Source organism: Meles meles, chromosome 9, assembly GCF_922984935.1.
Source record: "Meles meles chromosome 9, mMelMel3.1 paternal haplotype, whole genome shotgun sequence".
NCBI classification, from domain to species: domain Eukaryota; kingdom Metazoa; phylum Chordata; class Mammalia; order Carnivora; family Mustelidae; genus Meles; species Meles meles.
In genome coordinates, this window is record NC_060074.1 from 78,579,610 (window position 1) to 78,651,698 (window position 72,089).

Here is a 72,089-nt window from a genome sequence, read left to right on the forward strand (position 1 = left end):
CTTCTCTTCTCATCCAAACTTTCAATGGAGTCCTATAAACTTGCTCTTTCCATTTCCCCACTTCCTATCCAATCTTCAGTCCACTGCAACTTGACTTCCACCCATACCATCCACCAAATTTGTGCTTGCTGTGGAAGGTATAACCTAACTGCCAGGCCCAGTTACCAATTTATAGTCAGTGTCTCACCTGAATCACTCTTAATAACTTCCTTGATATTCAGCTGTTTTTTGTACATCTCTGATCATCTCTTTTTTGACTCCTTTATGAGCTCTTCTCTTTCAGCCCAGCTCTCAAATTAATTTGTTTCATATAAGAAATATTTATTTAGTACCCATCATGTGCCAAGAGCAACTAGGGATACAATAGTGATTCAAACAAACCAAAATTCCTGTCTTCATAGAGCTAACATTCTTTTTTTCTTAATTTGTGAATTTTTAAAGTAAGGTATAATTGACATTATATTAGTTTCTGATAAACAACATGATGATTTATTTTTATATATATTGTGAAATGATCACCACAGTAAGTCTAATTAACATCTGTCCCATACATACCTATAGATTTTTTTCTTGTGATGAGAACTTTTAGCATCTACTCTCCTAGTAACTTTCAAATATGCATTACAGTATTATTAACTATAGTCACCATGCTGTACATTTCATCCCTAGGACTCATATATTTTATAACTGGAAAATTATACATTTTGGTTTTCTCCATCCATTTCACCCACCCTCCACTCCCAGTCTCTGGCAACCAACAGTCTGTCCTCTGTATCTATAAGTTTCATGTGTGTGTTATGTGTGTGTGTTAGATTCCATATATAAGATCATACAGTATTTATCTTTTTCTGTACATCCTTTTTCACTTAGCATAATGCCCTGGAAATCCACTCTTGTTGTCACAAATGACAAGATTTCACTCTTTTTTATGGTTGCAAAATATTCCATTTTACATATATACCACATTTTCTTCATCTATGCATCTGCCAATCAATAGGTTGTTTCCATATCTTGGGTATTGTTAATAATGTTGCAATGAACATAGGGGTGAATATATCTTTTCTAGTTACTGTTTTCACTTCCTTAGGATAAACACCCAGAAGAAGAATTGCTGGATTATACAGTAGTTCTATTTTTAATTTTTTGGGGAACATTCATACTGTTTCCCATAGTGGCTCCACCAGTTTGCATTCCCAACAACCCTATAAGGATTCCCTTTTCCCCACATCCTTGCCAACATATTTTTCTGTCTTTTTGATATTACTCATTGGTATGAGGTGATATCCCATTGTGGTTTTGATTTGCATTTCCTTGATGATTAATGACACTGAGCACCTTTTAATATGCTTGTTGGCCACCTGTATGTCTTCTCTGAAAAAATGTCTATTCAGATCCTCTGCCCATTTTTTAATTGAATTGTTTGGGGGTTTTTTGCTGTTGAGTTGTACAAGTTCATTACATATTTTGGATATTAACCCTTTATTAGATATATGATTTGCAAATATTTTTCTTCAATTCCACAGGTTGTCTTTTCATTTTGTTGATGGTTTCCTTTGCTATGCAACAGTCCTGATATTAGAATTCCCCAAGATTTTATCCTTGGCTCACAGCTTTTATTCTGCATACTTTCTCTTGGTAATCTCAGTTATACTCATGGCTCCGACTACCACAGATTAGTTGATAATTTCCCTTTTTTTTTTTCTTCAGTCTAGACACTTCCCGTGAGTTTTAGGCTGGATGTATTTATTTGGACATAATGCAGGAACTTTGAAATAGATATATCCAAATAAGAACACTTTATTTTTTCCCTGAGTTTCTCATTTCAGGGGATGTACTCAGTTACCTAAACCAGAAGTAACCTTAGATCCTTCCTCTTCTTTCTTTCTAATATCCAGCCAATCCCCATCTCCTGCCAAATTTACTTTCTCTAGCATTCCCCTAACTGCTCTTCCTTTCTGATCTGGTTCCCTTTGGATTCACTTTCCAATAGCTTCAAATACAATCTCAGTCCCTTACTTAAAAGCTTTAAGTAGTTTTTTCATCACCAAAAAGATGAAGTCTATGTTTTCAACATAGTGTAAAACCCACTGTGATCTGGTCCCTGCTTGATTCTCCAGTTTTCTGTTTTGGTTTCCAGCTTAAAGATTTTGTTGGTTCACACAGTGTGGCATAATGATTAATATCACAGTCTTTGGAGCCAGGCTGCTTAAGTGTGACTCCCAGGTCTATCACATATTTACCTCATTATACCCATTTCACAGTTGAGGAATAGTTACTATTATGTGTGCTTAGACCAGTTCCTGGCACATATTTACTATTATATTAGACTCTTCTAATATTTCTGCTTTTGTTAGCCTCCTTCCTCCTCCTCCTTGCAATATATAAGTTCAGCTAAGGATTCCATACAGTCATCAGTTTTTTATAAGCTTACATTTGATTCACTACCCAAGAAATTGATACCAATTACGACTTATTTCATGTTAGGATTAATGTCCTAAGCAGGTATCCTCATAATGGTTTTTTTTTTTCTTTTGATGATGGCAAATGTAGCCACTTCAACTGTTCTATGTTGCCTGAGATCAAAAATGCAGTTTTTGTACCATATCATTTAAATGTAAAAGTGAGAGAGAGAAATATGGCTAACTCCCTAGTTTCTAGGTTGGATGACTAGGAAACCAGACAATACTGTAGAATCCTCAAATGTTTGTTCTCTCTCTCTCTCTCTCTCTCTCTCACACACACACACACACACACACACACACACATATTCTTGTTTCTCCCAAATTTCCTCTTCAGCCTGCCACTGTAATTAGTGAAACTTTGGCCAACCTACCCTTTTCTCAAAATTTTCCTTCTCTGCCACACCCACCCACCAACCAGAAAAATGCTTCATAACGCTGCCTTCCCTTTAAGAACAGAGCTACATGGAAATTGAGCGGCGAATCGTGCCCTCCGGGTTTCTCCGTCGCCATAGCAACTGGAGCAGGAAGGGGCGGGCTCCGTTGTCCTACGTCCGGCTCGCCGCGCGCGCCAGCCGCTTTAGTGCGGGGGCGCGGGCTTCTAGGGTTGAGCGGGTTTCTTAGGTCGAGGTTGGAGCCGGAGCCGGAGCCGGAGCCGGAGCCGGATTCCGCACGGACGGCCACGTCAACCTAAACCTACACCGCCCTTCCCACCCTGCTGCTGTCGCACCCGCAGAGCCTGCCGCAGGTCCTCCCAGGCCGCGTCCTCCACGCCTTTCCCACAGTGCCCCGCGCCAGGCCCCGCCCCGGTTCGCCGTGGGGACCCGGGCGCGAGGAGCCGACTGGAGCTGCAGCGCTCGTTGCTGCCGGTGCGGCTTGTCCTCCCCCATCCCGAGCGCGGCGGCCCGGCGGTCGGAGAGGGCGTGCTTCGTTCGCGCTCGCACAGCTTGCGCTCGGTCGGGTGGGGTCCGCCGCCGGGACTTGAGGATGGGGGAGTAGCTGCAGGAAGAGACCCCGCTACACCGAGGTGGGCATGGGCCGGGGCCGGGGCTCAGCCGGAGCCGGCGGCGGCCTGGGCTCTCCAGGAAGGGCGAGAGAAATGCCTGTGCACCTCAATCTCCCTTTCCCTCTTCTCCGCCCCTGCGGCCGGTTTATTGTGTTCTCGCTCCCCATCTTTACCCTATTACCTACATCGTCACCCTCCTTCCGACCTCGGTTCCCTGCTTTTAACTCCAATTTCTCACTTAAGCCTCAGTTACTCAGGCTCTTCTCTCCCATGTCCGGCCGGAGACTTCATACACCAGCAACACTTAATAGTTTCTTTCACGCAATGCCTCCCATCTTTCCCCTCTCCCGCATCCCATTCTGGAGTGATGGCAGCTAGAAAGCCTTCGTATTGCATTATACCTGCAGCTTCCACCTGTCCCCGAAGCTTGGCACTGATCAAGTAAGCCACACCCACGCTGAGAACGACCGCTAGGCAGGGAACACCACTTATCCCAAAGTGGTGTTTAGGAATATGTTCTCTATTTCTCTCTAGTCTTGCTTTCTAGTCTCGGTATTTGTTACTCTCCATCATCATACTTTACAAAGGTATGTTTTGGTTGCGTGAAAAGGAAGAGTTAGGAATGAGCCAAAGACCATTCGCAGGTAAGAAGAAAAGTTTAGAAATAGACATTCAGAATTAAACGAAGAAAGGAAAAACTGAGAATGCTAAGGTTAGTTTTTTCAAAGCAGTTTGAGATCTTTTGTGATCTGATGAAGTGGAACTTATTTACCCTTTACAGGTGAGCATGTCAAAATAAGTGATTCCTTCTCTTCTGTTTTTTTTTTTTCTATTTTTATTTATCTCAAACGAAAACTTTGCAGTAAAATTACACTTCTAGTTATTATTCTGCTATTTGTATAAAGTAGTCTCTATGTACAGTGTAAGCACTTTTTGAGAAAACTCAGGAAAAACGGCCATACCAAATATGTTGTCTCTTAATATAAATTCATGCCATTCTTGGGAGAATTATATGAAAAAGGACCCTATATTTTCTTCTAGCCCCTTCAAAGGATATTTCCTATAAGTGAAATCTGATTAAAATGAAACCGGTGTAGACTTAAGTGCCAAAAAAAAAAAAAGTAGTTAAAAAGGAAATATTACAAAAGAGCAGTTCTTAAGCTAGATAGCAAAGGGAAGGAAACCGCTTTTTCCCAGCCTTGTGTTCTGGTTCTGATCAGAGCAAATAGTTGAATTTGTTTGTTTTTAAAGTGTTCTAGCTAGCTACAACTACAACTACCTTTTACCTTTTATCTCGTTTCTTGAGTAGTTTCACAAATTGGAGAGGGAGCAGTGAAGGGGCCCCCAAAGGATAGAGTCTGGGTCCTCAACGGTGATTTGCCACTGAATGGAGACTGTTACTGGTCATGTTATTTAATAGTGTTAGTGCTATTTTTTAAAATGTATTTTTAACTACCTGGTTTCCTCTCTTTAGATTGACAGTTTGGGAGACAATTTCATGATGCTTGATGCACTCTTGGAGTAATGTGAACAGAACTTCTCCAACTTGCATATTATATCAGCTGGAACCAGCGGTGTATTTTAATGTTCACTTAAATCAGAACTTGTATAAGAAAAAGAATGGAATTCTGGTTAAATAAAAATGACTATGTCAGAGACTTGAAAAGGGTCATTCTTTGTTTTCTAATAGTATATATGGCCATTTTAGTGGGCACAGATCAGGATTTTTACAGTTTACTTGGAGTATCCAAAACTGCAACCAGTAGAGAAATAAGACAAGCTTTCAAGAAATTGGCATTGAAGCTACATCCTGATAAAAACCCGGTAGGTAAAATTTTCTTTTTAAATATTTCTAATTAATATACGTTAGTAAAGTTTTGATACATATTTAAATTTTAAATAAGTGCTCGTATGGTTAAGAAAAATCATGTCAAAAATCACAGTTCAGTTTTGTACTAAGAAGCAGCAAAATATTCTAGTTGAGAACAATGTGAAGGAATGTTGATACCAAAAATTTAATTCCCTCTTAATTTGAAAACTAATTTACAACAGGTCCATTACAGGTGTTAATTCCAAAGCCAACAATAATGTTGTAGAGTAGTTTAAGTAGTTTTTTTAATAAAGTAAGTTAGGTAAGGGACACCTGGGTGGGATCAATTGGTTAAACATCTGCCTTTGGCTCAGATCAAGATCCCAGGGTCCTGGAATTGAGTCCCACATCTGACTTCTTGCTTAATAGGGATCCTCTGCCTGCTAATCCCCCTGCTTGTGTATGTTCTCTCTCCATCTAACAAATAAATACATAAAATCCTAAAAAAAGAAAAAAAAAAGATCAACGATTTCATAACTGTAACAGAAAAATTATTTCCTTAGAACTTGAAAGGTTCTTGCTAAAAATGGCAGTAGGAGCTAGTAAGAACATGCTTCGTCTTTCACTGTTTTCTTCCACATATAAATTCCAGACCAGAATCAGAAGTTACTACAAATTAAAACTTAAGAACAGCCAAATCCAGTTAATTCCCATCATAAATATTTGATTATGTATTCAAAATGTCATTTTTTCAAAACAAAATGTTTTAATGCTTAGAGTATTTGTAGTAATTTCTGTAACTTTTTAATGAGATTTGACTTATCAAGAAGAAAAGTATGGTTTATAATTGTTTCCTATGTAGAAGTTTTTAAATAGAGTTGTTTTATTTTCATTGCATACAGCTCAGCAGTAGAACTCTTGTTAGTTGGTTATCTTTCCTGAGATCTGCACTCTATTTAGAATTTTTATTTTTCATATTTTTCTTTTAAAATTACAGAACATGATTTTTAAAGTTTCCATATGAAAGATGATAGTCCTTTTATAGCTAATTATATTTAGATGAAAGCATTCCTCAGAAACCAGTTCTGTGCAACAGTAACAAATGAGGAACATTTCTAATCCAGTTTTGAGTTTTACTCTGATATCAGTCCCATTTAATTATCTGGTGGATTGGGGCACATAACTTTTGTTTTTTGTTTTGGGGTTGTTTTTAGTTAATATATTGCTTTTGCCTCAAATGGAAAAATAACCAACAAATTTCTTTGTAGTTGTTTCAGGGGTAGCATAATATTTACAAATTTGAATGTTTCTAAGGTTTAGTTAGTTTTTCTCAGTTGCATTTCTTAGAAGGAATAACATACTGTAAAACTATATCTGTCAGCCTTTGGAGGCATCAATTCTCATTTCTCTGTTACTTATTCTTTTTTTTTCTTTTTTTTTGGAAGATTGTAGTTCTTAGAAATACTTTCTTATTTTAACCTGTGATAACACATTTCATGTCATCTCCTCCTTACTTTGGTATATATTCTCCCAGAAATCTTAAGATTAAATTAAATCTTCATTATAGGCTTTGAAGAGACTTGATCACATACCTAAAACAAATGTTATATCTAATATTTTTAATAGAATAACCCAAATGCACATAGTGATTTTTTAAAAATAAATAGAGCATATGAAGTACTCAAAGATGAAGATCTGCGGAAAAAGTATGACAAATATGGAGAAAAGGGACTTGCAGATAATCAAGAAGGAGGCCAGTATGAAAGCTGGAATTATTATCGTTATGATTTTGGTAAGATGATACGATACTCTGTATGAAATACTGTTTTTATTTGAGTAAATTTTGAAAACTAATTTTGTTTTACTACTAAGCTTATGTAGTTAATATGTGTCACTTTTTTAATATAACATTGGAGCAGAATTCCAAAGGAGGGGAGGGGGAGTAAAATAAACACAGGTTTCAAGGCAAGAGGGAGTGTTCCCTTACCCAGCATTTCTCTTCATTTTTAATTATCCTGAAATGCTGGCTAAGAACTGAGATATACTTTTGTAGTAGACCACATAAATACTTTAAATTCATATTGGAGTATTTGTTTCTCAAGACTGACTTTTTTTTCCAAAAAATTTATAATCACTGCAGTGCAGTAGGGTGTATCAGATGTCAGCAATCTATGTTTCACAGGCTAAATCTGGCCTGCCACCTCCTTTTATATTATATTATATTATATTAATCATAGAATTATGAGACCATGATGATTATGAGAGTAAATTTAGGCTCATTTATTTATATATTGTCTTTGACTTCTTTCACTTTGGGGGCAGAGTTGAATAGTTATGACAAACTACACATTCCATAAAGCCTATTTAACTGGCCTCTGCAGAAAAAGTTTGCTAACACCTGGTCTTTATCCATCACTAGTATTATTTTTATATTTCACATAGTAAGAAATTTTCTCACATTGATTTTAATTATGACAATTTATATTTACTAAATAAGTTGATCTCTACCGTAAAAATTCTAAGACTATTAAAAAATATTTTAGTGATACCATTTATTTAAAAAAACCATGTAATCTGAGAAGGAAGTAAGGTCTAGTCTAGTTAAGAGTAACCTATCAGTGTCAATTTCCTAGTTTTGATATTTTATTAAAACTACGTAAGTCACCATTAGGGGAAGCTAAGGGAAGGATACATAGAAGTCTGCTATTTTTACGACTTCCTTTGAGTCTATAATTATTACAAAATAATTAAAAATAATAATAGAAGTTTTCTGTGGAGATAAAATCATGGGAATATTAGGAACTCCTATGCACAACTATAAGAGTCCCTATCAGGAAATGGATATTTTTTTGTTTTTTATAACTCTTCAGATGCATCACCAGTGGTATTATTTACTCTCCATTTTTGTTAGTTTGTAGTACGTTCTTCAACTTTGAGATTTAGTATAGTAATCTGATTTTGATGAAAAAACAAGAGTAAGTAACCTATTTTTCTGTGGTAATTTATTTTATGATGAACAATTAATTTATAATTTTTACTTTTAAATTAGGTATTTATGATGATGATCCTGAAATCATAACACTGGATAGAAGAGAGTTTGGTAAGCTCATGATCATACGGTTTTCTGAAACTAGTCCAAGACCACTCTTACCTAAAACTCTTAAGGACAGATACATTTGGAATTTAGAATTTTTTGTTTTTTAGCTTTAACATGGTAATGAGTATTTTTAACTTTTAAAATACAATAGTTATTTTACCAGCAAAAATAGGTTTATTCAGGAATAGCAGAAAATTGTTACTCAGGACATGCATGCTATGGTAAAACCATAGGCAAGTCCGGCAAATAAAAGGAATTTTTATCTTACGGAGAAGGAAGTTGGGAGAGGTTGTTCTGAATGAGAGTCCATTAGAGAAAAGCAAGAATTTGAAGTGGTAACAGTTTCTCTTTAGCTGATTTGCAGGGGTAGTCAATTTCTTATGGAAGATTCAATGTCCATCTTTTCCTATTGGGGCCTGTAATTGATCGTTTTTTCCTGTTGATGATTCTTTTGTTAGGGTCTTCATTTGACAGTTCTTCCTGTAATTGACTTTGAGTGGTATGCCTCCCCTTTTCATCTTTCCCAGTCTACTTTAATGAGGTTGTCCCACATTTCCCTCTTTTTGGTCAAGATCTTTATCCAAAAGCATCTCTGGTCAAGAGCCGGGATTTCCATATTTAATGGTTTTGTTCCTCAGTGCCAGGAAGGACCTTTTCTGGTCCACACATCCTACTTCAAGGAAAGTACATAGTATTTAGAAACCATTTATAGTCACATTTGAATAACAAGGAAGGTTAGGCACTTTTCATGTATAGTTCCTATTTATCAAGATTGTAAGCATTGGTGATCATCTCCTTACTGGGTATGTGATTTTTACAAATTTTGCCAGGCAACAAAATACAAAACTTAAAATATATCGTGCAAAACAGAAGAAGTAACCTAAATCCAGATTTTATGAGGGTTCTAAACCAAGACCCTAGATCAGAAAGTAACTAACTGAAAATATTTGTTGGCACTTACTCCAACTTAGGGGAGAAAGGTTCTCCCAACAGAAACAAACCCAGAGTTATGGATGCCTCTTAGAAATCCCCACTTACAATGGCCATGAAAGCCAATCAGTGAGTACTGCAAGAGCACACCGAATTAACAAAGTGCATTTGGGACAATACAATGCAAGTATATGCGAAGCAATAGCTAATGAATTTGTTGCAAAAAATAACAAAACCTCAAAGATGTATTAAAACAGTATTGTTATCTCAAAAGAACTTTTAGAAACAAATGTTATCTAACCATACAACCTGTAAGGTTGCAAATTCAGAGACCATGAATTTGGATAAGAGTTCCAGAGTCAGATAATACATCAGATGAAAGAAGGACTTGTGAATTCTCAACCTTCTAACCCTTCAGAAAAAAACAAAGGATTAATTTGATCACAGGATCATGATGAGGCTATTTCCAAAAAGCAAAATCAAAAGAAGAGGTTACCCCTGTTGCAGAGGTTTGGGAAATGCAGACAAAGCCTTCCCTTCTCTCTCACATACAAAGAGGAAAAAGGAAAGTTGGATGTCTAAAAGCATTTATTAGGGCCTTTATGAGGTTTTTCTTTAAAGTCCCAAAGGCTGTGTCTATCCACTCTTCCCAAATAGTAGGATCAGGTATGTCCTTTTTTTTTTTTTTTTTAGTAAAGCATATAGAGGTTGAGCTAGAAGAAAAGTTTGGAATCCACTTTCAGCAGTATCCAGTCAGTCCAAGAAAACCTTGCAATTAGAGATTAGCTTCAGAGTTGGGGGAGGGGGGGAAGTTCGGGATCCTACCTGAATTCAAAATGTAGCCCTTGTTCTGGGATCAGTTACAGAACCTGAATTTGAGCAAACTGCAGTTTTTCTTTGATACTTTATGTCCTTTTAAGTCCAAAAGTTTTAAGGGATAGATGTTGTCTTCCTATGAAGAGGTTTGAGAAGGGCAGCAGAGAAACAAATAATCAACTATTGTAACAAAATAGAGCCTGCAGAAAACTTTGTATCATCCAAATCAGCTTGTAAGGTTTGGAAAAAGTAAAAAGGAAAAGGACTCTCTGTGATACCCTAGAGCATTACTTTTCAGGTGTATTTCTGTTTGTCCAGAGTGAAGCAAAAATAAATTGACTGGCTTTATCAACTGGAATACTGAAAGTATACTGCATAGATCAGTTACAGTGAAAAATTTGCTTTTGTGGGAATGGAGATCAGTAGCATATGGGAGTTAAGAACAACAGGGGTTAGGAACAAATAACAATGTTACTTATTGCTTGGAGGTCCTGAGTAAACTTCCATCTTCAGTTATTTAGGTTTTCTCATAGGTAAATATGTGTGTTACAGGCCCTAGTGCAGGGAATAATGGGGCCCTGAAGGGCTTATTTATTTATAGGGTATTCTTTAATTCTGGGGAGAGCTTTTGAGGGACCTATTTGAATCTTCCTGGGAGGTGCACCGTGGATTCTGCCGATATTAGTTGAAGATCTTGCCCAGAAAGAAGACAGTAGCTGACCCAGTAGGGGCAAATGATCAGCTATGGTACTGTCCAAGCAGATGAAAGATGTCAGAGTGTCATTTAATTCACCTGGTTAGCTACTGTAATTATCACTATCAACTTGTAAAATTATTTCCCCCTTTTGGGAGAAAGGAATTCTGGCATATTTTTCTAAGAAATATCAACCTGGTGGCAGAACTAGGGAGATAAAGGTGGATATTTCTTAAAGACCCTAGACAAAAGGGAATAGGTTCAGAGCTAGGAAGCTGTTGAGGTTGATTAGAGACCCCCTATTTGAACTGTTTCAGTACTCTGGGGCAAGTTTACTTTATAGCAGTGAAGTAGAGAACAAAGACTATAGCTCTGGTGTCAAGGACAGGGAAAAACAAGTAGTTTTTCCAAGCTAAGTGGGGAGATTGGAAAGATGCCTGGTAGTTCCTGGGATCCCTATCACTGGGAATTAGGAAGGCATTGGGAAGGTGTCTAGAGGACTAAAGACATCTGAAGCACTTAAGAGGGTAACAATCTTTTATCCAATGTCCTGGCTCTTTTCAGCAACAGCAGACTCTAGGAGGTTTTGGTTTTGCTTAGCGGCTTTCATTTGCTGGGGTTGAAAATTAAGAATTTTAGTGGTTTGTCTTTCAGGTGACTCATCTAGGGTGTGAGCAAGCTGGTTTACCAAATTTAATCTGTAGTGGACATAGTTTCCCATTTTGTCTCGGTTCTTTTAACTTAAAGAGACCCAGGTTAGCTTGCTAATAAACATGAAGTGAAATGCTACTTGTGTGGATTCAGCATGCACAGTAAGATAAGAATTTTCTTTGAAGATAATTTGAAGTTGATTGTAATAATCATGAACAGGCTCATCAGGCTTTTGTGTGCAAGCCTGAATTTTGTTAGGAAAGGCTGCTGTAATTGCTCAGTGGAGGTTTACAGACGAATATTCTAACATCTTGCCAAAAGTTCAGGGTCTGTTTCTCAAAATCCCTTTCAGGATGTTCCCCCTGGGCTGATTTCATCCAGCGTTTGGCCTGGCCCTCATGAACAAGCATGTAGACTAACTGATAAATATCTGAGAAACCAGGGTGGTAAGTTTGAATAACTATGCTAAAATCTTCAGCAGACCTATGGGGGTCGTCACTCACTTTAGGAAGCTCTCTAACTATGGCTTGTAATTCAGCTTTAGTCCAGGAAACCTAAGAAATTTGGGGTTTATTTGGATCTTCAGAAGTCTCTAATGGGGCAGGTTTAGTAGGTTCAGGAAAGATGGGAGCGGGGAGAAGTTCTAAAGAACAGAGAAGTTCAGTTGGAAAATTCAAATGAGGAAACCGAGGGCCTAGAGGAAGTGAAGGTGGAGGTGTGTAGTAGGGAAGGAGGATGATGACAGTGGAGGAGGGGCCTGAGTGTGGGAGGCTGTACACATTCTGAGACGAGATCGGGGAGGGGGAACGGAGCCCTTGGAAGACTTTTAGTCTTTTTTTAATTGTTCACCTCATTTAGTATAAAAATTGTATTTTGCAGAGGCAATTTTAGGTTCCTGGTAATGGTCAGATGCTTCAAAATACCAGGCAAAACAGGCATCCCATTCAGTTTTAACAACTGTAGAGCCACGGCTATCCAGTTCAGTTTTGAGGAAAGTAAGTTTGGGGAGATCAAAAGTTCACCATAATGGTCACTGAAGTTCTAAAATTAAATTTAGTTAAGTGGGTCCATTTACTTAGAAATATGCATGAGGAAGGACCGTAGTTTTTTTTTGTTTTTTTTTTTAAAGAGTTTATTTATTTATTTGACAGAGAAAGACAAGTAGGCAGAGAGGCAGGCAGAGAGAGAGAGAGGGAAGCAGGCTCCCCGCTGAGCAGAGAGCCTGATGGGGGACTGAGATCATGACCTGAGCTGAAGGCAGAGGCTTAATCCACTGAGCCACCCAGGCGCCCAGGACCGTAATTTTTAAACATAAAACCAGCTGAAGTCCTAGGAGTGCAGACACCCTCAAAGCATTTTGATGACTAGTATCCCATTTCTTAGTTTTTTACCTAAAGCAAAAAGAAAAATTCCTAAACAGCACAGTTCCAGTAGGAATAGTCTGGTTCCAGAAGGAATCAGTCAGTACAGTCCCAACAAGAATAGTCCCTATAGAAAAGGTCTGGTCCCAAAAAGGAGTTGAACCAAAGGCCAAGGCAGTTCCAACAGAAACAATCTGGTTCCAAAGAAGAGTTAGACCAAAGGCCCAGCGAGTACTCTCAAGAAGAACAAAGCCTTAAAACAGATCCTGAATAAAGCCTGGAGAGCTCAAAACTCTCCTTTTTGAGTTCTGTTTGAGAACAGAACTCAAAATCCAGGAAAAAACATAACCTCAGATGACAGGTTGTAAGGAAGAAGTAAGCTCAGTTGACTCTGCAGGTACCAGCAGATGCTGCTCATCTGTCTCATAGTCTCACCTGTCTCCTGCCTGGAGCCCATGTCTGATCACCAAATAATGTCAACCTAAAACCAAGATATTTTACCAGAAAAAGAAAGGGTTTATTCAAGAATAGCAGGGAATTACAGTTTGGGACATGCAAGCTAGGGCAAAAACATAGGCAAGTCTAACAAACAGCAGAGAGGAATGTTACTTTATGGGGGAAAAGGAGGAAATTGGGAAGGGTTGTTCTGAATGAAAATCCATTGGAGGAAAGCAAGAGTTCAGGTGACAACAGTTTAATTGGCAGAAGTACAGACTATAATTGATCATTCTTTTCTGTTGATGATTCTGTTGGGGTTTATAATTGACAGTTCTTACTGTAATTGATGCTGAGAGGTATGGCTCCTCATTCCAGCCTCCAACTCTAGTGAAGTTTCATTTTATTACTTTTCATCAATACACTGTGGATTAAATAATGTTCTTCGCGGAACGTGGGGCAGTATACTTTTCTCTAAAACATTAATATTTCTGCAGAGTAAATGTGTAAGTATGTATACAAGAAAGAAAGAGAAAAGGATGAATGAATGATATGTGGCCCCAGAACAGTTCAGGACAGGTTTGGATGCCATGAGAGCTTGCTGTAAACTTGTGCATAAACTCCCAGTTTTGGAGCTTTTGGATTTCAGAGTTTTGGGTAACTGTGGTTATTTTGGAAGCAGATTTATTTTGACTTTGATTTATGTGAAAATGGATATAAAAATAACAGTTCTATTAAAATTTTCCACTGCATTTTAGAAAATTTTAACTATTGGATTAGATTCTTACTTTCAAAGGCTGTACAGATGTAATAAAGTAGATTTATTCTTTCTATTTCAAATAAATATTTTACCTCAAATTTCAATTTTATTTTGTTCTATTATAATCTCATTTAATTTAGAAAATAAAAATAGCATACCAGCTGCAAAAAATAATGCATATAGTGTTTCTCACATATTATCATTATCAAAGATGTCTAATAGTCTAATAGTCCCTTGATTTTGAACAGTTTCTTCTGACCAAGAACTGCACTTGTTCTTATTTTCTCTATCCTGTTGGTGAGCTTAGGCCTACAAAGATATTCGGTGCATTTTGTCAGTAGTCTTATACATGAACACTTGAACAAGTTATTAAAGTAAAAAAGTGTGTCTTCTATACAAAGAACATTGGAAGAAATTGATGGGGTTTGTTTTTTTTTTTTTTGGATTTTTGGTATACAGAACTGCTACTCATATCACAAGCTAGAGAATCATTTACTCCACTGAATGTAGTTATATGAACCTATAGCTTTCCTCTGTGGCTATTATTACCTCTCATCAGCTAGTCTGCCAGTGTTTGGGGACCAGTAGGGCAGAAAACTGGAATCAGAGCCAGAATTGGAAGAACTGAACAGAACTTGAAAACTGACCAATTAATGAGGTGACCCAGAATGAGAGATTTTCCTTATGTTTATATTGCATATGGGTTCAAACATTTTCAGATGTGTCACTATGGAACAGTTATTAAAAACTGCTAATAATTCATGTACAACAACCAAGAGTAGTTAAAAATACAGCCACATAATACGGATAGGTTCAGTGCATCGTTGCCACCATGGCATCTGATCTCTGAAGGTACTCTGTAACTGGGCTGAAACAAGCTGATCCTGATGTTTTAATTGAAGAAGCTGAAGCAAGATAGTATCAATTTGTACTTGGGTAAACATCACATTGATCTAATTGGTTGTGTGTTTCTTTCTATTACTGGTTATTTCTGTTGGTTTGTGTTACTTAGTTTTGTTGTTTGTATAACTATACATATAATTGCAAAGATATTTTAAAGTTATGTTGTTCTGTTTTTCCAGAGAGGAGTTATGCTTTCTTGCTGAGGTCACTAACAACCTCAGATCAGTTTTATCCAGAGACTGAAATGATTCAAAAGCCGAGCTTTGGATTTTGAGAGGACTGGTCATTTTCCAGTTCATCTTTATTTAGAGGACCCTTTCTTAGATTTGCCTTGTACTCCATTTTTGTCCCTCTAGCCTCATGAATGTATTGAAAGTTCTGCTCACTTTCTTGCCAATCAACTACCTTTTCTTGAAAACGCTGGCATTGTGATTTCTACCTCCTTCCATGCTTTGGCCTTCTAGTTCTTCACTGTGTTGGTAAATATCTGATGCTTTCAGCAGAAGTCTTATATTTTGTCCAATTTTGCAGTTGTAGTGGGAGAGTTAGTCCTAATTACATAGTTCACTTTTATCAGTACTGAACTCTAGAGGGCTTATAGTACAGAAGAGAAAATCTGATTAGTAAACGCCACTTAAGGTTCTCATCCTTCCCATAAAGTATGGTTCATACTGTTTTTATGTGTCACAGAAAAGTAGATAATCAGTCATTATAAGCAAATTCTAGACAGTATCTGCAAAAGCAGAGAACATCTCACTTTTACTAGTCATTCTGAATAGTACTTACATAATACAGGCATCCTTTTGAAGACAAACTCAAGAAATTGCAAAGGAGCTCACAGCATCTCTGCCTCTTTTTTTTTTCTTTTCCTTTTTCTTAAATCCCCATCATCTAACAAAGTGAAATCTAGGATTTTGTTCAATTATTTGTCAGAAAACTCTTCTTTTGGAGAGTAGTTATTATTAGTTTCAATTAACAATTATGAATTGTAATTCTTGTAATTATGAAGCAGGCATACTTATCTAGTTAATACAAGATGTAAAGGCATCTAACAAAACCCATTCAGTGTGGAAATGATACAAAGCACAGCCTGCAAAGGGTGAACTTCTGAACATTCTGGGCCATGTTTGCAGGAGTGTGTGCAATAACTGGATCCTTAGGAAGGTTTTGGGGAATCTCAGGAATAGGGGCTATACTGGGTTGCTTCCCGTTGATAAGACTTTTTTTGAAACCCTTTTCCTTGGGGCAAGAAAGATGAAATTCTACCATTGGGAATAATAGCATAAACTTCCTCTAATACCCTAAATTTTCTAATTTTTTTCCATAATAGTCACATCAGGGAGTGAATTATTTCTCAATAACTAAAATGAATCAATGAATAAATAAACGTCCTCTTAAAATGTTTCATTCTGAGGGACAAAAAAATCATAGCAAAAAATTTTTTAATGTGCAACTTCATGGAGCTAATGTGCAGCTTCATTTCACAACTGTGCTGTCTGCCAGCAAGTCCTGTGCTGCCTCTTTGTGAGTTATTATGACAAAGTTCTTTCAAATAATAAGTGGTCATATTATAAGAATGTTTTGTAGGTAAGTGGAATAGAATAATAAAACATTGCTTTAATTTGTGAGCATCAGTTCCTATTCCAGGCAATTAATATTTAACATACTTAATCTTCACAACAAACATCAATATTGATACCTGGTTTTTTTCCTCCAGAAATTACAAACTGCACTTGAGGGGGAAAAAAATTACATGCCTAAGTTCAGCTATTAGGTATTTGTGGTATATTTTACTATATTCATCCATGTTGTTTGTTTCTCCTCCTCTGTGATGGAGAATTATACATCCGACTCTGTAGAACTCGGACATGACCACGTGACTTGCTTTGGCCAGTGAAATGTGAACAGAAGTAATGTGTGTCACTTCTAGGCAGAAGCTTTTAAGAGCCAACATGTGGTTCACCATTTTGCTCTGTCAGGAGAAATAGTGTTGTTGAAAATAGAGCCTGCTCCGTTGGCCAGGGGTCAATGGTGAAATGATACAGAGGAGAGTTGCAGCCAACTCAATATAGACATGTAATAGATGGTAGAAATAAACCTTTATTGTCAGCCCATGGCATAATTGGAATCACTTGTTTACTATAGCATAACCTTTCCTGACTGACACAGTACCAGAGACAGGGCATACACTCAACTCTGGTTCATCTTAAAGCCCATGCTAGTGGGGCGCCTGGGTGGCTCAGTGGGTTAAAGCCTCTGCCTTCGGCTCAGGTCATGATCTCAGGGTCCTGAGATCAAGCCCCGCATGGGGCTCTCTGCTCAGCAGGGAGCCTGCTTCCTCTTTCTCTCTGCCTGCCTCTCTGCCTACTTGTGATCTCTGTCTGTCAAAAAAAAAAACAAAAAAAAAAGCCCATGCTTGTGCTGCTCTTTTTTTCTTAAATGAAATGAACCTGTTAGCATTAGAGTTATTCATCAATTGTCTTATTGACTGTACACCCTATACTTTTACGTTTAGTTTTCTCTTACTCATAATTTATGTTCTTAACTCTTCGATCTGTTACCACTTGTACATTTAGTTTTCTCTTACTCAGTAATTTATGCTCTTAACTCTTTGATCTCTGTTACCTCACTTGTTTATGACCTATTTTTACATTTTTCTAGGCTAACAAGTTATTAGCTGTAGTTGTGTGGATATTTTTTTTTTTAAAGATTTTATTTATTTATTTGACAGAGAGAGAGATCACAAGTAGGCAGAGAGGCAGGCAGAGAGAGGAGGAAGCAGGCTCCCTGCGGAGCAGAGAGCCCGACACGGGGCTTGATCCCAGGACCCCGAGATCATGACCTGAGCCGAAGGCAGCAGCCCAATCCACTGAGCCACCCAGGCGCCCCAGTTGTGTGGATATTAATGGACATTACTGTAATTGTAGAATTTAGAAGCTGAAAGTTGCATTCTGAAATACGCTTGTATTTAACCTGTGCTGCAGTTAGTAGATGAACTTAAATTTCCAGCTCTCTCACTGTTTCTCCTCTTCATTTATTTCTCTTATCCACACAAACTTTGTATGGGGTCAATGTTTTGTAAAAACATTGAGCTTCAATAACACAGCATTAAGAATATTTTTTTTTAAATATTTTATTTATTTATTTATTTGACAGAGAGAGAGAGAGATCACAAGTAGAGCAGCAGGCAGAGAGAGAGGGGGAAGCAGGCTCCCTGCGGAGCAGAGAGCCCGATGTGGGGCTCGATCCCAGGACCCTGAGACCATGACCTGAGCCGAAGGCAGCGGCTTAACCCACTGAGCCACCCAGGCGCCTCAGCATTAAGAATATTTTTAATTTTACTCAGCAGCAGTGGGAACTTTATAAATACGTTAAAAGTGCTCTATGAAAACAAAGTACCAAAAGGACATTTTTTCACTGTGAACAGTTTTGTGTCAATTTAAATGCCATTCAGATTTGTCATATGTCATACTTTTGTTTAAGAATGATCAGCCCTATTTTGTCTAATTATTTCTTTATCGTTTTATATATAAATACCCATCTCATTTCTTATTTATAGCTAATGAAATAACCCTATTTCTGTTAGAGTCTTCACTGAGTTTATTAAAATTTTACCTAAATTATTACCAGTTGGTGGTCCAAGTTTATGTGGCAATTATTTTAGCCACTTAGATAGAATGATCTGTTGGTCAGATTTTCTAAACATTGCCAGGGAACAGCTGATAAAATCCTAAATTATATGCTTTACCAGTAATGTACAGATTAACTTCTTTCTACAGATCCACGTGTCTTGTAACTGAAAGTAAACACTGAGTTTTTTGAGTGGAGTTGACACACTATGTTACATTAGTTTCAGGTGTACAACATAGTGACTCAACAGCTCTGTAGGCGTGCTGTGTTCATCACCAGTGTAGCTGCCATCTGTCACTGTGCAATGCTGTTATAATACCACAAACTGTATTCTCTGTATCTTTTATTCCCATGACTTATTTATTCCATAACTGGGAGCTGGTAACTCCCACTTCCCTTACCATTTTGCTCTTTTCCCACACATTCCTCCCCACTGGGAACCATCAGTTTGTACTTATATCTGATTCTACTTTTTGTTTACTTACTCATCTGCTCTGTTTTTTAGGTTTCACATATAAGTGAAATCATACAGTGTTTGTCTTCCTTTGAATTATTTCACTTAGCATAATAACCTTGTAGGTCCATCTTTATTATCACAAATGGCAGGATCTCATCCTTTTTTGGCCAATATTACATTCTATATATACCACATTTTTAATCTCTTAATCTGTCAGTGGACACTTGGGCTTCTTCTGTATCTTGGCTATTATAAATAATGCTGCAGTAAACAAAAAGGTGCATGTTACCTTTCAAATCAGTTTTTTGTTTTTTCTAGGTAAATACCCAGTGAAATTATTGGATCATATGTTATTTCTATATTTAGTTTTTTGAGGAACCTCCCTATAACAATTTACACTCTCATTCACAGTACACAAGTGTCCCATTCTCTGTACATCCTTGCCAGTACTTGTTATTTCTTCTTGATTCTAGCTATTCTGACAGATGTAAAGTGATATCTCATAGTGGTTATGATTTACTTTTCTCTGATGGTTAGTGATGTTAAGCATCTTTCACATACATCTGTATATCTTCTTTGGAAAAATATATAGATCCCCTGCACATTTTTAATCAGATTATATGGGTTTTTGGTACTGGGTTGTATAAACTTCTTAGTGTTTATCAGATATATCATTTGTAAATATCTTCTCCGATTTAGGAGGTTCCTTTTTTTGTTGATGGTTTTCTTTGCTGTGCAAAAGCTTTTTGTTCTGTTGTAATCCCAATAGTTTATTTTGCTTTTGTTTCCCTTGCTTTAGTAGACATTTCTAAAACAATGTTGTTACTGCTGGGGTCAAAGAAATTTACTGTCTATGTTCTCTTCTTAAGAGTTTACATCTGGGGGCGCCTGGGTGGCTCAGTGGGTTAAAGCCTCTGCCTTCGGCTCAGGTCATGATCCCGAAGTCCTGGGATCGAGCCCCGCATCGGGCTCTCTGCTCAGCGGGAGGCCTGCTTCCTCCTCTCTCTCTGCCTGCCTCTCTGCCTGCTTGTGTTCTCTGTCAAATAAATTAAATCTTTAAAAAAAAAAAGTTTACATCTTTTATATATAATATCTTTTATATATGTATCTTTTAATCATTTTATAGATTATAATGCATAATAGATTATTGACTAGATATCATGTGGTATTCAGATCCATTATATTAGCAAATATGTATTTGTGTTTTAAACTGTTAAAAACCTTGATCTAATGCTTTTCTAATAAAGAGTTTTCCAAGGTAAATGATTTATTCAAGGGCAAAGATTAAATTTAATTTCCACAGTCCTTACTGTATTGTGTAGTTATCTTTTTTTTTTTAATATTTTATTTATTTATTTGACAGAGAGAGATCACAAGTAGATAGAGAGGCAGGCAGAGAGAGAGAGAGGGAAGCAGGCTCCCTGCTGAGCAGAGAGCCCGATGCGGGACTCGATCCCAGGACCCTGAGATCATGACCTGAGCCTAAGGCAGTGGCTTAACCCACTGAGCCACCCAGGCGCCCCTTGTGTAGTTATCTTATTTCATTCTTTGAAAATTTGAAGTAGCTGTCAGAACTGATTGACCCAGGTATTTAACCTGTGCTGCAGTTAGTAGATGAACTTAAATTTCCAGCTCTCTCACTGTTTCTCCTCTTCATTTATCTCTTATCCACACAAACTTCTGTATGAGGTTTGGCTGCTGATTCCTTATGCCACATCTTCTCAGAGCTTCATGATGACAAGTGTGTCTTGCAGCTTAGGGTTGCTCTTCAGTCAAGTATGTGCCCAAAGGAGGTTTTTTTTGCGATATTGTTAGTTTGACAGTTGATACACAGTTGACCCTTGAACAATACAGGGGTTAGGGGCACTGGCCTCCCATCCAGTTGACTTTCCCAAACATAACTACTAATAGCCTTCTGTTGACTAGAAGCTTTGCAGTAACATAACGGTTGATTAACACGTTTTGCATATATATTATATACTGTTATCCTTAATAGTAAACTAGAGGAAAAATTATTAAAATCATAAGGAAGAGAAAATACATGTACATTACTGTACTGTATCAGAAAAAAATCCAAGCCCATGTTGTTCAAGGGTCAACTGTAATATGTTCTCTTTTTATAGAAAAACTTGCACAGAAAATAACAAAGGTAGTATGGAAGATGTATAACTACAACAAAATAGTATGGAAGATTATAACTACAACAAAAATCTAAAATATGCACAAACTTTTAGCAAATAATTCTAAGTTGTTTTGGTTTTATATGCTTTAGATGCTGCTGTTAATTCTGGAGAACTTTGGTTTGTGAACTTTTACTCCCCAGGATGTTCGCACTGCCACGATTTAGCTCCCACAGTATGTATTTTTTTACATCTTGATTGTTAAAATTTTATTCTAATCTGTCGAGTGTTTTTTTTAATATATTAGGACTTTTTTCTATTAATAGTAATGATAACTATCAATTATCAAATACTTTCATATATGTATGGTTTTATTTGATAAAAATACTCTCCTTTAAGAATGTGTAGCTTGAAGAGTATTCAAGGAAAGAAAAATTACCTTATCAGGGAAATACTTATTCTTTTTTCTTGCTAGTGGAGAGACTTTGCTAAAGAAGTGGATGGATTACTTCGAATTGGTGCTGTTAACTGTGGTGATGATAGAATGCTTTGCCGAATGAAGGGAGTCAACAGTTATCCCAGCCTCTTCATGTTTAGGTCTGGAATGGTAAGGGGTAAAGTTGGCATTTTTTAAATTTGGAACTCTATGACAAGGAAAATACCAGTGAGAACACAATACATGATTTTGTAGAATGTTTTGATTTTTAAATACGATTTTAGGTGCCATCTAACTAGGCTCTAGTCATAATAAACATTTTGGATTATATTGTGAATACTTTAAATGACATTACTTTGACCTTTTATTTCAAAATTAAGTGTTTACCATTGGTTTCTGTCTTAACCATTATGCATATTGTACTTTATAGTTCACAAAATATTTTACCTGTATTGTCTCATTGAATATAAAGTTCTGATATCTCCTTCTTTTTCTAATGAAGAAACTGAAACTAGAAAACTATTATAAATAGTGTTGTTAAAATGTCTTTTGTGGAATCTATACAATCAAGATCTGCAGTATATCATTTGGAAATAGTATTGAAAGATAAATCTTATTGTAATCAAAATAAGGTAAAGGTGAAAGCATTTGGTATTATTCCTACTGAGTTTTTAAAAGAAACAATAAAAGATGTTTTTCTTTTTATGAAAAAAAAAAAAAAAAAAAAAAGGCTGCAGTGAAATATCATGGTGACAGATCAAAGGAAAGTTTAGTGAGTTTCGCCATGCAGCATGTTAGAAGCACCGTGACAGAATTATGGACAGGTAATTTTATTTTCATTTGTTTGATTTTCAAGGATACTTTGATTTTGGTATTTTAATTTTTTTTTTCAGTAATAGTGTTAACACGTTGGTCATAATACTGAAATTTTTAAGCTATCTTTTCCATGCTTTTTAAAAAGAAGGGAATTTTTTAATTTTTCTGACCTTTGCTAAATAGTTGGTATTTAACAAATGAATCAGATTTGTATAGAAACTAAAGCAGTTAAGATGTGGGAAATGAATATGGTGTGATGCTAGGTGTAATGGCAGCTTTCAGAGTACAATGTTTAGTTAACCAGGCGTTTTATTGCTTTCATAAGTGTACTGTATCAGGCAGTCAGTTCCTGATCCAGTGTAATTTTAAAGTTTAAAAACTCTTTCCTCTAATCTTAGACTTTGAATTCATCAAGTGACTTTTGTGGGTTATGCTCTGTGATACCCATGAAGTGATAGTATTCATATCTAGTAAGATGTTCACATCATTCACTGAATACAAGTAATGGCTCTGGAACTGTGTTAAATATTAGGGCTGCAGTAATAAAATATGTAATCCCTCCTTCAAGGGCCTCTTTGTTTTAGCAAGGAAGGCATTAGTCAACCATTAATGCAATGTAGTAACTATTATGGTAGAGGCGGTCTTAGGGAAACACGAAGGATATAAAAGAACTCAGATGAGGAAAACTGGAATGATTAGAAGATACTTCTTGAATGAAGTCAGACCCAATCTGTCATGAAAATGAAGAGGAAGCCTTCAAAGAGCACTGTGAACTTTATAAATTGGCAGTACTTTGCCATAAATATAACAAAAAGATGGGCAGCAGGTGGAATAGTATGGGGAAAAACACAGCTAGCTGAATGGGTAGACAAAGCTCAGATCACAGGGACCTTAGTTATCAGTTTTAGTTACCAATTTTTTAATGAATTAATGAATTAAGATTTTAGATGATGAAAACAATGGAAAGTCAATGTAGGCATTTGATATGCTTCAAGAGGATTCTTATGAATTCCTGAATTCCAATAATAGATAATTAGAAATTTGCTTAATTTTCTTTCAAGGAAATTTTGTTAACTCCATACAAACTGCTTTTGCTGCTGGTGTTGGCTGGCTGATCACTTTTTGTTCCAAAGGAGGAGGTAACTTTATTTGTTATTTTGTAATGATGAAGAAACCAAGATATTTAATTTTTATTTTTTTTAATTGAGATAAAATTGTCATATAACATAATGTACATTCATGGTATACAACCTGTTGATACACTTACATATTGCAAAATGATTACCACCATAGCATTAGCTAACACTGCATTTCTGTCCCATAAATACCATTTCTTTTTCATGGTAAGAATATTTAAAATCTACTCTCTTAGCAGTTGTCAAGTGTATGATACAGTAATATTGGTTATTATCACCATGCTATACATCACATTCCCAGAACCTGTTAATCTTAAAACAGGGAGTTTGTACCTTTTGACCAGCTGTCCGTCTTAAATATGCTACTATAATTGATTATTCAGTACTTCAAGCTACAGTTCATATCCAATTACAATTTTTTATTTAATGAATACTTAAATTATTTGTTAATTTACACATAAGTTATAAATTACTAATTTGTTAAGATTTCATTTATTTCATTTATGATTTTGTTTGGTGGACCAGCTTTTCAGCTTAATTATTCTCATTATAAATAGTACATTCAGATAACCACAGATATATTTGGCAGTTTGCAAAAATAATTAGTTGTTGACAGATGTAACCCTTCCAAAATAATAATTTTTTGGTATTATGGACTTTGTCTCATACTTAACATATCAAAAATGTATGCATATTGCCTTATAAAATATTTGAAGATGATAATTTTCCATTTCTAGGAAACTTTCCACCAGTAAATTAGTTAGAAAATTCAGTACTCTAGGTACCAAACCACAAACTATTAAACTCTATTCAAACAATGAGATTGGTTAAAAGTCAGCCCCATTATTACAGAATACCCCAATTCATTAATACATTTTCATATGTTTAATTCCAACATGGGTCTTGAACCCAGACTTTACCTGTCAGCTTCATGCTACTGTATTGAGAACAAATTACCTTCAGCTAAAATCAACCACTCACCCCTATCCTGTAAGGCCCATCTTAGGAAGGTATTGCCTTCAAGCAAAAATAACCCTTAAATTAGGCTATCATTGAGGGATTTTGTTTCATTTTGGTCTAATGCACAGATTTCTGTTCTTTCCACACATTAAGAAAACTTTTAAAACTTTCTGACATTCTTTTACTTTTCACCCCAGGTAGATTGTTTTTACATATCTTTAAAAGGTCTATGGTGCTACAGTTCCCTAGCTTCTAAATATGTCTCATTGTATCCTAGCATTTTCATGAAAATGATGAAGTTATTTTAAAACTGTATTGTATTTTAGGAAGGAAAGCCTCCGTATTCATTCTAGGAGGCCAGCATTACCCTAATACCAAAACCAGAAGATGCTACAAAAAAAAAGAACTATAGGCTAATATCTCTGATGAACATAGATACGTAGATACAGAAATCTCTTACAATACATGAAAAATTCATTACCGTAATGAAGTGGGATTGAATTCTGGGATGCAAGGGTGGTTCAACATTAGCAAATCAATCAATGTGATACTTTATATCAACAAAAGAAAAGATAAAAACCATATGATCGTTTCAGTAGATGCAGAAAAAGCATTTGACAGAGTACAGCATTCATTCATGAATAATTCATAATTATTGAATGAATAATTCATAAACAAAGTAGGTTTAGAAGGAACACACCTCAACATAATAAAGGCTGTATACTAATCTGAAGCTAACATGATACTCAGTGGTGACAAACTAAAGCTTTTCTCCTAAGATCAGGGCCAAGACAAGAATGTCCACTCTCACCACTTTATTCAGTGTAGTACTGGAAGTCCTAGCCACAGTAGTCAGACAAGAAAAAGAAAAGGCATCTAGATCAGTAAATAGTAATAGTGATCAGTAAATAGTCACAATTTGCAAGTAACATGATACTCAATATAGGAAACCCTAAAGACTCCACCGAAAACTATTAGCACTGATAAATGAATTCAGTAAAGTTGCAGGATACAAAATCAATATACAGAAACTTGTTGCATTTCTATACCCTAATAATGAAGCAGCAGAAAGAAAAATTAAGAAAATCATCCTATTTAGAATTGCACCAAGAGTAGTGAAATACTTAAGAATAGACTTAACCAAAAAGGTAAAAGACGTATACTGTGGAACTATAGAACATGATGAAAGAAACTGAAGACAATACAAACAAATGGAAAGCTACCATTCCATGCTCATGGATTGGAAGAACAAATATTGTTAAAAATCTCCATGCTATCCAAATCCAATCTGTAGATTTACTACAAACCCTATCAAAATACCAACAGCATTTTGCAGAAATAGAACAAATAATCCTAAAATGTGTATAGAGCTGCAAAAATCCCATATAGCAAAGCAACCTTGAAAAAGAACAAAACTGGAGGTATAACAATCCTTGATTGCAAGATTTCCTACAAACCTATAGTAATCAAAACAGTATGCTACTAGCACAAAAATAGACACATAGATCAATAGAAAAGCATAGAGAGCCCAAAAATAAAGCCATGCTTTTGTGGTTAATTTATCTACAGAGGAGGAAGAATATGTAGTGGGATAAAAGTCCCTTCAACAAATAGTGTTGGAAAAATTGGACCACTTACTTACACCATTAACAAAAATAAAATGAAGTAAGGCCCTAAAAGTAAGACCTGAAACCATAAAAATCCTAGAAAAGAGCACAGAGAGTAATTTCTCTTATCAGCCACAACATTTCTCTAGACATGCCTCCTGAGGCAAGGAAAACAAAAGTAAAAGTAAACTATTGGGATTACATCAAAATAAAAATCTGCCCAGCAAAGGAAACAACAAAACTAAAAGACAATATATAGAATGGGAGAAGAAAATATTAAAGAACATATATAGCTCAACACACACACAAACAAATAATCCAGTTTGCAGATGGAGAGGAGACATGAATAGACATTTCACCAAAGAAGACACACAGATGACCAACACACATGAAAAGATGACGAGTTATGTTGAGCATCTCACACCTCACACCTCTCAGAATGACTAAAATCAAAAATAGGAAACAACAAGTGTGGATGAGGACGTGGTGAAAAAGGAACCATTGTGCGCTTTTTGGTGGGAATGCAAACTGGTGCAGCCACTGTGGCAATATGGAGGTTCCTCAAAAAGTTGAAAATAGAACTATCATATGATCCAATAATTCCTCTACTGGATAATTACCCAAAGAATATGAAAATGCTAGTTCAAAAAGATACATATCTCCCTGTGTTGATTGCAGCATTAATTATAATATCCAAATTATGGAAGCAGCCCAAGTGTCCATCAGTAGATGAATGGATAAAGAAGTGGCATTATGGTATATAATGGAATATTCAGCCTAAAAAAAAAAATAATGAAATCTTGTCATTGGCAACAGCATAGATGGATTTAAAGACTGTAATCCTAAGTGAAATAAGTCAGTCAAAAAAAGACAAATGCCCTATGATTTCACACATGGAATTTAAGAAAAATTAAGGAAAAAAGAAACAAACCAAGAAATAGACTCTGAAGTATAGAGAACAAACTGGTGGTTACCAGAGGGAAGGTGGGTGGGGGATGGGTGAATAAAAAAATGGAGATTAAAGAATATACCTGCCATGGAGAGCACTGTAATGTATAGAATTGTTGAATGCCTATATTGTACACCTGAAACTAACACTGTATGTTAACTACTGGAATTAAAATTAAGTAAAAGACTGTTGTATTTTAAATTTAAAGGTTCTTTATATATTTTTATCAAATAGAGCCATTACATTTTATTTCTCCAAAATCATGAGATTTCTTAGCTTTCTTGTTGATAGGAGCAGAGATTTAAGAGGATCATTGTAAAGAGATTACCTTTAGCTAGAAATCCTGGGAAACTAGGGAGAAAATGGGAAAATGTGTGCACGCATGTGTGCGTGTGTATCAGCATGTATGGACGTTTACCAGCGGAGTCCAGTCAGTTGCCTTAGAATCACTGTGTTAGTTTGGGGTGAAAGGCAAAATAAAGTAGAGACTTAATAAAGCTAAAATTGTGTTACAATTTTTTTCTTCTCTAGATTGTTTGACTTCACAGACACAACTCAGGCTCAGTGGCATGTTGGTAAGCATCAATTATTTTGTAAAACTGTATCACCGTGTTAAGATATTTAAGAATTGATTCAAATATTTCTTCTTAGTTCCTTAATACTTATTTGTAAATTTTGTTTTTTGATAAATGTATTCATAGCTATAAAACTTTTGTTCCTAATTAGAATTTTGACATGTACTTTCATTGTCATTCACTTCTAAATATCTAACCTAACTGAATTTTTCTTTAATCAAAGAGGTATATATTAGTGTTTGTGTCCCTCCAAACTTTATTTCTTACTGTTTTTGTTATCTTGTTATTTTGTTGTATATTTAGCTCTTACCATATTATGGTTGGGAATGTAATTTTTATGTTGTTGATACTTTAACACTGTAGGAATTCCCTTTGCTGCCTGGAAGTTTATTAGTTAGGAAAATTGTGAAGTATCTATGTGTGGTCAAAAATATGTTTTCTATCTATGTTAGGTAGAATTTTTATATCAGACCAACTTTATTAATCATATAATTCAAATCTGATCATTTATTGTTTGAGTAAACTTTTTTTAAAAATTTTAAATTTACAGTAGAAAATTTGGGGTTTTCTAAATAAAACTAAATTCCTTTAACTTTTACTTAACACGTGACCTGTTTTTTGTTTCTTTCCACTGTAGGATGGTCTTGTTAATGTAGGATGGATGGACTGTGCCACCCAGGACAATCTTTGTAAAAGTTTGGATATTACAACAAGTACTACTGCCTATTTTCCTCCTGGAGCCACTTTAAATAACAAAGAGAAAAGCAGTGTTTTGGTATGAGTTACTAATTTCTTTATATATATGTGAACACCACATACATTCAAACATTATATATCATTTTGTAAACAGTAACAAGGAAATGAATCCACTTATAATAAACATTTAATATTTAGAACAAGTATTTAATTTCTGGGATTCTGTTTAGTGGTAAGGTCTGCTGTAAGGATTATTTTACAGTGGTAGAAACCATTGCACTTTACAACCCAGAAGTACAGAAAACATTCTTAGGTTATATGAATTTTCATTGGTTTCCATTTATATGTGTATTTTCTAATGTTAAAATATAGATCATTCGTATGTTTGACTAGGACTCGTGTTGGTTTTTTTAAACCACTCTGTTAGATTCTGGTATAAACTCAGTTTGGCGATCTACTGTATGGTTCACCTCCCTAATTTTATGAATGAGGAGACTGAGGTTCAAGCTAGTTATCAAGGAGCTAAGATAAATAATGGGATATTAGATAGGTCCCTAGGGAACTTCAAAAGACAATAATAAATTAAGACAAAGTGTCATTAGTTTTATTTTTGTATTTTAATTCTGCTTTCTTGATGTCGACAAAGGTCACACATATTCACTACAGAAGTTCATGTGTGGGTATAGAAATGTATAAGCACCATCAAATCTTGACAAATATTCTTCCAGATCTCTACATACATATATGTGCACTTATGACTTAATGCTGACAACTTTCCACTTTTATCTGTGGCCCAGAACACTGACCTCCACTCCAGACCTACATACATATTCCACTGCCTATTTGACATCTCCCCTGGGATATGAACTGATTTTTTTCAAACTTAGATATCTGTACCTATACTGCTAATATTCTCCCATAAATCTGCTCTACCCACAGTTTTCTCTATCTCAGTTGATAAAAAAAATCCATCCTTTATCATTCAGGTCAATTACCTTGCAGTCATTCTTAACTCTTCTTTTTCTCATATTCTGTAACTTGTATCAGGAGAATCTGTGACTCTGTCATTAAAATCTTTCTAGGGGCGCCTGGGTGGCTTAGTGGGTTAAGCCTCTGCCTTCGGCTCAGGTCATGATCTCAGGGTCCTGGGACTGAGCCCCGCATCGGACTCTCTGCTCAGCAGGAAGTCTGCTTCCTCCTCTCTCTCTCTGCCTGCCTCTCTGCCTACTTGTGATCTCTGTCTGTCAAATTAATAAAAAAAAAAAACTTAAAAAAAATAAAGATTGAGTTAAAAAAAAAAATCTTTCTAAAATCCACTTCCATTGCTACTAGAGCATTTATCCTCTTATAATATACACTAATATATTATCTTATATTTTTATTTTTCTCCCATAATACATTTTTAAGTCTGAATTTTTTTTACTGTTATATCTCAACTCCCTAGAAGATTATCTGGCATGTAAGTGGACACTATATATAGTGCCTATGTATATTATATACTATATGCTAGAGATAATTAACACATAAATGGATAAGCCAACAATCCCTAAGTAACAATCCATCCACTAAATGTGACATACTTAGTTAATTAAATCAGTCCTCTCGATATTAAAGTTACCTACTTTTTCTTGATTATTATAAGTAATGCAATGATCTATGTTGTTTGTTCATCTTTGTGCTCTTTAGTTACCTGTTTAGATGAAATAGCCATGGCAATTTTAATTTCAGTTTGTTTTGCCAGATTGCCCCTATAGGAATTTCTGTTTATGTTGTGCCACAGTTCATGAGCATACCTGTTCCCTTCATATAGGTTCTTGGCTTCAGTACTACAATCTCATATTTTAGTGAGATCTTTCTGCTTTTTGATACAAAATTGCAAACTCAGATGCAATCTTAGGAGACATAAATGAGTGATACTGGAAGTGTAATAACAGAGTGATGAATTTAAATGGTCCCTATCACTCCTAAAAACATTCAGGTTTTTAGAAAAGTAAAACATCTGTTGGTCTGCCTCAAACTGAATTGGTTGAGAAGAGGTATAGTCTAATATAAACATCTTGGTTATCTGTCAAAGCCAGTTCCATTTTCGCTGTTGGCAAATCCTGCCTTGTTTATTCCAGTGGCAGTGTCTTCTGCTCAATGGTTTTGTTGAAATGTGAGTTCATTTATTTGTATGCCATATGTAGTTTATGTCTCCCTTAAACATTCTCTTTCCCAGGTATATTCCAATTGTAATACTTGACATCCGTCTGAAAAGATCCATCTCTTCCCTCTATCCTAGTCAGTTTATTCAACATTTATTTACCAAGCCCTTATTGTGGACAAAATTGTACTGGGTAATTGGGAAGAAAAATTGATAAAATTCACTTATTTAATAAATACGCACACAGTATAGTGAATCATTATAGTATGGCCTCATTGTTTTGGGATGTATTATTTACTACAGTATTTTACACCATTCATATCCTAATGTTATTCTAAAACCCAGTATACTATCAAAGATAATTTTGTGGTTATCTGCTGCTTAAAAGTACCCAGTATTTTGTTTGCATTCCATTGATAATGAAAAAATTTCAGTCTGTAATAAACCGGTTTAATAGTGCAGTGACTGTAATATACTGGAGTTATATTAAATTGTTAAAACTGTCTCCCCAAACATTTATTGGGAAAAAAATCCCCCCAAAAATATATAACTTTGTATTAGATATTTAAAAAAAAAAAAAAACTCTGAGTGCTATAATTAGGTTATTTTGAAGCGCAGTGGGTTACTGTCCCAACTGATTTAGTATATTCTGTAATTGAGTTCTGTAATTGAGAAAATGTTCACCACATTACACATTTTAAAAGTGTACATGTATGTTTTTCAAAAAAAAGGTACATGTACATTTTATAGGGGATGTGTTCTGTATATAATAATTTTAAGAGGGAGGAAGGGAGAAAGGAAGAAATTCAGAGGTTAGACGGTATCCTTTGTAAGCGTAACTACCAACTTTTACTCTATGACAAACAGGTTTATGATGAGGTTCTGGTGGATTAATCAGGAGTGTTTTTAGAAAATCTTTCTAGTAAATGTGACTGATGTCAGTGACCTGTATAGTATTATGGCATTCAGTACTTTGGGCTTTTTAAGCCCTTTGGTAATAGAAAATATTTCATATGCTAAAGATTTAAGAAAAAAGAACAAAAACAAGTTTTAAGAATAGAAACTTAGGAAAAATAGTTTTCTACTCTTATTTTATTTATATCCATTGTTTCTCTCATATGATTATTCTCATATTGGGCACATTTAAGCTCTGAATACCATAGAAGTTCCTATAAGTTTTTAATGGTGTTTCAGGTCTTTTAAGTAATACTTGAATGATCAGGCATAGGTGGTTCATAATTAAACTGTTTTGTCAACCCCCAAATACATTTTCCTGATGACCATTACTTTATTCTTTGTTGTTAGCAGCTGCTTCTTTGACAATTACATGAGAAGCTAGAGTGGGAAAAATGTACTAAGGATACAATATGGACAGAAATAAAGGAAATTTATTAGAAAGGAGGTGTGCCTTTTTCACTTGTTTGTGTTTTAAACCTTTAAGATAAGGTCTTTATCAGGATGTTTACTTCTGCCAAACCTCTCTCAGTGGTTAGGTTTTTAGACTTTATTTCTGAAAACCTCTGTAGTAAATATATTTATTATATTAATATATAATATATTATGTATAATATATGTATATAATAATAGATATAATTATGTTTGTTTTTATTATTAATAAATATAAGTGGATTAATATTTATATTCATAACCACTTATAAATAGATAATAATGAATAAATATTAAAAATTCCAATTTTCGTGTTATAAGTTCTTAATTCCTATTAGTTATTAGTTGAGGTATGCAGTGTCTTGAGTCATCAGATGGTCTCAGATAGTTTAATAATTCTTTAAAGCGTTTGTAAAGCATTGGCATTCTGGAAAACATGATGGGCATTAAAATTAATCTGAACATAATAACAGTTTTTCCCCCATTAATTCAGAGGTTACTCCAGATTATTGTGGAGATTATTATAGAATGCACACCACAATTAAAAGAAAATTCCAGATAATGGAATTTTAATTTTACATTAATATTTTTAAGAAATAGCCAAGTTACACAATTTTTATTAATTCCCAAAATATGATGTACATTTTAAAAAACACAACCTTTAGAATAAATAGCTCAAAAACTATTTTTAACTTTTATGATCTTTTTTTATTTTAAGAATTATATGGAAAAAAGACACTAAAATAAATGGATGTTGATTTAAAAGATTACAATATGATTCTCTTATTTTAGTTCCTTAATTCATTGGACGCTAAAGAAATATACTTGGAAATAATGCATAATCTTCCAGATTTTGAACTACTTTCGGCAAGTACACTAGAGGTAATATTTCTGTTAATAGTAATAAATGGTAGTAAATGTTGGTAACATTTCAAGTCTTAACATTTTAAAATCAGCATTTGTTTTATTCATCATTAGAAAGTAGCAGTTTCAAAGGATTGTATATATAAATATAACATACATATATATATATATATATATATATATATATATATATATATATATTAGTTATTTTAGGTTAAACTCTAATTGCTGGAGTTACAACTTCAGGGCGGGTCTGGAGTTCAAGACAACATAATCAGTCCTGAATGGGGGACTCAGCGGGGGTGTCAGAAAAGCCAAGATTTTGATCACAAAGCAACTTTGGGTCTGATTTAGAATTTTATGTTCTTGCTTACAGAACTGTTTATATTGTTCACTGAGAACTGAGAAGGAGCTTTAGAAAGACTGAGTTTGTAGTAAATCATTTTTTTTCTACTCAATGATCCCACAGTCTGTATCCCTACCAAACTCTGCTAAACCTGAAAAAGCTTACTTCCCTACCACCAGCTTTTTAGCTATGTATCATTAAAACACATGTAATTTTAGGCACAGCTATCTGCTTTTAGATTTTATAATTTAGTGATTTTTAGCCTTTAATATAGGATTGACTTACATAACATTCCAAAGAAATACAAAATATAAGTGTGAATAGGGCTGAATTTTAGACAGTATTTTGAAGTAATGGGTATGGTAGCTAAAATTTAAATCAAAGAAATAGGGCGCCTGGGTGGCTCAGTGGCTTAAGCCACTGACTTCAGCTCAGGTCATGATCTCAGGATCCTGGGATCGAGTCCCACATCAGGCTCTCTGCTCAGCGGAGAGCCTGCTTCCCTTCCTCTCTCTCTGCCTGCCTCTCTTGTGATTTCTCTGTCAAATAAATAAATAAAATCTTAAAAAAAATAAAAATAAAAATAAATCAAAGAAATAAAGAACAGGACCGTTAGAATTTCTTGATTCTGACATTATTTTATCACTTTTTTTTTCCTTTTTATCACTTCGAAGGATCGGTTGGCTCATCATCGGTGGCTCATATTTTTTAATTTTGGAAAACATGAAAATTCAAATGATCCTGAATTGAAGAAACTAAAAACTCTACTTAAAAATGAACATATTCAAGTAAGAAAAAAGCATTCTGCCTAGCCTTATGCTAGTGTATTTTCTTATTAATTTAATATATGAAATTATATTTTAAGTAACATAAAAATGCTTATTTGAATCTAGGTTTAGAAAGCCCTAAGTGCTTTTGTTCTTCTGTTGTGATTTTGTTTTTCTGTTAAGAATCTACAGTGATATCTGGAAACAGTTAACTTTCATTTCTCTTTAGTAGCTAGCATGTGATATATCTGTATCAGACAATTTTTTGGAATGCATACCATAGAAGAATATCTTTCCCTTTTTAAAATTCTTATTGGTTTATGTAAGTAATTTGTACTCCTAGTTTTAAAATTAGGATATATAAATAAGCTCGAAAATGAATTAAAATATTTAATATTTTTACTGCTGTTAATAGCCCTACTATAAATTTACTGTGTAACTTTTCAGACTTTTTCTGCATATGTTTTAGTATGTGGGAATAGGTATGTGTGTTTACATACATGCATATTGTAACAGCCAGTGTAATAGACATACCTGTAACTTCCTTTATGAGCTTTTTTAATGAAAATGGATTGAGTATAGGGGCACCTGGGTGGTACAGTCGGTTAAGTCTCTGACTCTTGGTTTCGGCTCAGGTCTTGATCTCACGGTCATGTAATGGAGCCCCACGTCTGGCTCTGCACTTAATATAGAGTCTATTTGAGTTGCTCATGTCCTCTCCCTTTGCCTCTCCCCCACCCCTCTTGCTTTCTTTTTCTGTCTCTCTTCCTCTAAAACAAATCTTTAAAAGCAAAAACAAAGAAAACCACCCAAAATGGATTCACTATACAGTAGTCCCTCTTTTCTGCAAGGGATATGGTCTAAAGCCCCCAGGGGATGCCTGAAACCACAGATAGTACCAAACACTATAGGTACTTACTTTTTTCCCTATGCATACCTATCCCTAATAGAGTTTAATTCATGAATTAGGCACAGTAAAAGATTAACAATAACAATAAAATGGACAATTGTAATAATATACTATAATAAAAGTTATGTGAGTATGGTCTCTTACTATACTATACTGTACTCACCCTTGTGAATTGATACAAGATGGTAAAATGTCTACATAATGAGATGAAGTAAGGTGAATAACGCAGGCATTGTGACATGTTGTTAAGCTACTACTGACCTGATAATGCCTGAGAAAGAGAATCATACTTTTGGACTATAGTTTGACCAGTGGGAACCAAAATTATGGAAAGTGAAACCATTGATAAGGGGGGGACCTGCTGTATTCTCTTGTAGAATTTTCCATTTGACAATATCATTTAACTTTTTATATGCTGGTGTGTGTAGGTATGTGTATATATGAGTATGTATATATGTGTCCATATGTATGTGTATACAAAGTACTGCCTGGTCTTTAGAGATGATAAATATATACATCTTTAGAGATGACAAATATATTAAATACATTATTAAACATATGATATAAATACCATCCTAGGGATATCATCCTCCCTAAAGTCTAGGTAGTATTTCACTATATGGTTACACCATAATTGTTTAACAAATCCTCCTTTACTAACATCGTTTCCATTATTTTTTATATCAAAAACACATACTGTAAAAATGAAGTATGGAGAATGTTTTTAACCAAGATTATATATATTTTTTAAATTGTCCTCATTACCAATGTCCTCCAGAATGTTTGTATCATTTTATATTCTTACAACATGTTGGTAACCATTTCTCCATACCTGTGCCAACCATGGTATTAACATTTTTTAATCACCATTCTGATAAGCCAAAGTGATATGTTAATAATATTCATTTTCATTTATTTGTTTCCTAGTGGGGTTGAAAAAGTTTTTTGTGATTATTAACAAATTACCATTTCTTTTCTATTTTCTGTCTTTGGCCCATTTTCTTTCTTCTGATAAGATGTTTATCTTTTCTTTCTTTCCTTTCTTAATGGATCCTCTGAAATACTCAAATATTTTTTTCTTGGTTTATCATTTCCCTCTTAGTATTCTTTATGCTGTTTCTCTTTACAGTGAATGAAATTATCACTTTGCTTTATTTTTTCTGCTTCTAGGTCTGAAAGAGTTTTCTCTCTCCCCCACTTCAAATTATATAAATGTCCTTTATATTTTTAGAAGAGTGGATTTCTTAAACTTTTTTTTAAAAGATTGTATTTATTTATTTGAAAGAGCACAGCAGGGGGAGCAGCAGGCAGAGGGAGAGGGAGACGCAGGCCCCCTATGGAGGAGGGAGCCCCATGCGAGCTGTGTCCCAAGACCTCAGAATCATGACCTGAGCCAAAAGCAGACGCCTAACCGACTGAGCCACCCAGGCGCCTGAAAAAGTGGATTTCTTAAACAACTTCCTATTTTCTGGAAAATTTTCTCTCAGGTTTTTGAACTCTAGAAGGCGTTTTTTTTCTCCCCCCTTAACGAAGTTGTGTTTCAGTGTTAATGTAAATTATTTATTTCCATCTTTTATTTTCATGACCAATTAAGTTCTGTTTAGAAACTATTGTTAGAGCAATGTCATTCCTTTATGAATATATTAAAAATGAATGCATGTGATTTTGTCTTCATCAACTTAAACTTCTACTTCAGGTTGGCAAGTTTGACTGTTCCTCTGCACCAGACATCTGTAGTAATCTGTATGTGTTTCAGCCATGTCTAGCAGTATTTAAAGGACAAGGAACCAGGGAATACGAAATTCATCATGGTAAGAATGGAAAAAAAATGATAAAAATTTATATTTGTTTTCAAATAGTAATTTTTTAATTATACTTTTTATTTTGTTTTTTAGTTATTTAATTGACATGTAGTTGACACACAGTTACATTAGTTTCAGGTGTACAGCAGTGATTCCACAACTGTATATGTTGTGCTGTACTCACTACAGGTGTAGTTACCTTTGGTTACCATATGATGCTATCAGCAGTACCTTTGACTGTATTCCTAGGCTGTATCTTTCATCTCCATGACTTATTCATTCCATAGCTGAAAGCCTGTAACTCCCATGCCATTTCACCCATTTTGCCCATCCTGCCATTGCTCTCCCCTCAAGTAACCACCAGTTCTCTGTATTTACTTGAAGATTCTTTCCCTCAGCCTCTTCCCCCACTTGCTTAGTGCACTGGCACTTTCTCTCTCTTTGAAATAAATAAATCTTAAAAAAAAAAAAAGATAACTGTCATTCTGCCCCTCACCCCCAGTTCGCACGCATGTTCTCTATCCCTGTATGTAAACTTTAAAAAAAAAAGGTTGTATCATTTGAAAATCTCTTTTCCCATTTAGTAGGTTGCCTTTTCTTTTTGTTGTTTCCTTTACTGTGCAAAAGTTTTTTATTTTGGTATAGTCCTCACAGTTTATTTTTGCTTTTATTTCCCATGTCTGAGGAAACAGAGAAAAATTGTAACTAAGGCCAATGTCAGAGAGTACTGACTAACTTTTCTTATAGGACTTCTTTGGTTTCAGACTTCGCATTTAGGTCTTTGTTTCCTAAGAGTTTTAATTTTTTGTATGTTGTAAGAAAGTGGTTGAATTTCATTCTTTTGCATATAGCTGATCAGTTTGCCTAGCAACATTTACTGAGGACACTCTCTTTTCCCCATTGTATAATCTTGTCTCCTTTGTCAAAGATAATTGACTGTGTAAGCATGGGTTTATTTCTGGGGTCTCTATTCTGTCCCATTGACCTAAGTATCTGTCTTTGTGCCATTGCATATTGTTGTGTTTACTATGTAGCTTTGTCCTATATCTTGAAATCAGGGACCATGAGATCTAGATTTGTTCTTCCTTTTCAAGATCACTTTGGCTACTTGGGATCTTTTGTGGTTCTTTTTACCTTATTTTATATGAATATACTTACTGTAAATTACTTTTATTAGTAAATAGGTTTCTTTTGGAAAAAGATTTTTTGAATTATATATTTAGTTATTTTATTCTCCTTTTAAAATAATTAACTTTTTTTCTGCTTTTTTTTTTTTAGATTTTATTCATTTACTTGACAGAGATCACAAGTAGGCAGAAAGGCAGGCAGAGAGAGAGAGGGCAAAGGAGGCTCCCCACTGAGCAGAGAGCCCGATTCGGGGCTTGATCCGAGGACCCTGGGATCATGACCTGAGCTGAAGGCAGGGGTTTTAACCCACTGAGCCACCCAGGTGCCCCCTCTGCTCACTATTTTGACTAGTGTTTCAGCAAGAATGCTGGTGACATTGTTAGGTTAGTTCAAAATTTAGGGGTCTTATTAATAAAAGGAATACCTATAGTTTCCATTTCCAGTGCACCAAAATAGCATTTCAGCCATGGGCATTTTCCAGATTTTTTTTCCGCTAGCCTATTAAATATTTCTATGGCTACTTTTATCTCTCTTGAATTTATAATTACATTTTTACATTTCAGCTTGTGTGGGACTTTAGCTCTGCATTCATGTAGGTACAGTTGCAATTACGAGGATTTGGGCTACCTCATAGTCCCTGTCCTGACAAAGGTCAAATGTAGCAAAAGAAACACAAAAACTACTAACTATAACACAGCTAAGTGAGTAACAGATACTGACTGATGTTATATGCTTAGGAATGCAAAGTTCTCTCAAGAAATTTGAAGTATCAGAGCTCCTGGGTGGCTCAGTTGGTTGTGTCCGCCTTCAGCTCAGGTCATGATCCCGGTGCCCTGGGATCAAGTCCTGCATCAGGCTCCCGGCTCAGTGGGGAATCTGCTTCTTCCTCTGCCCCTCTCTGTCTCTCATGAATGAATTTTAAAAATGTTTAAAAAGAAATTTTAAATATCATCTGGTGTGGTTGACAGAAGGAGATAAGAAAGTAAGAAATAAGAAATAATAATAAGAAAAATAAGCACCTGTAAGAAAAATGGGAAAAACATTGTAATGGCCAGTATGTATAAATTATAAGATCAAATTAAAAAGACTTATGTTTAGTATAGATCTAGAGATGATATTTGAGTTAACATTTGAATGCTCAGTTTCTCAAAGCAAATACAGAAAAGTAAGAAGTGAGGGTAAGCTGAAGGAGCTGTGTGAGCAAAGTCTCGGCAAGATGAACCTAACAGTAACTCCTGTTTATTTAGTACTTTTTGCAAGTCAGATGTTTTTCTAAAGGCTTCACATACTTTTCCCTTTCTGTTTTTATCTTCACAACAGCCCACCAAGGGAGAAAACAGTGGCTCGGGATAATTATTTGCCTATGATCAACAACTAGTAACTAGTCAAGGTAGATTTTGTACCCAAATATGTCCTACTCCAGAGCCTAGGATTATAGCAGCCCTAAACTGTACTGTCTCCTGAAAGTGCTAAAAATGACCACGTTTTAATAATGGAGTTCTGTTCTTCTTTATCTCTGAAATAATTCCAATTCCTTCCCATCCTATGTATGCTGCCTTATTTCCAGTTCATCATCTCTTTCATTTACTCTATTATCATCCTTTGGTAAAATTGACAGTCTCACCTCACTTTTCTGCCTTGACTTTACTGATTTCTCTAAGTATGTTTAAGGGTTTTTTTTTGTTGAAGTACAATTGGAATACAGGTTTAGTTTCTGGTGTATTATATAGTCACTCCCTTTATATGTACATTGCAGAATAATCACCATGATGTTTTGTTACCATCTGTCACCATATAAAGTTGTTACATTATTATTGACTAGTTCTCTGTGCTATACTTTACCCCCCTGTGACTTGTTTATTTGTAACTGGAAGTTTGTACCTCTTAATCCCCTTAACTATTTCACCCTTCTTCCCACCTTCCTCTCCTCTGGCAATCACCAGTTTGTTCTCATGAGTCTCTTCTGTTTTGTTTTGCTTCTTCATTCATTTTGTTTTCTAGATATTGGTAAGACAGATGTCCAAGAGTCATCTGCCTATGTTTTGTTTTAGGAATCTTACGGCTTCAGGTCTTATATTTAGGTCTGTAATATATTTTAAATTGATTTTTGGATATGGTATAAGAAAGTGGTCCAGTTTCATTTTTTTGCATGTAGCTCTAGGTTTCCCAGTACTGTTCATTGAAGTCTTTCTCCATTTTATGTTTTTATCTCCTTTGTCACAGATTGACCATATAAGTATGGGTTTGTTTCTCTTTATTCTGGCTCTCTGTTCTGTTCCATTGATATATCTGTCTGTTTTTTTGTGCCAGTAACATAATGTTTTGATTATTATAGCTTTAATAGTGTATCTTGAAGTCAGGGAGCATGATACCTCTGGCTTTGTTCTCTTTTTTCATGATTGCTTTGATTTCTTCATGGTCTTTTGTGGTTCCATACAAATTTTAAGATAATTTGTTCTAATTCTGTAAAAAAATGCCACTGATGTTTTGATAGAGATTGAATTGAACATGTAGATTTTTAGAGATCGTATAGACTTTTTTTTTTTAAGATTTTATTTATTTACTTGGTAGACACAGCAAGAGAGGGAACACAAGCAGGGGGAGTGGGAGAGGGAGAAGCAGGCTTCCTGCTGAGCAGGGAACCCAGTGCAAGGCTTGATCCCAGGATCTGGGATCATGACATGAGCCGAATGCAGACGCTTAACAACTGAGCCACCCAGGTACCCCTATATAGACATTTTAATAACATTAATCCTTCCAGTCTATGAGGACTGTATATCTATTTATTTCTGTCCTCCTCAGTTTCTTCAACAATGTGTTGTAGATTTTCAGAGTATAGGCCTTTTATCTCCTTGGTTACTTTTTATTCCTAGGTATTTTATCCTTTTTGATAAAACTGTAAATGTGGGGGCGCCTGGGTGGCTCAGTGGATTAAGCCGCTGCCTTCGGCTCAGGTCATGATCTCAAGGTCCTGGGATCGAGCCCGCATTGGGCTCTCTGCTCCGCAGGGAGCCTGCTTCCTCCTCTCTCTCTGCCTCTCTCTCTGCCTGCGTCTCTACCTACTTGTGATCTCTCTCTCTGTCAAATAAATAAATAAAATCTTAAAAAAAAAAAAACTGTAAATGTGATTGTTTTCATAATTTTTGATAGTTTGATATTAGAGTATAGAAATAGCACAGATTGAGGAGCCTAGTTTCAATCAGTTAAGTGTCCAGCTCTTGGGACGCCTGGGTGGCTCAGTTAGTTAAGCACCTGACTTGATTTTGGCTCAGGTCATGATCTCAGGATTGTGAGATTGAGCCCCACATTGCACTCCATGCTGGTTGTGGAGCCTGCTTAAGATTCTCCCTCTCCCTCTACCCCTCCCTGCCCTCAAAAAAGAAAAAGGAAAAGGAAAAAAAAAGAACAGAGATTTCTGTATATTAATTTTGTATCCTTTTACTTTACTGAGTTGATTTGTTCTATTAGTTTTTGAGCAGAGTCATTTATTTGTTCTTTCTCTAGTTCTTTAATATGTAAGGTTAGATTGAGATTTTCCTTGTTTCCTGAGGTAAGCCTGTATCTCTATAAACTTGCTGCTACTTTTTTTTTTTTTAATTTTATTTATTTATTTGAGAGAGTAAGGGAGGGAGAGAGAGAATACTAGAGGGGGCATAGGAAGAAGCAGACTTCCCGTTCAGCAGGGAGCCAGGTGCTGGGCTCAATCCAGCAACCCTGTGAATGATGATCTGAGCTGAAGGCAGACACTTAACCCACTGAGCCACCCAGGTGCTCCTCAACTTGCCTCTTAAAGCTGCTTTTGGTAGGTCCCGAAGATTTTGGAACATTGTGTTTTATTTTTATTTGTCATATAAGGTATTTTTTTGTCTCCTTTCATTTCTTCATTGATTCGTTGGTTGTTAGGTACATGTTTAGCTTCTATGTATGTGATTGTGGGTTTTGTTTTTTTTTCAGTTTTGTTTTGATTTCTAATTTTATATCATTGGGTCAGAAAAAATGCTTGGTATGATTTCATTTTTCTTAAATTTATTGAGACCTGTTTTGTGGCCCAACATGAATCTCTTGGAGAGTGTTCCGTGTGTCCCTGAAAAGAACATGTATTCTGTTTTTGAAAGAAATGTTCTGTATATATCTGTAATATCAAACTGGTCTAATATGTCGTTTTCTTATTGATTTTCTGTCCGGATGATCTGTCATGCATTGATGTATGTGATGTGTTAAAGTCCTTTATTATTACTGTATTACTGTCACTTTCTCCCATTATATCAGTTAATACTTGTTCTACATACTATGTTGATGTTTATAGATATTTATAATTATTTCCTCTTGTTGAATTGATCCCTTTATCATTATGAAATGTCCTTCATTGTCTCTTATTACAGTCTTTGTTGTAAAGTCTATTTTGTCTAAGTGTTGCTAGTTTATTTTAATTATTGTTTCCATTTGCATGGAATATCTTTTATCATCCCTTCACTTTGTGTATGTCCTTACATCCGAAGTAAGGTTTTTATAGGTAGCCTATAGAGGGGGTTTTGTTTTGTTTGCTTTTGTTATCCATTCAGCCACCGTGTGTCCTTTGTTTGGAGCATTTGGTCCATTTACATTTATAGTATTTACAGATAATAGGTATGTATTGACATTTTCTTCATTATTTTCTGCCTGTTTTGTAGTTCTCTGTTCCTTTCTTGTGATTTGACAACTTTCTTCAGTGTTACATTTGCATTTCTTTTAATTTTTTTGTGCATCTGTTACAGGTTTTTGGTTACCATTAGGATTATATGTAACAACCTATGTGTATAGTAGTCTTCAGTTGATTGTCACTTAGGTTTGAATGCATTTTAAAAGCACTACATTTTACTCTCCCTGCTGACTTTTTTTGGCATCCTATTTTACATCTTTTGTGTATCCCATAACTAATTATTGTAGATACAGGTTTTACTGCTTTTTCTCTTTAACCTTCGTACTAGCCTTAAAAGTGATCGATCCACTGCCTTTTCTGCATGTTTACTAATGTTTGCCATTACCAGTGATTTTTTTTCATAACATTCTTTTAACTATGGCCATTTCTTTTCTGCTTAAAGAAGTCTCTATAATATTTAAGGCTGGTGTAGGTGATGAACTGCTTGAACTTTTGTTTGCCTGGGAACCTCTCTCCTTTGATTCTGAATGATAACTTTGTTGGTTGGGGTATTCTTGGTTGTAGAGGTTTTCCTTTCAACAGTTTGAATATATTGTGCCACTCCCTTCTGGCCTGCTATGTTTTTGGTGAAAAAATCAGCTTATAATCATATGGGGGTACCCTTGTATATACTAGTTGGCATGGCTCTTGCTGCTTTTAAGATTTTCTGTTTCTCTGTAGTTTTGACATTTTAAAAATGTGTCTGGGTTTGAATTTACTTGAATTCTTCTTGTTTGGTTTTCTCTGTGCTTCCTAAATCTGTGTATCTGCTTCCTTCCCCTGGTAGGGAAGTTTTCCAGCTCTGATTTCCTCAAGTAAGTTTTCTGCCTTTTAGTCTCTTTCTTCTCCTTCTGAAACCTCTATAATGTCAACATTAGTATGCTTGATGCTGTCCTAGAGGTCCCTTAACCTAACCTGTACTCATTTTTTATTCTCTTTTCTTTTTGCTGTTCAGCCTGGGAGATTTCCTCAACTCTGTCTTCCAAATTCCTGGTCCATTATGCTGCTTCTAATCTGTTGATTCCCTCCCATGTGTTTTTAGTGTCAGCTAACTGTATTCTTTGGCTCTGACTCATTTGTTATATATTTTATTTCTTTATTTCTTCTATAGTTCTCACTCTATTCATCCACCTAGTGGATGATTATGTCATTGCCAAGATAGGGAAGGTGAGAAAAGGAGCAAGTTCGGGGGAAAATAGCTCAGTTTCAGTTTTAATATATTTGAAATGTTTTTATGACATCCATGTGAATACTTTCACTGGGCAGTTGGTAATACAGGTTTTGAATCCATAAGGGAAGTCGAGTTTGAAGAAGCAGATTTAGTAGTTGGGCCACAGTAGTAGTTCAGGTAAGCATAAAGAACACAAATACTGCAAGAAGTGGTTACTCTGAGGATAAAGAAATATTGCAAAGATAGGTCCTCCAAGAAACAGAAGCATATAAGAAAGGGCTCCTGGCAGAGCAAACCTGTTTATGTATAGTATACAGAACACTAGACCATCACCAAAATCAGTGTGTTCAATAAGTTTATCTTCATTTCTTTAATATATTAAGTGTAAAAACTTTGAAATGTTTATATGAATAGAAAGGAAGAATGTGGATTTTAATTTTTCTTTTATTCATTTTCAAAGGAAAGAAGATTCTATATGATATACTTGCCTTTGCCAAAGAAAGTGTTAATTCTCATGTTACCACACTTGGTCCTCAAAATTTTCCTGCCAATGACAAGGAACCGTGGCTCGTTGATTTTTTTGCCCCAGTAAGTTATTTTTTATCTGTCAATTTCAGCGTTGTCAGATTTTCTCTTATCATAGCAAAAAGACTTTTTCTAGATAGTCTTGAACCATGAATACCAAAATTGTATTACTCACTTTGGCCCCTATCAGATATTGCTTCCAAGGGGGCAGGGATGCACTTGCCCCTCCAAGAATTAAATACACAGGCAGGCACACATAAGATCTGCCACTAAGTATGGTTTGTCTTACTTAGTATATATTGCTTGTTGCAGAAATGTGTTTTTTTGTCCCATGTAGCTCTGTGCTTATGAGTATTTTTTCTTTCATAGTGGTGTCCACCGTGTCGAGCTTTATTGCCAGAGTTACGAAAAGCATCAAAGCATCTGTACGGTCAGCTTAAGTTTGGTACACTAGATTGTACAGTTCATGAGGGACTATGTAACATGGTACGTATAAAATACTTGTTCTAATTAACACTTTTGTAAAATAGTTTTGAAATGGAGACCTTTGTCAGAGTAACTTAAAATGTGCATCTACATTTAGAGGAGTAACAAATATTTCAAAAAATGATAGAAAATTATGATTGGATTAAAACATCAATAGGCAACATAAATAGTTGAATGTGGATATGGTCTTATTTATCAAACATAGGAAAATATTTAGTTTATTTGATAAAATATATGATTTTTTCCATTATTTAAAATCTTTATAATTTTTGATGCAATATTGCCTTTTGGCAGTCTGTAGTTTGATTCTCAGGTTTTCCTCATAATTATTCTCTTAGTAGATGGAAATTTTAAAAATGAACAAGATTTTTGAACCTTTGTTTATAATAAAAATATTTTCTTAGGTTAATTAATGTTCATTTTTCAGTTCCAGGAATAACTAGAAATTATATATCTTGTCATGAAAGTATATACCATCTATAAAATATTCTTGGAACAAGTCTCTGAAACCTAAATCAAATCACACCTTGAGATCTGTCCATGTGTAGGGAATCAGTTAGAGGAACGTGTTAAGTGAAACCACAGGCATGAAATCTGTAAGTGCCAGCATGTAGAGGATCTTACAGGACAAATACCTAATTTATTGGTCAGATACACTGAAAGGTGGGAAAAGAGATGAAAGAGATTCAGAAGACACGTCACTCAAATGCAATGTTTAGGTCTCCTTTGGATGCCAAACCAACTGCAAAAAAATGAGCATCCGGTAGTTACGGAAATTTGAGCATTGACGGTGTCTGAAAATTAACAGGAATTGTTCATTTTTAGGTATAAAAATGACAGTGTAGTAACACTTGGAAGAAAGTCCTTATATTTTAAATATACTGAAATATGGATAAAATGATAAGTCATCTAGAATTTGCTTTAAAATAATATTGGTGTAGGTGCCGGGGTGGTTCAGTTGTTAAGCGTCTGCCTTCGGCTCAGGTCATGATCCCGGGGTCCTGGGATCAAGCCTGACATCAGGCTCCCTGCTCGGCCGGAAGCCTGCTTCTCCCTCTCTCACTCCCCTGCTTGTGTTCCCTCTCTCACTGTCTGTCTGTCTGTAACTCTCTCTCTCTCTGCCAAATAAATAAGTGAAATCTTTAAGAAATAAAATAAAATAATATTGGTGTAGGAATAGTGTTGGGAGGGAGTATAAATGAAGTAAGTGTGCCCATGTGTGGAAGATTATTATAGTTACAAGAGTATATGCAAGTTTATTGCTATCTGCCTTCGTGTGTATTTTAAATATTGTATAAAAGCCAACTTTAAAAAGAAAAATGGAGGAGAAGGAAGGAAAAGAATGATAGGTTTTAAAAACAAGTAAATGTAGAGTGAAATCTTTATGACATCTGTGTGAGGAAGAATTTCTCAGTCCACACACACAAGGTAAAAATGTGAATGATTTTGACTATATTAAATGATAAAACTATTGCCAGAAAAGAAGATAGCACATGTAACTGACAGAAAACCTTACTGCCAAAATACCTGACTACAAGTGAGTTTTTTAAGTAGATAAATGAGAAAGTTGAGACTTTTTTTTAGAAAAATCCAGCAAACAAAAAAAATCTTGCACTTCACTGGCCACCAAGAAAGTACAAATTACAGCAATCCATCAAATTAATCTACCAACAAATTAACAAAAATTTTGAAATCTGATAATAGCAAATATATGGATAAATGATCCAGTCATGTAATGGAATACCATAGAGCATTTAAAACAATCTATCTTGGGGCGCCTGGGTGGCTCAGTGGCTCTGCCTTCGGCTCAGGTCATGATTCCAGTGTCCTGGGATCGAGCCCCACATCGGGCTCTCTGCTCGGCGGGGAGCCTGCTTCCTCCTTCCTCTCTGCCTACTTGTGATCGCTCTCTCTCTCTCAAATAAGTAAATAAAATCTTAAAAAAAAAAACAACTAAATCTATCTTTACCAGCATGGGAAAGTCTCAAAAATACATTGTAAGATGACAAAAGCAAGCTGCAGAATAGCTTACAGAGTATGACAGAATTACAGAAAATTTTTTAATGCTTCAGCATTTCACTATTCTACCCAGGGATACTTATACATGTCACAAAAGTATCAAAACATTTGTGGATCAGATATATACTTATTTGAGGATATTGATTGCTCTTACTTTCAGGGAAGAAAGGAAATGCAATTTAAAAAAAAGAATTTAAGCAATCTGCCAGGGTGACAAGTTAAGTTTAAATATTGAGAAGGGGTATATGGGTATTTGTCAGATGATTTCCCTCTTCATTCTGTTTGAAATTTCATTTAACTGGAAACTGATGTAAGATCTTTGGTTTTTTTTTTTTTAAAGATTTTATTTATTTATTTGACAGAGATCACAAGGAGGCAGAGAGGCAGGCAGAGAGAGAGGAAGGGAAGCAGGCTCCCTGCCGAGCAGAGAGCCTGATGTGGGGCTCGATCCCAGGACCCTGGGATCATGACCTGAGCCGAAGGCAGAGGCTTTAACCCACTGAGCCACCCAGGCGCCCCAGATCTTTGGTTTTGAATGTCTCCTATGTGACACTGAAAAGATCCTAAGCAAGATACAAACAATGCGATAAATAGTAATTACCTTAATTTGAATTCTTCTAGTTTTTGTACTTTTTATCTAAACTATTAATTTTCCTTGAGATAATTGAGTAAAACAAGATTTTAAAACTGTGGTGTCAGCTTCACCTGGAATAGAGGTCAGGGGTCATTAACTCACTAATAGGTGGACGTGACCAAGTCACATAGCTTCTCAGTACCTCCGTTTTCTCATCTGTAAAGTTGACGTGGTAATTTTAGCTTCTGAGTAGAGTTGCTGTACAGAATAGATTAGAAACTACATGTTTAAGGGGCACCAGGGTGACTCAGTCAATTAAGCCTCAAGAGTTTTGGTTTCTGCGCAAGGTGTGATCTCGTGATCATGGGATTGAGCCCCATGTCAGGCTCTGTGCTTGGCATGGAATCTGCTTCAGATTCTCTCTCAAATAAAAGCTTTTAAGAAGAGAAACTGCATATTTCAGTGCTAAAAAGATGTGCAGCATATACTAAACACTAAGATTAACAAACAGTCATACCTAATGAGTTTTTTTAATCCTAATCAAACATTCCAGTTTGCTGCTGAGTGCTTGTCAACATTAAGGACGCAAAGATCAGCTACAGTAAATTCACACAGCATAGCCATAAATATGGCTAATTAGGAGCATGGGCCCTTTTGACTCTCTTGAAGCAAGATAGATAAGGCTGTAAAGAGAAGGCTAATCTCTGGCTTGAGTCTTTGAAACCACAGTAATGCTCCAATTTGTCTAGTCGTAGAAGAAAATAAAGGAAACGAAGTAGCAAGGATAAAGAAAGAATAATGTGTACACAACCATAGTTTAACTTAAGGAATTATGACTCATGTCCCAAGAATGTATTATCCATCTTGCTTCAAGAGAGTCAAAAGGGCCCATGCTCATAGTTAGCCATATTATAGCTTTGTCCACTTCTCAATGTTTCATTGCCCATGGATTTTATGACTAATGGACTAGCTATAAAAAAGGGTCATTTAACCGTGCAGCCGTGAATCCATGTCTTGCCAAATTTGGCCAGGCTAAAATTTTTCAGTCACCAGCAGTTTAGCAATGGGTTTTTTTAAATGTTACTGTTGCTACTTAAAAGCAGGTTGGTTATAAATGTGCAACCAAGAGGTAAAATGCATAAAATCTTTAGTTTGTATTCTTATTCCTAACAGTATAACATTCAGGCTTATCCAACAACAGTGGTTTTCAACCAGTCCAATGTTCATGAATATGAAGGACATCACTCTGCTGAACAGATCTTGGAATTCATAGAGGTATTTTAATTTATAGTATTGTAATTTACAGAGGTAAATTATTTTTAACTGGTTTTTGGTTTTGTGTTGTTTTGTTTTTTATTATTTCCCCTGTGAAGCTAACATTTTTGTTAGTATTACCCTGTCATGGTAGACTGAAGCTGTATTAAAACAGCATTTGGAGCAAGTGAGATTTTAGGGAGGTTGAGCAGTATCTCCAATCAGACTGTCAGGAAAATAGAGTAATGGGCTTTCCATTAATAATTAAAGGATCATTTCCAAGCCAGTCATTCGTTCTGGAACGGGACTATTTGGCCTGTGTAGCTATCTGGGCACCTCTTAGAACTTTTTGTCCCATCTAATGTCATCTTAAGTAAAGTTGCCTCTGTTCCCTACTAATATGATTTTAATGATACATAGAAATAAAAAAAATAAACCTTGATTTAAGAAGGCTAATGGGCAAAGTCTAAACTTAACTGGGAATAATTCCTTCCTTTTTAAAATAATTCATTATCGATTATCTTTTAAACATCCATAAGTATCTTTTGATTATTCAGAAACAGGAACTTTTCTAAGTGACAACAATTTGCCAAGAATATATGAACACTTTTTATATTGTTATAATGAAAGTTATATTCTCTTTAGGATCTTATGAATCCTTCAGTGATCACCCTGACACCCACCACTTTCAATGAACTAGTTAAACAGAGAAAACAGGATGAAGTCTGGATGGTTGATTTCTATTCTCCGTGGTGTCATCCATGTCAAGTTCTAATGCCAGAATGGAAAAGAATGGCCCGGGTATAGTAGTTTTTTTTTAAATCTTAACATGTAGTATGAATGTGTATTTAACAGAACTGTTTTGAAACTGAGATGAACCCACCTCTAGATTATCACTTAGAACAATTCTGATTATACCAGTTAGATTTCAACTCTCTTTCTGTCTGGTTGGGTAATGGTATAGGTGGTATAGATCATCTGTCTTTTTTTTTTCTGTGTCACTTGTTTGGTACGTATCTGGCCAAATTTTTACCGAAGTCAACCCCCAAATCCCTTTATTTTCTATACAAATAGACATAGTGTTATTAAGGATTGGAAGAAAGTTACTAAATATGAGAATGGAAAATGAAATCTCTATTTTATATTTCTAAGAAAAAGTGAACAAACCAAACGTTAAAAGTGATTTCTAGTATCTTAACATTTAAGATGATGCAATTTTGTGTCCTTTTCAGTAAAATTTTAAAAATTTGGGCATGATTCAGTGTGTTGCAATGCAGGTCTCTATTTGAAAAATAACTTTGAAATACCATTGCAGCGCTCTTCATTAGTTCCTTGTTTCTAACACTTAATTTTATAAATACCTAATTTCCCCCCGCATAGAACATGAATGAAATCTGTTGTTTAATCTGTAATAATTGTAGTAGGGTCCTAACTACAGCATTACATTCTCAGTTCATTACTGTAAGTGTTCTAATCACTGAAAAATAATAATCATCTCACAGTGATAATTTCTCTATTATAAATATAAATAGTTATAGAGGTAATTTTATTCTAATCACTTTGATCTGTTTATCTCCTCTCTTTCTCTTTTATAGACATTAACTGGACTGATCAATGTGGGCAGTATAGACTGCCAACAGTATCATTCTTTTTGTGCCCAAGAAAATGTTCGGAGATACCCTGAGATAAGATTTTTCCCCCCAAAATCAAATAAAGCTTATCAATATCAGTAAGTGTTGCCTAAAATATAAAGACATTTATTATAACCATTTATTTAAACAGTTAAAATTTTGAAGTTATCTTAGGGGTGCCTGGCTGGTTCAGTCAGAAGAACATGTGACTCTTGATCTTAGGGTCATGAGTTCAAGCCCCATGTTGGGTATAGAGATTACTTAAATAAATAAGATTCTTTAAAAAAAGTTATCTTAACTAAATAGACGTTAACCCAACAAATATTTTTGGGGAGCCCACCATGTTTTAAGATGATGGGCTAATGAGAACCTCTGAAGATGAAAAAAGAATTGAATGATCCCAGTGTTTATGACGCTGGCACACCAGTATAGAAGAAGATAAATGGAGGAAGTACTAACATTTAGTAAGTCAGTTTTTGGTTTCAGGTATTATACTAAATCCTTTGTTCATGTTATTCCCACTAGTCCTCCCATAGACCCTGAAAAATAAGAATTATTGCCCTTCCTCCTATTACAGATAAGTAAACTGATTAACAGACCTTAAATAATTTTGCCAAGTCACACAGCTGCTAAGGTTTGTAATTGAAGATTCAGCCCAGTTTGTATCAATGCCCATCCTGTTTCTATAACACCACATGGCATTTGAGGTAGAAAACTCAAGTGCAAGGCAGAACATAAAGAACATTATTTAAAAAGTAAAACTGAGCCATGGATTGCAAAGGAGGAAAGGATCACAGCTATGAGAGGAAATCATGAAAGGCTGCATTTAAGAGGTGGCTTTTGGCATGGGTCTTAAAAAGTAGGTAGGAATTTGACAGACATAATGACCAGAATAAAGGTTCTGAAACTGAAGTCTCAGACATTTGGAGTGTTACCATTCCCATGCTTCTATAGGAGTTGTCCAGCAGGCAGTTAGACTTTGGGGCTGTCTGGAGCACCAAAAAAACACTGAGACTAGAGAAAAATTTATTTGGGAAACCATATAAGCAGCATTTATAGGTAGATGTATCTGAGAAGGGAAAATGTATCTAGTCAATAAGTTAAACTTTTCAGTTGCTGCAGAGAGATAGTTTTCTGAACATATCCAGTAATAGAATATAGTATTTAAAACTTATATCAATTTTCTTCTTTCAGTAGTTACAATGGATGGAATAGAGATGCTTATTCCCTGAGAATTTGGGGTCTAGGGTGAGTAATCAAAATATGCATCATCGTATAAAATAGATTCAGTGCTATTTGCCTTCCTCTTATGTCTGTAGTTATATTTATTGTGAGTTGCTTAAGGCTGTAGCATTTTAAATTACTTCGTAAAGAATTATAATTTACCAAGATAACTTGGAAGGCCTTTTTTACTTAGAAACTTTTACAGTATTATATTTTAGATGTTTCCTTTGGTTTCATTTAATGAAAAATAATTTGATTCCTTGCCACAGATTCTTACCTCAAGCATCCATAGATCTAACGCCTCAGACTTTCAATGAAAAAGTTATACAAGGGAAAAATCACTGGGTGGTTGATTTCTATGCTCCTTGGTGTGGACCTTGCCAAAATTTTGCTCCGGAGTTTGAGCTCTTGGCTAGGGTAAGTCTCGTCTCTCTACTTAAATAACTTGTAGTCACATGCATGTTTTAATTAGATAAAATAACAGTTATTTTAAAAGTAGCTATATTAAATGATTAGCTATAATTATATTTTAAATATTAATTCTCTTAAGTTTCCTGTGAATTTATTTTTAAATTCCACTTCATTTCTATGACTGTAATCTTTGCAGATTTCTTCCTTCTTTATTAATGCTTTTAGCTAACACCTCTGTCTTGATTGAGGACATCATCTACCTAACTAACAGCCAGATACCTCAGTTTTGCTTGTTCCCTATTTCTTTCCTTTACTCTGCTGCTTGGCAGGCCATCATAGATCCTATCAGTTCTGTCTTCTAAATGCCTTTCAAATCTGACATCTCCTCTCCATCTCTTCTGCTAGCCTCTCTGTTCAAGCCCTCATCATCTCATCTAGACATCTCATGTGTACCTTTGAGCTAGTCTCATGTTGCCAGTCTGCCTTCTTTAGTTCTGACCTGATCATCTTTCTGAAATACTCCCTTTTCAGGCTTCCTGTGAACCAAGTTTCTGACCTGGCATCCTTGGTTGCAGGTCTCTGATGGGACCCTTTCTATCTCTTTGGCTTTCTCTCTGTCCCTACCCCAAACCTTACAGTTCAGGCACAACAAAGTACTCCAAGTTTGTTGAACAAGCACATGCTGTTCCCTATCTCTAAAATGCCTTTTCCTTACCTTGGTCATGTGGATCTTTTCCTCCTTATCCTACAAAACCCAGCTTCAGTTGGCACTTCTGTTTTCATTGTCCATCTCAGTCAGTTCACTTTAATATCTTGTACTCCTTTGGTGTACTTACATAATGGATGTTAAATACTTAGTTACCTGTCTCCTCCATAAGACTGAGCTTCTTGAGGGCTAGTTTTACAGGTCTTGTCTAACTCAGTAAATGCTTATAAAACTTAACTGAATGCATAAACTGAATACAGTCTGAAGTTTTGTTGTTTTCACTGTCATCCTTCTCATTAGCTTATCCATACTGTTAGCTTCCTGGCTTCAGGGAGCTTTGCCGTGGGCTGTAAAACACTCACTAGAATGAGAAAGCTCCAGTTTCACCAGCCTAAAACAAAAGCTGAAAATTCCAAGCCATGGAGATTTCCTTAGCAAAGGGATTTCAGAGCTCCCCAGGAGTCATAAAAGATTATTTTAGTTATTGGACTGTCCTTCAAATAAGAGGTTATTTTCCACTTACTAGATCTTTTTCTCTTTTTATGCTTCCTTTTTCTTTAGTAATTGAACAAAATGTTTTACTCCCTTTGTATTTAGCTTATTTTGTAATGCAACAGTTATCTTGAATATAGCAGAAAGTTATTCAATATGAGAAAGATCATACCCTGAAGAGCAAGTCAGAGACCTGATACAGAGGGGACTGGAGGCTTGGGTAGAGTTGTGAGCCTTCCACAAAAGGAAGAGTGCTCCCTCAGCATGTGAGACCAGAGAAAGGAAGAAGGTGGATGAGGAAAGAATCTGAGGTGTTTGTGGTGTGATGGACAGGGTGTGGGTACCAGGGAGGAGCTTTTCTTGATAAGATAAAGAGTTTATTTGCTCTTGGAGAGGTGTTTCTGGGTAAACAGGTGTTTAAAGAGCCAGTAAAAAGTTTGGAAGCGGTCTTACCAGGATGGAAAGGATGAAAGCTTAAGTCTTGACAGTGAAAAAGATTTGAAAATACTTGTATCGTGTTACTTTGTGGTTGCCAAAATAGTTTATGCCACAGAGAATGGCAAACAATATTTCTCTCTTTTCAGATGGTTAAAGGAAAAGTGAAAGCTGGAAAAGTAGACTGTCAGGCATATGCTCAAACATGCCAGAAAGCTGGCATCAGAGCCTATCCAACTGTTAAATTTTTTCCCTACGAAAGAACTAAGGTACGTACAAGGCCTTCGTATATGTGCCTGTCCTTTAGCAGACCAAGTTGGAAAGGTTTGTTATTAGTCTGAATGTTTTTATTAGCTTTTTCTCCCTTTGTCATTTGTTTTATTTGTATATGTGAAAAGAAGCTTCAGTAATATGCATCAGGTGATTTTAAAAGGTTTTCTGTCTCAAAGTTCATACAACCCACTGCCTTAAAATTTTTGTACTCCTGAATTACAGAAACTACTGAAGAGACATACTAGAATATTAGTAGTAGTTTTCTGTAGGTGGAGATTTAAGGTAATTATTTTCTGTGAAGTTCTGTATTTCCTACTTTTAGAAAAATATTACCTTTATAATTATTTTTTCCAGGAAATGAAAAAAATTAAAAGAATACTATCATAATTCATAATATTTTTGAAATAGACTAGTACCAGAACATTTATCTTAAGAAATATTAATTAGTGATTTAGACTACAAAATAAAAGTTATGGTTCCTTGGTATGGTTATAACTCCCTTTTGTGGGCCACTATGTTTTTTTTTCCCCCCTTCCAAAAGAGAAAACTAGACATCTACTGATGGGTCTTAAAATTCAAGTGATAACCCCTATGGTCGTTTATATAAATGCGTATAACTTTCAACCAATATAATTGCTAACTGAAAGTACTCATGACTTTTGCTATCTTTCTGGGTAAAAGCATGACATTTTTGACAATGTAATTAAATAAGGATTTGCTATGTATTCATGTTTTCTGGTAAAACATTTGAAGTAAGTAATTTCAAATATTTTTATACTTTTTGAGAAAGCCCATCAGCTTAAGATTTCATGTTTATTTATTAGAAATTATATTTTGGAGTTAATGAAATTGGATGATGAATTTCAGAAGTCTAGTATTGTCATCTAAATTTTTCAGTGAAGGATTTTGATTTGTCAAAGAGGTTAATTCTTTTTTTATTTTTTTAAGATTTTATTTATTTATTTGACAGAGGGAAAGAGATCACAAGTAGAGCAGCTGGCGGGGGGGAGGAGGGAACAGGCTCCCCTCTGAGCAGAGAGCCTGATGCGGGGCTTGATTCCAGGACCCTGGGATCACAACCCCAGCCGAAGGCAGAGGCTTAACCCACTGAGCCACTCAGGCACCCCGAGGTTAATTCTGTCTTAAGAACAGCCTGGGGTAAGCAGAACTCAGTGAGAGTAAAGGAGCTTATACTAATACACGAATCTTCATTCCTTTGGAATCATCGACTCTACTTTAATTCTCAGAACAGCTGAGAAATGTATGACATAGATAGGGGTCTTCACTCAGATAGATGGTGTTAGGGAAGTATCAGTATAATGACCAGTCACAGAATTAATCAGACCATAGAAGGAGCTATTTGGAAAGATGTTACCATGTCGCAGGAGAAGCCCAGAAGACATTAGGACCTCAAATATCCCTATCCAAACCAAGAGACAGAGGTGAAAGTCCAGGCCAGATTTGAAAATCAAAGCAGAATAATGATTGTGGTAAACAGCAGTACAAATCAGGTGGGCAGTAACACACAAAAACAAGATCCTAACATACGGTGTGGAGTTCCCACCAAGAAGGAAATAAATGACACCAGATCCAAGAAAAGCAAGCCTGATATATTGACCTGCCCCCTTCCCTGATTTTCAGCCACCGTCCTGCTCTGAGCAAATGAGAACCAGGAGACATACATTACTTTCCAGTGTTGTTGATCAAGGTTTTAACTGTGCCTATGATTTGTATTAGACTGGAATGATTTGAATCCTATGGGGGCTGTCTTTTCTTTACAGTTTAGTTGTTTTAAGGCAATTGGAGTTAGCAATATCATTTTTTCCAATGAATTATTTTACATGTTCCCCTAACAGTATTGTATTTAAGTAAATTATGAGTTAACTGCTTTTGCAGCATTATTTCCTTGAAGAAATTTGAGTTTCAAATATTTAGAACTTTTAAGGAATATTTAATCAAATTTCTTAAATGGAAATGTCATGTTGTTTTTTTTTAATTTTTTTATGGAAATATGTTTTGATTAGATACGTTAAAGATTATAACAGGAGTGTTTTTAATTTTAGAGAAATATTTGGGGAGAGCAAATAGATGCCAGAGATGCAAAAGAGATTGCTACCGTAATATATGAAAAATTAAAAAATCTACAAAATCATGGAAAGAGAGATAAGGTAAGGACTAAATCTAGAGCTGAGTTTGGCAAATGTTATCTATTCTTACTGTACATTATATTAGTAAACAGGTAGAGTGGAAGCCTCAAAAAATAGTAAAGTTGAAATTTCTTAATTTGGAAAATATGATAATCAGAATGTAGCTTGTATGTACTAATAAGCATAGAAATTTAGACAAGTAAAACCATTTAACTCAAAGTAGTGAACTATGGCCATAAATTATTTAAATTTTGTTCAAGTATAAATAAAGCATTGACTTGTTGGGAATAAATATACTGGAGCCTCATAAAATATTTTGTATGACAAAATATCTACTCTGGTAGAGTCAGGATATATTGGAACCATATTCATCTTGGCCCCTTCTTGAATTTTTATCTCTCAAGAGGCAGTGCAAGCCCTTTGCTATTCTGTGAAAGAACTGTTCTTTTTTCCCTTTTAAAAATCATTGTCATTCTAGGACATACTTGAAAAGAGGCCGAAGAGTGCTGGAGTACTTTCTGAGTGGAATTTAATAAAATCACGTATGAGGTTTTTTGTATTCTTTCCCTATAAGGTGAAAGAAGGACAAAAAAGAACAGCACAGATTGTGGAGAGGGCTAGAGACATCTGGCCTTGTAGAGCCATATTATAACTGCAGACTCCAACATAGAGGCCTTGCATCCTGTTTTGAGAGTTATGTTTTGAGAGTTATAAATCTTTATCTTCTTGGGTTTACAAAAATATTTTTCTGATGTTTTGACCAGTTTAGCTTCCTCGAGAGGTTTTAAAGTATGACTCTTTTTTTTTTTTTTTTAAGATTTTTTTTATTATTTATTTATTTGACAGAGAGAGAGATCACAAGTAGGCAGAGAGGTAGGCAGAGAGGCAGGCAGAGAGAGAGGAGGAAGCAGGGAGCAGAGAGCCCGATGTGGGGCTCGATCCCAGGACCCTGAGATCATGACCTGAGCCGAAGGCAGCGGCTTAATCCACTGAGCCACCCAGGCACCCTTAAAGTATGACTCTTATCTCAAGTTAAAGCTTTGAAATAGAAAATGTTATTAGACATAAACCAGAATATCATAAATGAAATTAAGTTAAAAAACATACCAATATGATTACTTAAGTGTAATTAGTAGTATCTGCATGGACAAGTAAGAACTAAGAGATATCCTTTTCCATTGTTACAGTTAGGCAAGGTGTATTTCATACAGTGATCCATGAGTTATTTTTTAAAAGGTAGAATACTATAATCAATATTTTAACATAAATTCATACTTTTTCTTTCAATCACTTTTATATTATTGTAGGATGAACTTTAATGATGTTGAAGATGAAGAAAAGAGAAAAGGAATTTTAACAAATGACATCAGAAGACATCTTTATAGGATGTTACTACATTCTTGGTGGGAATAAATGAACATTATCTTGGACTTGTAATTGCACTGTCTGAATTCTGTACAACACTGGTATAAATGAAGGGTCTGCAAACTTTTTCTATAAAAGGCCAGATTGTAAAGATTTTAGACTTTGTAAACCATATACAGTTGTCACATACTTTTTTTGTTTTTGTTTACAGCCTTTTAAAGAAATGCAAAAAACTGTTCGTAGCTCAGGGCCATACACAAACAGACCACAAGCCACATTCAGTTCATGGGCCATAGATTACTGACCCCTGGAAATGATGTTAAGACTGACAGGCACAAAAAGGAGCCTGTTGAGTTATGTACATATGTGTCTAAGGTGTACGAAACTGGTCTCTATTCCTTAAAGTTTTGTGGCTGGCCTGAAGAGACGTAACTTAGTTTTTGTCACCTGTTCTGAAAATGGGATGAAACAGATTCTGTTTCCTTTAAAAAAAGAACACACTCCCATTGTGGCAAACATACCCTGTTTTCATGATGTTTTATAGTGAAGCGATTTTTCATTTTCTTTCTAAAGTTTGAAGAACTGATTTTAATTTTTCACAATTGAGAAAAGTTTTTGTAACAATAAATGAACCCAGTAGATTTCTACAGCCTCTAGAAATACCTGAGGAAAACAGTATTTGTAAGTGGGCCCTGTAGAGTAGCCCAAGTATATCAGGTATTTAGAGTTCTAGATTTTAAACATATGTGTTCATTTATCTTCTGAATTGCTTTCTTAGAAGTTTTACCCTGTGATAGTAATTGACTTTTGAAGTATTGCTCTAATATTTATGGTTTTTGTCTTCTGGACTTTTTTTGATACAAATCCTTTATTTACATTTGCCTTTTCCCCTCCCCGCAAAGTTGAGGTTTTTTCACTAGTCTGATTGATTATTCAAATAGGAAAAGTAACTTTACGGTTTTGTTTCACTGTAGCTCATAATGACACTGTGGTTATTCCATTTATTAGTTTGTTATTGAATGCTGCCATTTTCAGATAAATATTGGCATAACTGAACTTATTTTTATAAGAAAATCAAGTATATAAATCTAAGGATGGGCTCTTTTCATTTCTTGGTTGTTCAGACTAAAGGAATCTAGAATTTTCCTTGCATCTTAACAAAACATGTCAGTAACGTGCAGTTGTTTAGTTACAATGCAGAGTGTATTAAAAACTCCAACTGATCGAAAGAGGTCAACAAATTAAAAAAAAAAAGTTTCCCCCAAAACTTACTAGAATTATGCTCTATTATATTGGAAGATTTTTCTGATGTCACTTTATCTCCTTCCCAGTATTTCCTCATGAAGATAATTATTTTATCACTGCAATATCTACCAAAAAAAAATTTTTTTTCTAGTCTAATCCTATTCATACTCTCCCATTTTTGCTTCAGTTGAATCCTTTAAGTCCTATTACCCTTGGATTCCACTTCACATATGTGGGCAGTTTACAGAACAATTGCCACTTCTAACTTTAATACCACCTTTTTGAAATACAATCAGTAATGGCTAGTGCCTTTCATGTGTTAAATTTTCACTGCCTGGAAATCTCAAAATTGGCTTTCCACAATAATTCCAAAATGGAAGATGTAAAGAAATCTTGGTAAATGTTTATTTAATTAACATACCAATTATGCAAATACCACTGTGCTGGACACTGAAGCATATGTAGAAGGAATCTAAGGTATGATTCTTCTCTCCCAAGTGTCTGTAATTCACAGTTCTGACACTGAACTTATAAATAGGTTTATAGGTACCTATACTACTAACTATAAATACAATTCCAAACTTATTGAGAAACATTTAGGCAGTTAAAAAAAAAAAAAAGTAAACATATATCCTATAACCTGGTGCCTGTGGAGTTGGCTCTAAAGCCAAGGCTACTGGGAGTCCTATTAAATAATATATATCCTACAATATCCATCAGGAGGTGATTTTCTGCAATCACAAATGTCACTGAGTATCTCAAGAACAGCTGGCAGAATTAACAGTTTTAACAGCCATGTAAGTGCAGTGGATCACCCCTGAAGAGTGCCAGGTCAAATGTGCCATTTCTCTCAGCAACACCATTTTTGTGTGCAGCTGACCTTTGGTAACACAGCACCGTTTCTAGCAGACTGGAGCATATTCTATCGGGCAATTGTATTTGAAAATTAGATACATTTAAATATGTGGCTATATAAAACAACTTGGAGTTTGTGTTTTTTATGTTAGTGATGCTTACCTATTCCAATTTGCCATATTTTATTTAAGATCTTTTATATCTTTTTTACTTAAGGTATATGATTAAGATAAAGGCAAAATTATTTTTATATTGTAAAAGTTTTCTTTAAATTTGTGCTTTGTTTTCTAACAGTATTCAAAGCAGGAATTTTCTTAAGTACAATGATCAGATTTGCTGTGTTGTTTCCTATGGGACACATTAACACAGATACTTAGAATATGAAAACCTTTAATGCAGTAATATTTTTCAGCCCCTTTAAAACAGATTTTTTGTATAATTTGGCCATAGGTCTACCAAACTCAGATAAATGTCTTAAATTAGACACATTCAGTCCATTATGACTATTAAATAGTACAAAGTTAACAAAATATATTTTAAATTTTTTGTAATGTTTACTGTAATTGATTCTGAGGATGAGAAGAATATCTTTTAGAGTATGCTACTTTACACATAAACTAAAACTTTTAAAGACACCTAAATTCTTCTGGTGAATAGCTTATTTTCGGTAAGAGTAATGGGAATTTAAGTTAGCCACCAGACTAAGTAGAAATGTGTTACTGATCATACACCAAAGTGTTAGTGATTCACAACTTGAGTCTTTTTTACATTTAACACTAAATTTGCACTTAGTTTCTTGTACTGTCACCCAGTCCCCTTGTTAGCAATTGGATCTATTTTGTGAAAGGTGATTAACCCAAATTATGGCCGCGGGCTAATGCCAGACCAGCCAGTATAATGTCTTGATCAGTTGGTTACACTGGTCACTTGAGTACATTCCTTAGTACCTGCTGTCCTATTAAAAAAAGATACAGGGGGTACCTGGTTGGTTCAGTCAGTTGGGTACCCGCTTTTGACTCATGCCATGATCTCAGGGTCCTGAGATCAAGCGCCGCATCAGGCTCCCTGTTCAGCAGGGAGTCTGCTTCTCTCTCCCTCTGCTGCTCCCCTGCTTATGCTCTCTCACTGTTCTCTCTCTCTCAAATAAATTAAAAAAAAAAAAAAAAAAAAGGGATACAGATCAAAAACCTATTCAGAAAGATCTGTGCTAATGTCCACAAAAAATTGTTCCATATAAATTGTTCCATATTAATTAAATAACTGCTATTCTAAACATTTTAAATTTTACATCCTCAAATAAAAAAAGAGAGAGGAATTGGTTCCAGTAGAAAGTGGTGAGATAGGAGGCTCCTAAACTCACCTCCTACCATGGGCACACTGAATCTACAGCTGTGTACAGAACAATTCCCTCTAAGAGAAATCCAGACACTAGTAGCCAAGCAATTCCTATCCATCAGGTTAATGAGAGAAAAACCCACACTCAAGTGGGCAGAAGCAGCAACGACACAGTCTTATAAACCCCATCCCCCATTGCAGTGCCACAACAAATAGGAACTCGTGACTGCCAACCAAGAATACATAGCAAAATTGTCCTTCAGAATTAAAAGTGGGAGTATTACAAGTAAGCAAAAGCTGAAGGAATTAATCACCACTGAACAAGCTTTACAAGGAATGTTAAAGTGACTTCTTCAAGCTGAAATGAAAGGGTATTAGTAAATACAAAACATTGAGGGATGCTTGGGTGGCTTAGTTGGTAAAATGTCTGCCTTCTGCTCAGGTCATGATCCAAGAGTCCTGGGATCAAGTCCCACATCAGGCTCCCTGCTCAGCAGGGGGCCTGCTTCTCCCTCTGCCTGTGCCCTCTCTCTAATAAATAAAATCTAAAAAGAAAAGAAAAAGTATCAATCTCACTGACCAAAATAAATGCATAGATTCTGCATAATGTGATGCTGGTGGGTCCATCATTTATAAATCTAGTATAAAAGTTGAAAGACAGGTAGTAAAAATAACTACAGTAATTTGTTCATACTAAAGATTCAAGTGGTGACATACACAAAAGGAGAATGAAGTAAAGTTTTTGTAGGAGAGTTCATTGTTAGCATAAAATGGACTAATGGATTTAAAGATGTTCCATGTAAGACTCATGATAACTACACAGCAAAACCTGTAATAGATGCACAAAGAGAACTGGGGCACCTGGGTGTCTCAGTCAGTTAAGCATATGCCTTCAGCTGGGGTTTTGATTTCAAGGTCCTGAGATTAAGCCTCACATTGGGATCTCCGCTCAGCAGGCACTCTGCTTCTCCCTCTCCTTGTGCCCTCACCCTCTGCTTCTGCGTTAGCATGCTCGCTCGTGCTCTCTCTCTCTCAAATAAAATCTTAAAAAAAAAAAAAAAAGAAAGAAATGGAGGGGCACCTGGGTGGCTCAGTGGGTTAAGCCTCTGCCTTCGGCTCAGGTCATGATCTCAGGGTCCTGGGATTGAGTCCCACGTTGGGCTCTCTGCTCAGTGGGGAGCCTGCTTCTCTCTCTCTCTGCCTGGCTCTCTGCCTACTTGTGATCTCTCTCTGTGTGTCTAATAAATAAATTTTTAAAAAATGGAATTAAAGTGAATAGCTACAAAAAATGAACAACTCACAAAGAAAGACTGCAAGAGAGGAAGAAAAGAACAAGGGAACTATAAAACAGCCAGAGAACAATTATGAGATATTAGTAAGGTCTTGCCTACCAATAATTAAATGTAATGAATTGAATTCCCCAATCAAAACAGAATAGTTGGACGAATTGAAGAAAACAAGACCCAACTATGCTGCCTACTAGAAATACTACAGCTTTAAGGACACACATAAGCTCAGGAATGAGGAGAAGGAAGCTGTTACAAATGGAAACCAAAAGTTGACATAGCTATGCTTGTCTGACAAAACATACTTTAAAACAAAGACTAATAAGTGACAAAGTCACTGTATAATGATGAAGGGGTCAAACGAGTAACACTTGTAAATATTTATTCATCCAAATTAGGAGCACCTAAATATGTAGAGCAAATGTTAATGGTAGAAATAGACAGTAATAGTAGGATATGTCAGTCCCCACCCACTTTCATCAATGGATAGATTGGACAGAAAATCAACAAGACAAAAAACATTGGATGTCTGTTCATCTGGTCTAACTTGGAGTCTAAGACCAGATGAACAGACATTTACAGACTTCCACCCAAAAGCAGAACAGACATTCTCAATGGAACACTCCAGGTCAGATTGTATGTTAAGCCACAAAACAAGTCTTAGTAAATATGATAAGTTTCAAATCATTTAAAGTAACTTTTCTGATAATATTCTAAAGCTAAAAATTACAAAAAGAAAACTAGAAAATTACATATGTATGGAGATTAAACAACATGCTATCAAACTATTGGTAAAAAAAAAAAATGCCTTGAAATGAATGAAAATACAATACAGCAAATCTTATGGGAGGCAGCAAAAGCAGTACCACTATAAGTTTATAGTGATGAAAAACCTTCATTAAGAAAAAGGAAAGAACTGGGGCACCTGGGTTGCTCAGTGGGTTAAAGCCTCTGCCTTCAGCTCAGGTCATGATCCCACGATCCTGGGATCAAGCCCCACATTGGGCTCTCTGCTCAGCAGGGACCTGCTTTCTCTCTCTGCCTGCCTCTCTGCCTCTCTGCCTACTTGTGATCTTTGTCTGTCAAATAAATAAAATCTTAAAAAAAAAAAAGAAAGAAAAGGAAAGATCTCCAGAGAAGGGAATATGGGAGCAGAGTAGGAGGACCCTAGGTTCCCTGTGTCCCATGAATACAACTCGTAACTCATATCGTCCTAAATACTCTAGAGGCAATGTGAAGACTGACAGAACAAACTCCACAACTAAAGGTAGAAAAGAGGCCACATCAAAGAAGGTTGGAAGTGTAGAGATGCAGCTTGGGAGAGAAACACAGGGAGCTATAGTCCTGGAGAAGGGCAAGGGACACACTACCACACAGGGAAAGGAAATCCCTATAGAAATTGGCTTGGAAAGTGAGAAAGCCCAAATTTCATGAGTTCTTGCTACCACGGTATTTAAAGCTCAGATTATAAAGGTCGGCATGCTTGGCTCTGGGAGAGCTTGGAGGACATTGGGGCTACTCTTGGAGAAAAGGAAGGACAAACAGCCCATGGACACATTGTGGAAACAGTGATCTGAAGAGCACATGGGGCACACGGTGAAGAGGTTGTTCATCTTAGAGCACATGCCAGAGAGGCAGTACTCACAGACAGCCCTCTCCAGGAGCAAAGGAACTGGCAGAGCCATTTCCCTCACCTATCTCTCAGCGTAAGCACAGGACCACCTGTGGGAACCAGCACAGCACTCACACTTACTATCTAACCTACACCAAGCCCTGTCCCCTGCACTCCAGTGGAACTGCCCTTCCCAGTCTTGCTGACCCTCATGAGTCCCAGCATGGGGGTGGGGGTGGGGGTTCCCTCAAAAGACTGGCCCAAGCCCCTGCCAACACCACAGTTCCTGACCCAGAAGTTTTCTGAGGCCTTGGTTCCAGTGGTGGTGGCAGTGACGGTTCTCATTTCACAAACAGACCAGAGCACACCTAGTTAAAATGCGCAACATTCAGGCCAAGGACCAAACACTACCTATGACAGGGAAAGAGAGCCTCTGCAGCTGACTGGCTTGAAGGATAAAGTGGTCAGGGCACAACAGCAAAGCACATACAGCACACACTAGAGACACTCCCAAAAGCAGAGGCCCTAAAGAACAAGGGACACTACACTGCATGACACTACAGGACCTATTCTTCATAAAGCCATTATCCTCAAGAACAGGAGACATGACAGACTTATGTTACACAGATAAAAAGGAACAGAGACTTAGACAAAATGGGAACACAGAGGAATTTGTCCCAAAGGAAAGAACTGGCCACGGCCATCGCTGGAGATCTAAATGAAACAGATATAAGTAATGTACCTGATGGAAAATTTAAAGTTTTAATGATCATAAAGATACTACCCAGATGTGATAAGAGTGGAGAACATCAGTGAGATCATTAACACAGAGATAAGGAATAACATAGAGATAAAGGGCTCAAAAACCAAAATGAGACACGTGTTTGGTGGGGAGAATAGCAGGCTAGAAGAAGCAGAAGAATGAATTAATGACCTAGAAGACAAAGTAATGGAAGGTAATCAAGCTGAACCAGAGAAAAACTATGCTAAACAAGAATATACAGAGGGAATTCAGTGACTCCATCAAATGTAGTAACATTCGTGTTATAGGAAATTCAGAAGAGAGAGAAAAGGGGGCAAATAATTTATTTGAAGAAATAATAGCTGAAAACTTCCCTAATCTGGGGAAGGAAACAGATATCCATATTCAAGAAGCACAGAGGACCCCCAACAAGATCAACAAAAGCAGATCCACACCAAGACATATTATAATTAAAATGGCAAAATATAGTGATTTTTTTAAAAAATTGGAGTCAACAAGACAAAGGAAGACAGTTACATACATACAAAGGAAACCCTATAAGGCTATTACCAGACTTTTCAGCAGAAACTTTCCAAGCCAGAGGGGAGTGACATGACCACATTAAACCAGTTAGAATGGCAAAAATTAACAACACAGGAAAAAAGTGTCAGTGAGGATGTGGAGAAATGGGAGCCCTCTTACACTGTTGGTGGGAATGAAAGCTCTTATAGCCACTCTGGGAAACTGTATGGAGTTTTCTCAAGACATTAAAATGGAGCTACCCTATAACCTAGCAAATGCACTACTGGGTATTTACCCCCAAAATACAGATGTAATGAAAAGAAGGGGCACATGCACCCCAATGTTCATAGCAGCAATGTCCACAATAGCCAAACTGTGGAAAGAGCCAAAATGCCCTTCAACAGATGAATGGATAAAGAAGATGTGGTGTATATATACAATGGAATATTACTCAACCATCAGAAAGGATGAATACCCAACATGTACATTGACATGGATGGAACTGGAGGGGATTATGCCAAGTGAAATAAGCCAAGCAGAGAAAGGCAATTATCATATGGTTTCACTCATATGTGGAACATAAGGAATAGCACAGAGGACCACAGAGGAAGGGAGGGAAAACTGAATGGGAAGAAATCAGAGAGGGAGACAAACTGAGGGTTACAGAAGAGAGGGGTGTGGGAGGATGGGGTAACCAGGTGGTAGGTATTAAGGAAGACACATGTGGTGATAAACACTGGGTGTTATATGTTACTAATAAATTGAACACTACATCAAAAACATGATGTACTTTATGCTGGCTAAATGAATATAATGAATGAATAAATGTGCTGAATGGGGAAAAACTTGCAGCCAAGAATATTCTATCCAGCAGGGCTATTGTTAAAAATAGAAGGAAAGGGAAAGGGTTTCCCAGACAAAAACTAAAAGATTTCACGGCCACTAACCCAGCCCTAGAAGAAATAGTAAAAGGAAATCTTTGAGTGGAAAGAAAAGACCAAAATCACAGGATGAAGTCAGGAAGCACAAAAGCACTAAAAGTGAATATTTCTATAAAAAAATCAGCCAAGGAACTCAAAAGGATATAAAATATGACACCATATGGGATGCCTGGGTGGCTCAGTCAGTTAAGCATCTCCCTTCAGCTCAGGGTCCTGAGATCAAGTCCCACATCAGGCTTCTTGCTCAGCAAGGAGCCTGCTTCTCCCTCTGCCTCTGCCATTTCCCCTGCTTATGCTCTCTCTCTCTCTCACACACACACAAATAAATAAACTCTTTGAAAAATGAATAAATAAATAAAAAGTAAATATGACACCATATACCTAAACCATGCAGAGGAGAGGACTAAAGAATGGACTTTCAAACTTAAACTTAATACAGACAGCTCTATGCAGAAGAGGTTATATAAAAACCTTATAGTAACTATATATAAAAAACCATTAAGTATGCAAAGAATAAAAAAGTTAAATCCGGGTGCCTGGGTGGCTTAGTGGGTTAAGCCTCTGCCTTTGGCTCAGGTCATGGCTCAGGGTTCTGGGATCGAGGCTCACATCGGGCTCTCGGCTCAGCAGGGAGCCTGCTTCTCTCTCTCTCTCTCTCTGCCTGCCTCTCTGCCTACTTGTGATCTCTGTCTGTCAAATGAATAAAAATAAAATCTTAAAAAATAAAAAGTTAAATCCAAACATATCAGTAAAGGAAACTAGCAAACCATAAAAGACAAGAAAGGATTGGAGAAAATCTTCAGAAAAAAACACAAAACAAGTAACAAAATGACAACAAATACATATCTATCAATAATTACTTTGAATATAAATGGACTAAATCCTATAATCAAAAGACATAGGGTGACAGAATGGATTTTTAAAAAAACAAGATCCATCTGTATGTTGGCTACAAGAGACTCATTCTAGACCTAAAGACACCTGCAGGTTAAAAGTGAGGGGATGGAGAAATACCTACCATGCAAATGGTTGTCAAGAGAAAGCCAGAGTAGCAATACTGAGATAAAATAGACTTTAGAACAAAGAAGGACATTATATAATAATTATATAATAATAATGGGGACAATCCAACAAGAAGACATAATAATTATAAATATGCAGCCAACAAGGGAGCACCAAAATATATGAAACAGTTAATAACAAATATAAAGGAACTAATCAATAATAAGACATTAGTAGGAGACTTTAATACCCCACTTACATCAATTGCTAGATCCATCTAAAAGAAAATCAATAAGGAAACAATAGCTTTGAATGACACACTGGACCAGATGGACCTAACAGATATATTCAGAACATTCCATCCTATGGGTGCCTGAGTGGTTTAGTTGGTTAAACATCTGACTCTTGATCTCAGCTCAGGTCTTAATCTCAGGGTTGGGAGTGAAAGCCCCTCATTGGGCTCCATGCTGATGTGGAGCTTATTTAAAAAAAGAAAAGAAAAGAAAGGAAAGGAAAAGGAAAAAAATTCCATCCTAAAACAGCAGAATGCACATTATTTTCAAGTACACATGGAACATTCTCCAGAATAGATCACAAATTAGCCCACAAAACAAGCCTCAACAAATTCTGAAATTGAAAAGCAAGAAAAATCTCAAACAACATAACCCTAATGCCTGAAGGACCTAGAAAAAGAACAACAAATAAAACCTAAAAGCAGCAAAGAAAGTAAATAATAAAGATCAGAGAACAAATAAATGCTATAGAAACTAAAAAACCAATAGAACAGATCAACAAAACCTGGAGTACTTGGGGGGGGGGAATCAGTAAAATTGATAAACCTCTAGCTAAACTTTTCAAAAAAAAGAGCAAGTGAGAAAGCCCAAATAAATCAAATCATGAATGAGAGAGGAGACACCACTACAGAAATACTAACAATTGTAAGAGAGCATTATGAAAAACTAAATGCCAACAAACTGGACAACCTGGAAGAAATGGATAAATTCCTAGAATCAAAATGGACAACAGGCACATGAAAAGATGTTCAACATCCCTAATCACCAAGGAACTATAGTTTAAAACCACAATGAGACATCACTTCAAATATGCTAGAATAACTGTCATCAAGACAAAGGGCAATAGGTGCTGGGGGGAACATGGTTAATAGGGAACTCTAATGTACTGTTTTAAGAATGTAAATTGGGGACTCCTGGGTGGTTCAGTTAGTTAAGCTGCTGACTTTTAATTTCAGCTCAAGTCATGATCTCAGGGTCCTGGGATTGAGCCCTGCATAAGGCTCTGTGCTCAGCATGGAGCCTGCTTGAGTACTACTTCTCCCTGTGCTCCTCACTCCTCTCCCTCTCCCTTTCTCAAATAAAAACAAAGAAAGCTTTTTTTTTTTAAAAAGAAAGTAAATTAGTCCTACTACTATGGGAAACAATATGGGGATTCTCAAAAAAATTACAAAGAGATCTACTATATGATCTAGCAATCCCACTTCTGGATTCTATCCAAAGGAAAGGATTTCAGAAAGACATATGCACTTTCATGTTGCTTCATCATTATTCACAATAGTCAAGATATGGGAACAACCTAAATGCCTATCAACAGATAAATGGACAAAGAAGATGTGGTGTGGTATATGTACACAATGGATTATCACTCAGCCGTGAGAAAGAAGGATATCCTACAATTTGCAATAACATGGATGCAATAACATGAACACATTATGCTAAGTGAGATGAGTCAAACAGAGGAAGACAAATAATGTATGATTATCACTTAAATATGGAATCTGAAAAGGTCAAACCTATAAAAAGGCAGACTAAAATGGTGGTTACTGGGAGATGGGGGAATAAGACATGTTGTTTAAAGGTACAAACTTGTAACAAGTAGTAAATAAGCTATAGAGAGCTAAAGCATAGTAAATATAGACAACACTATACTATAATGTGATAAATATAATGGCAATCATATTTCAATATATAAATATATCAAAATAACACATTTGTATACCTTAAATTTTTGCAATGTTACATGTCAAATTTATTCAGTTAGAAAAAGAAAGAAAGAAAGAAACTCATAGATACATAGAAAGGATTGGCAGTTGCCAGAAGTGGAGGTGTAATGGGGAAGGGAATGAAATGTGTGGAGGTAGTCAAAAGATACAAACTTCCAGTTATAAGGCAATTAAGTCCTGGTGTTATGATGTACGGCATGGTGACTATAGTTAAGAATACTGTAGTGCCTATTTGAAAGTTGCTGAGAGTAAATCTTTAAACTTCTCATTACAAGAAAAAATGTATGGTGATGGCTGTTAGTGAGACTTATGCTGATTATTTCACAATATATATATATCAAATCATTTTAATGTACACTTATACAATGTTATACGCCATTATATCTCTTTTAAAAAGTGAATAGGTGTTGGGTTTTTAGAAAACATAAAATCAGAAATTTAGAAAACTCAAATTCTTTGTGAGTATATTAACAAATGATAACACTCTGACTAACAAACCATGGTTCTGAGGCCAGTTAATCAGCAACGAGCCCTACCTTGGCACTCAAGTATCTGTTGCAGGCCATTAGGTACAGTATTTGGCTCTGACAATAAATATGTATTATATTTATGCAATATATGTATATGTGGAGTGGATGTATCTGGTGCTATCAACCACTGAAAGGCAATAATAAAAAAAATAGACAATTTATCCTGCATATGTTAAAACAATTAGTTAATTCACAAAACATCTATCTTCTCTTTCTCTAATTACCATGAAAATTATGAAGGTAAAGTCTATACCATCTTTGCTTTGTTTTTGAGTAAATTTAGACATGGTAACTAATCTCTAACCTTGCGTTCCTTAGTTCTATGTTTTAAAAATCCTTTACTTTCCATTTTGTTATAGTGGTGAGAAAATTTTTAATGATTTATAAAAATGGTAGGTATATTTATATAATAAAATGTCCAGCTTTGGAACAGCAACGTGTCATATAGTTTACTAAAAAAAAAAAAAAGTGAGGCTATTATTATGTTAACTATACTGTGATTTTTAAAAATACCTCAGCAATTTATTCTCTCTGAAATAGTCCACAAAAGAACACAAGACTCAATAATAAGACATATCAAAAGTCTAAATCCTATTAGCACCTTGGAAAGCTAATTCAATCTGAATTTATTTTAATAAATTCAAAGTGCAAAAAAATAACTTTTTTCCTATGGAGATTAAGTAAATTTTGAATTTATTTTGTTGAAGTGTTTTGTATAAACTTAGAAAAATATAAATGATAAGAAATTTCTTCCACCTCCTCCCCCCATAATTTACAATTTTCTTCTCTGGGGATAAGCCCTGGCTTTTATCTGTCCTCCTCCATTTTCAAAACCTAGCACACACATATAAAGTGTATAATTAACAACCAGATGTATTGTGCTATATTGTTATATAGTTTAAAATGAGTTTGCCAGTGATTGTGGTAAGAATTGTGATAAGAGGGGCGCCTGGGTGGCTCAGTGGTTTAAGCTGCTGCTTTCAGCTCAGGTCATGATCTCAGGGTCCTGGGATCGAGTCCCGCATCGGGCTCTCTGCTCAGCAGGGAGCCTGCTTCCCTCTCACTCTCTCTGCCTGCCTCTCTGCCTACTTATGATCTCTCTGTGTCAAATAAATAAATAAAATCTTAAAAAAAAAAAAAGAATTGTGATAAGAATTGTTGGCTAGAAGTTAAAATTATTTTATGCCTTAAAAGTTGTAGGTGGTCGGGGGAGGAGCAAGATGGTGGAGGAGTAGGAGACCTAAATTTCATCAGGTCCCAGGAGTTCAGCTAGAGAGTTTAAACCATTCTGAACACCTAAAAACTCAACAGGAAATTCAAGAGAGAAGCAGCAATTCTAGGAACAGAAAAGCAACCACTTTCTGGAAGGTAGGGTGTGCAGAGAAGTGAATCCAAGATGATATACAGGAAGATAGCCTGCAGGGGGAGGGGCTGGCTCCCGGCAAGTGGTAAAGCAGCAGAGCACAAAATTGGAACTTTTAGAAGTCTGCTCCACTGAGGAACCTCACTCCAGATGCTAAACAGGGGATGGAGCCCTCACCATGAAAGTGTGGTTTCATAATGCACAGGACAAGAAAGACCAGAGATGTCTAAGTGTGACAGAGCTCCCAGGTATTGGCCCCAGGAAGCCAACAGCAGAGATGGAGCCAAGGAGTGGGCTCTCAGCTTGGGATTGTCACAAACTGTGATTCCCCACACACCCATGCCACTGCTCTTCGAGCAGCAACCCCCACAAGTGACAGATCCAGGGAGACTCCCTCCTTCTTCCTCCAGGAGGAGTGGCACAGGAGTGCACTACAGGAATCGGCTGGGTTTGGAGACTCCAAACGGGGCCATGACCAGAGACAGAAACACTCGATCAAAGGCTGGGTAAGCATGGAGTGTGGCTGGAGACCAGAGTGACAGGAGGGATTAACTGCTTTTCTCTGAGGGTGCACTGAGGAGTGGGGCCCTGAGCTCTCAGCTACTCCAGAACAGAGACTGAGAGGCTGCCATCTGTATTCTCCTCCTCTAAAACTGTATGGAAAACATTCAGGGAACAAAAGCTACCAAGAGCAAACTTGAGCAGATTACTTATCCTGGCCCCTGGCAAGGGTGGTGCAATTCCACCTAGCAAAAAGGCGTATGAGAATCACTGCAACCGGCCCTACCCCCAGAAGACCAGCAAGAATATCCAGCCAAGACAAAATTCACTGATCAGTGAGAACCATGGAACTCCAGAGCTAGGGGAATGAAACACATAGAATTCATAGCTTTCCCCTATGATTCTTTAGTCTTTCAAAATTAAATTTTTTAAATTTTATTTTCTCTTATTCCATTTTTTAAAAATTTTCCTCTTTCATATTTTAACCTTTTAAACTATTTTATCTTATCAATACCTTTTAAAAATCTTTTTTAAATTTTCATTATTATACTCATATTCTATCCCTTCATTGCATTTAACCTTATTTTTTGTATACATATAAGTCTTTCTTTCTTTAAAATTTTGGGATAGTTTCTTCTAACAGATCAAAATATACCCTAAACCTAGGTATATGGCTTTGTTCTAGTTTCCAGGCTGATCACATTCTCTTGTTTGTTTGTTTTTTTTCCCTTTTTTCCTTTTTCAACCAAATTATCTCATCAATTCCTTTTTTATAATCTTTTTTAATTTTCATCTTTACAATCATATTCCATCCCTTCATCATGTTTACCCTTCTTTTTATATATATAAAAAGTTTTCTTTCTTTAAAGTTTGGGGAGGCCATTTCTTCTAGCAGACCAAAATATACCCAAAATCAAGTGTGTGGCTCTGTTCTAATCATATTTTGTTTTCTCTTTTTTTCTTTCTCCTTTATTCTCCCCCCAATTTTGGGTCTCTTCTGATTTGATTAGCATATATTTTTCTGAGGTTGTTGCAACCCTTTTAGTATTTTGTTTTCTCATTCATCTACTCTTACCTGGATAAATGATAAGGTGGAA

General features: G+C 35.8%; 1 protein-coding gene across 2 annotated transcripts; it reads left to right on the forward strand.

The window, feature by feature from the left end:
* The first annotated feature begins 3,013 nt into the window (after positions 1-3,013).
* On the forward strand, positions 3,014-59,267 carry DNAJC10 (DnaJ heat shock protein family (Hsp40) member C10). 2 transcript variants are annotated; one of them, XM_046019377.1, is made up of 23 exons: positions 3,014-4,246; positions 4,940-5,289; positions 6,902-7,067; positions 8,325-8,375; positions 21,282-21,364; positions 21,605-21,736; positions 22,296-22,389; positions 23,443-23,520; positions 27,565-27,608; positions 28,246-28,383; positions 32,626-32,715; positions 33,718-33,831; positions 36,417-36,531; positions 43,960-44,087; positions 44,394-44,510; positions 48,277-48,378; positions 49,003-49,158; positions 49,953-50,086; positions 51,183-51,236; positions 51,482-51,629; positions 53,406-53,525; positions 55,593-55,697; positions 56,984-59,267. In XM_046019377.1, exons 2-23 carry the CDS (start codon positions 5,086-5,088, stop codon positions 56,993-56,995), a joined length of 2,385 nt encoding a protein of 794 aa, XP_045875333.1. In that variant the 5' UTR covers positions 3,014-4,246; positions 4,940-5,085; the 3' UTR covers positions 56,996-59,267. The 2 variants fall into 2 exon arrangements, with proteins under 2 accessions (XP_045875333.1, XP_045875332.1); XM_046019376.1 differs by having other exon boundaries at positions 3,014-3,486.
* The last annotated feature ends 12,822 nt before the right edge of the window (positions 59,268-72,089 follow it).

Excerpts from the sequence above, each read along its gene's own strand:
- DNAJC10 (XM_046019377.1), top strand. The coding sequence starts at position 5,086 with ATGGAATTCTGGTTAAATAAAAATGACTATGTCAGAGACTTGAAAAGG. Across the intron at positions 7,068-8,324 it reads TTATTATCGTTATGATTTTG|GTATTTATGATGATGATCCT; the intron begins GTAAGATGATAC and ends CTTTTAAATTAG. Across the intron at positions 53,526-55,592 it reads TTCCCTACGAAAGAACTAAG|AGAAATATTTGGGGAGAGCA; the intron begins GTACGTACAAGG and ends TTTTAATTTTAG.